The 72,089-nt window shown below is 36.8% G+C and overlaps 3 protein-coding genes and 1 long non-coding RNA gene across 8 annotated transcripts; 1 reads left to right on the top strand and 3 right to left on the bottom strand.

Annotated features, from left to right (window-relative positions):
- The first annotated feature begins 18,120 nt into the window (after positions 1 to 18,120).
- On the top strand, positions 18,121 to 20,335 carry LOC131650798 (U-box domain-containing protein 18-like). Its single transcript, XM_058920510.1, has one exon. It carries the CDS (start codon positions 18,151 to 18,153, stop codon positions 20,224 to 20,226), a length of 2,076 nt encoding a protein of 691 aa, XP_058776493.1. The 5' UTR covers positions 18,121 to 18,150; the 3' UTR covers positions 20,227 to 20,335.
- A 6,290-nt stretch (positions 20,336 to 26,625) lies between these two features.
- On the bottom strand, positions 26,626 to 28,572 carry LOC131646198 (uncharacterized). Its single transcript, XR_009297334.1, has 4 exons — positions 27,576 to 28,572; positions 27,332 to 27,490; positions 27,084 to 27,205; positions 26,626 to 27,014 (listed from the first exon to the last, which is right to left on the bottom strand). It is a non-coding gene; the product is annotated as an uncharacterized LOC131646198 (long non-coding RNA).
- Positions 28,573 to 28,681: 109 nt separating this feature from the next.
- Positions 28,682 to 31,609, bottom strand: LOC131650794 (uncharacterized). The gene is made up of 2 exons (XM_058920507.1): positions 30,429 to 31,609; positions 28,682 to 30,289 (listed from the first exon to the last, which is right to left on the bottom strand). Exon 2 carries the CDS (start codon positions 29,880 to 29,882, stop codon positions 29,199 to 29,201), a length of 684 nt encoding a protein of 227 aa, XP_058776490.1. The 5' UTR covers positions 29,883 to 30,289; positions 30,429 to 31,609; the 3' UTR covers positions 28,682 to 29,198.
- Positions 31,610 to 31,768: 159 nt separating this feature from the next.
- LOC131650793 (RNA-binding motif protein 25-like) lies at positions 31,769 to 39,387 on the bottom strand. Of its 5 annotated transcripts, XM_058920504.1 has the most exons (9): positions 38,384 to 38,446; positions 38,113 to 38,219; positions 37,774 to 37,835; positions 37,372 to 37,628; positions 37,063 to 37,215; positions 34,625 to 35,045; positions 33,817 to 34,491; positions 33,132 to 33,727; positions 31,769 to 32,390 (listed from the first exon to the last, which is right to left on the bottom strand). In XM_058920504.1, exons 2-9 carry the CDS (start codon positions 38,169 to 38,171, stop codon positions 32,139 to 32,141), a joined length of 2,475 nt encoding a protein of 824 aa, XP_058776487.1. In that variant the 5' UTR covers positions 38,172 to 38,219; positions 38,384 to 38,446; the 3' UTR covers positions 31,769 to 32,138. The 5 variants fall into 5 exon arrangements, with proteins under 5 accessions (XP_058776487.1, XP_058776486.1, XP_058776489.1 ...); XM_058920503.1 differs by having other exon boundaries at positions 38,113 to 38,461; XM_058920506.1 differs by lacking the exon at positions 37,774 to 37,835 and having other exon boundaries at positions 38,384 to 38,438.
- Positions 39,388 to 72,089: the final 32,702 nt, after the last annotated feature.

Below are 72,089 nucleotides of genomic sequence, written 5' to 3'. Positions count from 1 at the left end.
AACCTTTAGGTTGTTCTACATAGACTTCCTCATTCAAATATCCATTCAAGAAGGCACTCTTCACATCCATCTGGTATAGTTTGAATTTCAGAATACATGCAATCCCTAACAATAGTCTAATTGACTCAAGTCTGGCAACAGGAGCAAAGGTTTCATCAAAGTCAATTCCTTCAACTTGGGTGTATCCTTGAGCAACTAGCCTTGCTTTATTTCTGATAACAGTTCCCAGTTCATCTGACTTGTTCTTGTAAACCCATTTAGTTCCAATGACATTAGTACCCTTAGGTCTTGGTACCAGCTCCCATACTTCATTTCTTTCAAATTGACCTAGTTCTTCCTGCATGGCATTAATCCAGAACTCATCTGTTAATGCTTCCTTGACATTTTTAGGTTCAATTTTTGACACAAAACAAGAGTTTGAGACAACTTCTCTTGACCTTGTAATAACTCCACTGTTGAGATCTCCTATAATAAGATCTTTAGGATGATCTTTCTGAATTCTTATAGAGGGACTCTTGTTAGGGGGTTCAGTCTCAGCTTCTGTGATAGTGGGACTGTAATCATCTTCTCTTGTAGAACCTTCTGCTGTAAAATCCCAGAATGTTCCGACATCTTCTGTGACATCTGCTTGATTTTGAACATCATCAACCACAACATTTATGGATTCCATTATTATTTTGGTTCTTGAGTTGAATACTCTATAAGCTCTACTGTTTGTAGAGTAGCCCAGAAAGATTCCTTCATCACTCTTGGGATCCATCTTCCTCCTGTGATCTCTATCAGCAAGAATGTAACACTTACTACCAAACACATGGAAGTATTTGACAGTGGGTTTTCTTCCCTTCCAGATCTCATATAGGGTGGTAGAGGTTCCTTTTCTTAAGGTAACTCTATTATGGACATAACAAGCAGTATTCATGGCTTCGGCCCAGAAGTAGATAGGAAGATTCTTAGCATGGATCATGGCTCTTGCTGATTCTTGAATAGTTCTATTCTTTCTTTCAACAACCCCATTTTGCTGTGGAGTAATAGGGGAAGAGAATTCATGATGTATTCCTTCAGAGGAGCAGAATTCAGCAAACTTTTGATTCTCAAATTCCTTTCCATGATCACTTCTAATTCTCACAACACCATTTTCTTTTTCTCTTTGAATTCTTTGACATAGGTCCTTGAAAACATCAAACACATCTGACTTTTCTCTGATGAAGTTTACCCAAGTGTACCTGGAGTAGTCATCCACAACCACATAAGCATATTTCTTTCCTCCAAGACTTTCTATTTGCATTGGTCCCATCAAGTCCATATGTAGAAGTTCAAGAACTCTGGAAGTAGTCAGATGTTTAACCTTTGGATGTGACATCCTGGTTTGTTTTCCTACCTGACATTCACCACATATTTTTCCTTCATCAATTTGTAGCTTAGGAATTCCTCTTACAGCTTCCAGAGAAATAATTCTTTTCATACCTCTTAGATGAAGGTGACCAAGTTTTTGGTGCCACAGCTTTGCTTCTTCTTCTTTAGAGCAAACAGTAGAATAGCTTGATTCATGAGACACCCACAAGTAGCAGTTATCTTTGGATCTGACACCCCTCATTACGACTTCCTTTTCTTCATTAATAACCACACACTCAGCTTTGGTGAAGTTGACTTGGTATCCTTGGTCACAGAGTTGACTGATGCTTATGAGATTGGCAGTCAGGCCTTTGACCAGCAAAACACCTTCTAAGTTTGGCACTCCTGAACAATCTAATTTTCCAACTCCTTTGATTTCTCCTTTAGCTCCATCACCAAAGGTTACATAACTTGTAGAATGACTCTTGATATCAACAAGCAGATTTTTGATTCCAGTCATGTGTCTGGAACATCCACTATCAAAATACCAGTCTTCTTTGGCTGAAACTCTAAGAGATGTATGGGCTATTAAAGCCATACTTTTAGGTTTCCATTGTTGCTTCTGGATAGGCATGATCTGCTTAGGTTTGTAAGAAGGAGTTTGATCTGGATATCCATATAGTCTGAAGCAAAAAGGCTTAATGTGTCCAAATCTTCCACAGTAATGACATCTCCATCTTTGAAACTTTCTCTTCATTTTACCTTTCTCGTGATGTTGAGTCACATGTTTTGACATCGGCTTCAACATCTCAGCTTCAGGTTTAGTTCTGCTACTATCTTGGACATATTTCTTTGCACCAATAAATCCTATACCAGACATATCTCTTGAACTTTTTCCAACCTGCAAGATCTCCTCCAACATATCCGTGCTACTGTTCAGCATTTTTACAGATTTTGACATCTGATCAAGTTTGGATTGTAGCAGGATAATTTCACCATTCAGATCAGATATAGTTTCATTAAGCTCTTTGTTATTAGCTTCCAACTGGGCTATGTATTTCTTCTGCTTTTCACCTTGTTGACATACTTCAGCACTTCTGATACACAGCTTTCTGTAGGAAATTGCCAGTTCTTCAAAGGTTAGCTCATCTTCACTAGCATCTTCATCAGAATTGCAAACTCCAGTAAGGGCTGTGACATGTTTGGCTGATTCTTCTTCAAAATCACTCTCAGAATCTTCATCAGACCAGGAAACTGACAATCCTATCTTTTGTTTCTTGAGATAAGTAGGGCATTCAGCTCTAATATGTCCATACCCTTCACATCCATGACATTGGATCCCTTTGTTGTGGTTGTACTTTTCTTCTGGTTTAACTCCTCTGCCAGAGTCATAAGATCTATTGATGTCAGATGAGATGTTCTTGACATTAGGTCTTGACTTCTGATGCATCCTTCTCATAATTTTGTTGAATTGTTTACCAAGCATAGCTATAGATTCAGATACATTCTCTTCTCTACTTTCCTTAACTTCTTCTTGAGAGTTGGACATAAAAGCTATGCTTTTGTTCTTCTTTTCAGAATTTTCATTGATTCCCATCTCAAAGGTTTGAAGGGATCCAATTAACTCTTCTACCTTCATTTTGCTGATGTCCTGTGCCTCTTCTATAGCTGTAACTTTCATATCAAATCTCTTAGGTAGGGATCTAAGGATTTTCCTTACCAACTTTTCATCAGACATTTTTTCTCCCAAAGCTCCTGAGGTATTAGCAATATCGAGTAAATTCATATGAAAATCCTTAATACTTTCATCATCCCTCATCCTTAGATTTTCAAATTTTGTAGTTAGCAGTTGAAGTCTTGACATCTTCACTTTGGAGGTGCCCTCATGAGTAGTCTTTAGGATATCCCAGACATCTTTGGCTAGTTCACACTGGTGAACCAGTCTGAATATATTTTTGTCAATTCCATTGAATAAAGCATTTAGAGCTTTAGAGTTGCCAAGCGCCAATGCCTCTTCATCTTTGTCCCACTCTTCCTCTGGTTTAAGAGTTTTGTTGCCATCTTTATCAGTAATAACAGGATGTTCCCATCCTTTGTTCACAGCTCTCCATGCTTTGCTATTCACAGATTTCAGAAAAGCCACCATGAGAGGTTTCCAATAATCATAATTAGAGCCATCCAGAATGGGTGGTCTCATTATAAATCCACCACCTTCTTTGTCCATCGAACCAGAAAATACCTTCCCTAGATCTCACCCAGTAAAAACAGGCAGGGTGCCTGCTCTGATGCCAATTGAAATTCTGGACTCAGACACGCGATGTCTTACAGGATGTCACGACATCACTATCTGAATGTTTTTAAACAAATGAACAAAGTGTAAACAGAAAAACAACACAGGAAAATTGTTAACCCAGTTCGGTGCAAACACACCTACATCTGGGGGCTACCAAGCCAGGGAGGAAGTCCACTATAAGTAATATCAATTCAAGGTAATACAACTCAATATTACGCCTTTCACTTAATATCTACCCAATGCAACTTCAATCTAAACAACTTAGACCAGAGATCCTACTCACTCCCCCTCAATCACAGCAGTGATGAAAAACTAACCAATGAAAAACAAAAGAAGACACTCTTCAAAAACACAACTTGATCTTGCTTAAAAGCTTTGATCAAGTACAATGGTACTCTTGCTTAAAAGCTTTGAGTACTTCTTACAACTCAAATCAAAACACCTAGACCGAGACAATCATCATGATGATTGTTTGGCTTACAAGAAAGCTAACACAGAAAAACGACAAACTTCTGGACGGCAAACCCTAAAAACAAAAAAAACCACCTCCAGCAGCTTCTTCACTTGTTATAAATAACCTTGCAACAGCTGGGCCTTGGATCCAATATTAGTTTTAAACCTAATTAATACCGTTTCCATAAAGCAAAGATCCTATGAATAACCATCGCATAAAGCTGTTCTGAAACAAACCAATATCCAAAGTTTCCAAAAGAGGCGCGCAAAGTCTTAACAGATCAAACAACCATGCCGAGAACATAATAAAACACAGCAGCTTCGGATGTCATGACATCGGTCTTGACATCAGGTAAAAGCCTGCACAAGAAAAACTTCAAAACAATGCATGTCATGACACCAGGTTTGACATGATAAAGACACTATTTGTTTTACCAAAAAATACAGCCAATCAATAACATCTACAAAATCGCTTAGGCAGTGATCTGAGGATCTTCCTTATCAGTTTTTCTTCAGTCATTTTTTCTCCTAAGGCTGCTGAGTTGTTTGAAATCTCGCGGACATTCATGTAAAACGCATAAATGGTTTCATCCTCTTTCATCTTGAGATTTTAAAACTTGGTGGTAAGTATTTGAAGTCTCAACATCTTTACCTTGGACGCGCCTTCATGTGCTGTTTTGAGAATATCCCAAGCTTCTTTAGCCAGCTCACAGTGTTGTACAAGTCTGAAAATGTTCTTGTCAATACCATTGAATAGTGCACTTAGGGCCTTGGAATTTCCCAAAGCTATCTCTTCTTCATATTTGCTCCATTGAGTTCCAGGAATTAGAACAGTGGTTCCATCTTCCAGAATTTTCTCAGGATGTTTCCATCCACTTTCAACAGCTCTCCGAGCCTTGTTGTCCACTGACTTAATGACTGCTACCATACGAGGTTTCAAGTAGTCATAGTTAGAGCCATCCAGGATAGGTGGTATGTTTCCAAACACTAACAGTTCCTTCTCCATAGTACCAGAATTTTGTTATCCCTAGATCTCACCCAGATGTAAACAGGCAGGGTGCCTGCTCTGATGCCAATTGAAAATTCTAGTAACACACGCTCGATGTCAAACTGGATGTTATGACATCCACAATTATGCAGCACAGACAATAATAACAAAACAACATAATAACAATAAAGTACACACATAATTGTTTACCCAGTTCGGTTCAAACAACCTACTCTGGGGGCTACCAAGCCAGGGATGAAGTCCACTATCAGTAGTATCAATTCAAAGCTAAACTCCCCCGTTTACAATTTCTCACTTAACCACTACCCAATGACCCTTCTACCTAGGTTCTACCTAGATATGAAATATCTCCATTCCACTCCCCCTCAATCACAACAGTGATTACACATAAACACATAAACAATTACAGATAGAAGACAATCTTCAAAAACACACCTTGATCTGCTTAAAAGCTTCAATCAATAGACACACACTCGTGCTTAAAAGCTTAAAGTGACATTACACAAATACAAACTAATTCCAACGCAATCATCAAATTCAATTGCTTGGATCACACGAGAAGTAACAGAACAATAGTTCTTCACAATACAAAATCTTTTGTCTGCGTTCCAAACTAGGATTGCAGTCCTTTTTATATGCAGTCTTGGGCCTTAGGCTTTTTAAGAAACACATTAGGGTTAACAAAGTTAACCTAATTCACACGCCAACTGTCTATTACAAAATGTGCTGTCAGCAGGATCTTCTGGACGGAATATGCAGCACTCAATAAAATGTTTCCTAAACTGATAATTAGGATAAAACTGGAAACACATTTAATAAACAATAACAGCTCATGCTGTCACACACGGATGTCATGACATCGATCATGACATTCACTACAAAAACTGTATTAGCTTCACACAAATGCAACCTGCATAAAACAATATCAACCAGGTATGTTTTACCAATAATGTAGCCAACATGAAAACACCTTCACTTAGAGCTAAGGAAATTTCAGCTACCTTTGTGTCTACCAGTCATACATCGGAGCATCCCACCAACATCGAATATTTAAATGTTCTAGCACTTCAACATCGCTAGGCTCATGAACTTTAGTCCACAAACAAACATAGATGAAATCTCTAGCACGGTCCCTCCTTTGTAAGTTAACTTTCGCGCCCTCTTCCGACAAGATATGAAGGAGTTTATGGACCTCGACACATATTATTCTTATTCCAACACTCGATATTAGGGAATCTAATGACCTAAAAGAAGAAGTTTCTTCCTCTAGGGAAGTCTCAGACATCCTTTCTGACCCAAAATCGGCAAACATGGATAATATTTATGGTCATACGTTATCACTATTAAGAGAAGGGTGAGAAGAATAAAGGAATGACCTAGATGAAGTTTCAACTTCCGAATAGCTCACTAAATCAGCAATATCATTGCTAATCATTACCTGAAAAATAGAATTTGTTGAAGGTAAATCTTAATTAAGTTATAAGGGTACCAAGTTATGAAAGATTGATGAAGCAGGAGGAATGGAAAAAGACACAAGCTTTAAGGGAAGCATTGAATCACTTCTAGTGATGTTCTCAAGAAAGAATGGTTAAATACGTTTTATTGGAAAGTAATTGTAAGTTTGAAAGCTAAAAGGTTGCTAAAAACTTCAAGATACTAAACTCACTATATTTTTAAATAATGGCAGCTAGAAGATCAACACCAACTATGTGAACAAATCAAGAAATCTACGACTAAATTTCCACTAATGGATAAACACAAACTTAAATGCATTTAAGCACTCTATAAATTGCGTCATACCCAAACTGGTCACATCAATACGCGTGCCAAAAAAGGTTACAAAATGTTCCAATGATGGGACTACATTAAATACACATGTTCTCCATTACTTTTTCAAAACTAATCCTAAGAGATTCAGTTTTATTCCACATTGAAGCACGACATGAAGGTCGGTCAATGATACTTAAGGCTTCCCCCAGCTTCTTCAGTGCCTATCAAAGTCTTAGAGAAACTATTTTGGACTGTCTAAAGGCCCAATTAACAAAAGCCCAATTCATATCAAATCCACTATATTCGAACCAAAGTATAAAAATAGCTCACATGCTAAGAGCAAGGTACAATCTTTGATCACCACTTTCATTATACTCACCTTGAATCTTGAATTGACTTAGGGGTTGGGGTGCTAACCATAGAGGTTCACCCCGTGCCACCGTAGAGGATATCAAAGTCATCGTACAAGATCACTAGTTATCTAACTGTCTACATTTCTCATTCCTTCGTGGAGCTAGATCATCAATTTCTGGTTCCTGAACAAAATAGGTACATTTCCAACAATGAACAAGATCTTATCAATGATCCTTCAACATGAAAGACAATGAAATATCACCGCTCTTCATGATTCATGAGCCCTAATAAATCTCGTGGGATTCAAGAACTTTAATTATAAGTCAACCAATTCCAATTTTTAGCATAACATTTCCCAATCCAAGATTTGAACTCATTGTGGATGGATTGGTCACACAACTGAGACATGCAATATAAAACATAGTTTTCCACCTCAATTCGATAAAGGATCAATGGCTAATAATGATGTGACAAATGAGGATAATGATGATAATGGTGATGATGACAATTCATCTTTCCAACAGTCAACTGCAAATAGTGGTTCTTCTCCAATTATTCAAGTCCAATTTGAAAAGCTAGTGAATCTTCTTTAGAATTCTTCTCTTAGTCAAACCTCAACACTTGCAGTTTCAAATCAGGTTCCCCCTTATTCATTCGCAAATCCTTCACCTATGAATCATAAAGGTAATTTTCATTTTTTTTTTACAAATTCTGCAGGTTGAACTTTTGGATCATATATTCAAGAGCTAGTGATCATATATCTCCTTTAATTATTTGTTTCATTCTTATAATGAAATCAATCCTATAAATGTTAAGTTTTCAAATGGACAATTTGCTTGAGCCAAACACATTGGTAGAATAAAGTTTTCTCCTAATTTACTTATTACAAATGTTTTTTACATACCTGATTTCTCTGTTAATTTAATCTCTATATCAAAGTTATGCTAAAACTCAAAATACAATATAAGTTTTGATGCTATTAAGTGTTTCATTCAAGACCGACAATTTATGAAGATTATTAGTTTAGATGATAAGTATGAAGGCTTGTATCATCTAATTTTAAGGACGAATATGAAGATGTATTTAGCATAAATAATTATTTTCTTTGTACATTGCCAAATAATGTCTTGTGACATTTTAGATTTGGTCATTTATCCCCTACTAGAATGCAATCTTTTCAATATATATTTCCCTTTGTTGTTGTTGATCAAAATATTATATGTGATGTAAGTCAGGATGCTAAGCACGATAAACGACATTATATTTCTAGTTTTAATAAATTTAAGCATCCTTTTGACCTTGTTCATTTTGATGTTTGGGGACCCTTATCAATCAAGTCTTATCATGGTCATTCTTATTGTTTTAATAGTTGTAGATGATTTTAGTAGATATGCTTGGGTCATTTAATGAAAATCAAAGCTCAAACTAGGAAAAATGTTATTAACTTCATTAAAATGGTGGAAGTGAAACATAATTCAAATATTAAAATTGTAAAAAGTGACAATGACTTTGAACTTATCATTCCAAATTTTTACTCATCTAAAAGTTTTTTTGCTTCAAACTAGTTCTTAGAATCTCTCCAAAAAAATGGGAGGGTAGAAAGAAAAAATCACATATTAGACATATCAAAATCTCTGAAGCTAACACTAAAAAAATAGTCTTATGCTTTCAATCGTGAGTGTTTATCATGAATAAAGTTCCTAGTTCCATTTTGGATAATAAATCACCCAATTATCTTTTGATAATAAAGAAACCGATGTACATGTTTTAAAAGTTTTTGAAACTTTGGCATATGCATCAACACTTCATTCTCATAGGACCAAACTTAATTATAGGGGTATGAAGTATGTTTTCTTAGGCAACGAGCAAGGTGTCAAAGGAGCATTCCTTTTAGACATCAACAATCAAGAGATTTTCCTATCAAGGAATATTGTCCATTATGAATCAATGTTCAGTCTCATGAAGGATAATCAAATCACAATCCTGCTTGTCTATGTTGATGACATCATACTAGCATAAACATCTTTATGTGAATTCGACAATATTAAAAGCATTCTCGATAGCAGCTTCAAGATCAAGGGTATAGGAATCCTAAAATATTTCCTTGGCCTTGAGGTGGGACATTCAAATGAAGAAATTGTGACCTCACAAAGGAAGTATTGCTTAGATTGTTATATCATACATGTTTACTAGCATCAAAACCTATTGTTACACCTTTGAATCCTTCAACAAAATAGCATCAAGATGGAAATAAACCCCTTGAAGATGTCACCTCATAAGTCAAAACATGTTGTTGTTACACCCTTGAATCCTTCAACAAAACTGCATTAAGATGGAAGTAAACCTTTTGAAGATGTCACCATACATAATACTTATTGGTAGATTGATATAATTGAATAATACAATACCAAACATAACTCTTGCAACACAACAGTTGAGTCAATTCCTCCAAAATCCTACTCAATTGTATTATGAGATAGCTTGTAGAGTCATCAAGTATTTGAAGCTAAATCCTGACATAGGGTTATTCTTCTCTAGATATTCTAATCTACATATTCTAGGATACTTTAATGCAGAGGTGGACTGTATATGTTGACTCAAGAAAAATTCACATCGAGGTATTATTTTTCATTGCTTCATCTCTTGAATCTTGAAAAGCAAAGAAGCAATAAACAATAGATCTTCTGCTAAAGTAGAGTATAAAGTCTTTGGCTCAGCCACATGTGAAATGGTTTACCTCCTCTACATTCTCAGGGATATACACATCACATGCCTCAAGCCACTTGTTGTATTGCGGCAATCAAAGTGCTTTATACATAGCATTGAATCATGTTTTTCATGAAAGAACAAAATATCTTAACATTGATTGTCATCACTAAGAGAGAAAAATATCTTACCTTTGTTTGGAGACTGACAAGGTAAATTGACTTGATATGCTTTTGACTGATGCCCTCGTGGTAGGTCGTGGATGCTTAAGGCGCATAGAGGTTGAGTGTGTAACAAGATTTCTTGTCACACGATGGTAGGGTGTTATGCTGACATGATTTCTCGATACTCGTTTTGAACTCACAGATTCTTGACGTAGGAGAAGGATCCATTAGGGATTGTGAAAGTACGCAGAGAGCTTGCCCCTTTGTGGAATGTGTTGCCCTAATTTGCTAGTAGGGTTCTTGGAGAGATCCTTCTTGACATGATTTTAGAAGTAGTTTGATCATAGTATGGATGATCCCACTATCTTGAATTATGCCCATGATTAACGGACTCTTGAAGATATTTGTCTTTGATGAACCATTTTGAATCAAATCCTTTTGATCGAGCCTCGCGGCGATTTGCTCCAACATTTGAATTTTGCAAGGTATGCCCCAATATCTAGGACCTGGAGGAAGTACCCTTAGAAATACTTGAACCTCACCATGAACTTGATATAGATTGCTCCAAGATTTGTATCTTTAAAAATTTTGTACTTGAAATCGCTTGAAAGGAAACTTGGATTCTACCTGCAGTGGGATGAACTTGATATGGACTGCCCTAACATTTGAGTTTCAAAGGTTGCTCCATGATTACTAGGGTCTTGAGAAGTTGTCGTAAGAGGAAACCGAGTCCTACCATGTTGTGATATGAACTTGATTAAGTAATTCCCCTTCAAAAGGTATGCCCCAAATTGAACAGTGCTTTGAAATGTGACCCAAGTTGATTGAGTCTTAGAATGTTTGCCCTATAGTCAATAGAATATTCATGTGATGTGTCCCTATGATCATTAGTCTTGCTTATGATCATAGGGTTCTTCTTATATGCTTTGCCCCTAGTTAGGAGCTTCTTGAAAAGGATTGCTTTTGATTCAAACAATTTTGAGATCTCCTTGATGCTAAGTGTCGATTCGTAGATAAAATTGTACATTTTGAAAATTAATTCTTAATGATGCACATGTAAATTTTGAAATCGAAATTGATTAGTGAAAAGAAATGGATGATTAGAGATGAAGACATGACAGCGTGGTGATAATTTAACAAATATTAGGAGTCAGTTTAACATAAATTCCGCTTAGTATGCTATCATAGTGACCCTAGCTTCAATTAGGGATTTTGAGGGTTGTATCGTGGCCGTGGTTCACGGTTTAAGAAACAAAGATATAAGGCTCAAAATTCTATTTAGCCCACCCCATTCTCCTTGATATTCTCCAATCCTAAGTTCAACTAATCCAACGGACGTATCAGTCTGCTAAAGAATTTTTCGTTTTCGTAATGGCGATGATAAACATTGATAAGATTCAAGCACCGGTGAAAAGCGTTGATAAGATCCAAGTATTAATGAGGAGCGTTGATGAAAAGTCTTGATGATTCTTGTGGTGGCAGTCACAAGATTATTCTCCAATTTATTTTTTTAATCCCTTATTTTTTGCATGGACCCTTTTTTTTTTTGGTCCATCGGAACACCCTAACTTTGCCTAAGTCAATTTTTTTTCTTTGACTTAGCGGATTTTCTCCTTTTGAATTTCTTTTTTCTTTTTGATTTCGAACATTTTTTACCGCCATGTTGATTGTTGTAAGCTTCGTTCTTTATTGTTTCCTCGATTTTGAATTATGTACTGAGGAATAAGATGTCGTGGACTTTGTCTTTATTGATTCCTCAATCCTAGATGAAAATGCAAAAATTTTACATTATTCTCCCTCAAAGTTTGTTAAAAGCGAAAGATGAAAATGGAAAAAATAAATAGGTTGAATTTTTCGAAGTTTCAATTTTTTTTTATATGAAAATTGATGGCATAAGAAAGAGCGGATACGAGTAGAATCACTAGTCAAAACAGTAGTGTAAGTAATTCATTTACACTACAAGTAACTGTATATCTAGCATTCTTTATGCTAGTTCTCTTACAGTAGTGTAAGTAATTCATTTACACTACAAGTTACTGTATATCTAGCATTCCTTATGCTAGTTCTCTTTCAGTAGTATAAGTAATTCATTTACACTACAAGTTACTGTATATCTAGCATTCCTTATGCTAGTTCTCTTATTTTATAAATTTCATTTTGCTTTTGAAAAATAAGTAGTGTAAGTAATTCTACTAGCATTGAGAAAGATCCCCACATGGTAATATGTAAAAAATAGAATTATTGTCGAATATGAACCGCATGTGGTTGAAAAAGTTCCTGTTGAGTAATAAAAATATGCGGAGATTTCCATTGCACATATGAGTACAGTTGGAGCTTAGATCAAAGACATCAAGGCTCATATCTCTCCCAAATTTGCAATCACACAATTTATAGAAAAAACATCCATACCCATCGCAAGGGGACCTCAAAATGGGGTTGACATGACAAATACGATAAACATACTTATCCTGATAGGAGAGAATCCCAAGAAAGTCAAATAAATTGAGTTCTAGCAGCAAGCTCACCATAATTAGTCGTGAATTTGTATCCCAAATAGCAAGCCTTTAAGACTGTCAATGAGATAAACTACTGCAATGACATTGTTTGAAAATGTAAATGCAACACAAATGAAAATGTAAATGATGAAGTTTTTTTTGACAGCAACAAACTTAACGACTTTCATTCCTTAAACAAAGATCAATACAAAGAGGTACCATATTAAAGAAACTACGCCTAGACCAAGAATTGGCCGCCTTAGCTAAAGTATGGGCAACTGAATTCGCTTGGCGTTTAATGAACTTTACCTCAAAGTTAGGAAAAAGAAACAACAAGTTCTGAATAGTTCTAATAATAAGGCTAAATTCAGAGTTACCTACAGTTGTAGTATGAATAGCCTTAGTTACAATTTGACAATCACTTTCAAAAATAACATGGGATAAATGAAGGGAGATTGTAACACCCCGTTAATTCTTGTTATTAATTTAATTAAGTTTTTAATTAAATTATTGGAATTAATATTTTTTGGGAATTATTTGGAAAATGATGAAATATTGGCATTGGGCTTAGTGTGGTAGTTAGCAGAAGGGGGGGTGTTAGCTATGTAAGCCTATTAAGTTAATTCTACTTTTTCATAAAAATAAAGGAAATTGGGAAAAGAGAAGTTAGAGGCAAAAGGGCAGAAGTCTGAGAACTGAAGAGTACGTGAAAGAGAGAAGAGCCAAAGAAGAAGAAGACCTTCGAAGATTCGACTCTGAGTTAAGGGGGATTCTTCGGGTTAGTAAACCTTATGTGGTTGTAGGTAGTAGGATTGATTAGGATTGTCATTTAGTTCAATCGTACGTGTCGGGTTTGGGAATTTTTGTTAGGTTTTGATGAACTCGTATGAATTAACATGATTTTGATAATACTCATGATATATGCTGTTAATATATGTTTAAAACTTGTTTGAAGTGTGTGATGGTGTGAAAATTGATGATGATTGTGTGTTATGTTCGTATTATATGAATTGGGGAAAATGGGATAGGGTATTTGCTGTCAAAATAGTGAATTTGGCTGTGCAGGTACGTAAGAACCGGTTCCCATGTGGGACGAACCGGTTTCCCCTTATAAAAACAGAGGCGTGAGGATTCTGGGTTGCTGGGAACCGGTTCCCAGGTAGGGACAACTCGGTTCTCCATAGTAAAAATCAGAGACGAGTTATGGGAAGCAGTCAGGAACCGGTTCCCACCTAGGGACGAACCGGGTTCTGCTGTGTGTTTTTGAAAAATGTTTTATTTTAAAAATCCATAACTTTTGATCCGAGTGTCTGATTTAAGTGTCGTTTGGGGCGTTGTGAAGCTGAGTTAATGGCCTAAATGATGGGTAGGTGATATGGACGTAAAGTCCGAGTTCTATATCGTGTTTATATTATTTATTGGGTGATGTCTTACATGTATGCGCGTGATATATTTGTATGAATGCTAAAACATATGCATGCTTATTGGTGATGAATTGGTGATTGATAATGAGACGATGTATCACATCGGTTGGGTGATGTTGTAAGCATGTTATACGTTGCATTCATTCGCATACATTTTGGTGATGAATCCCGGTGATGAAAGTGGATCAAAATGGTGGGCATAATTCCCATTGTGAGGATTTTGTGCTGGTTGGACTGTATCTTGGTGATGAAAAAGATCAGTTGGATGGGTTTAGCCCATGTATGGTACCACATGCATAGTGTCAGTCCATTCATTGCATTATAGCCTGATATAGCTGAATGTGGGTGCGTTGTGATAAGTGATACTTATGCATTGATGCTTGCTTGTTGTAATGGTTTCGAATACATGTATGGTTGAGTGGATGATAATTGCTATGAGATTTTATTGCTTATGATTGCATAATGCTTATTAATTCGAATGAAACTCACCCTTACTTTGATGATTTCAGATTAAGGAGTGGCGGCATCTTGATTGGGTGAGGATAGCTCGTAGGCTAGTCCGTAGTTCGTGTCGAGTCATGCTCTGATTTGTAACACTGGGATCGATAGTCTTAGAGTTACTTGGGATACACTATTTTACTATTATTGGATTATGTATCGTGGATTTTATTGGAGATGTTTTATAACATTGTTGAAAAGTTTCCGCTGTGCTGAACATATGTTTAATATTTTTAGTTATTCCTAATAAAGCATGACAAATGACTTATGGAGTTTATTTATTTTATTAATTGTAGCACCCTTGCTGTATAATACTCTGATCTTTATTATATTTTCCGTGGGGGTTTAGAAGGGTGTTACAGAGATGGCATTCTGAACTGCTTCCTTCAAAGCGATGGCTTCAGCTTCAATGACGGAAAGAGAACCCACATCCCAAGCCACCCCTCCTGTGATAAATCTCCCCAAATGGTCCCTAAAGCACCAACCTCTATTGGTAGAACCACATACCTTATTGAAAGCTGCGTCAACATTTCACTTCACTTGATTAACCGTAGCCGGAATCCAACCCTCTGAACTATTAGTAGTAACGGTAGGCTCATGCTTCTCTCTGGCTAGAAACCAATCGTACCAATTGTGATAGGCTTGTAAACCAATCTGCATAGCATCTTCACGAGTATCTTGCCACACCACATTATTCCTACTTCTCCAAAGAGTCTCAAGCAAAACCGCAAATCTACCCGCATCCCTACGGTCCTCACGACTACAAACATCCAAAATAAGGGATTTAGCATCATGAAAAGTATGTAAACGGGGTTCGATTAAGGATGACAAACCTGCTGCCCGCCAACTTTGACTAGTAGAAAAGCACCCGAAAAACACATGCCATTCATCTTCATCTTCTAATTCACACCAAGGGCACAAGATCGGGCATTGGACATGATGTTGTTGGAGTTTTGAACGGGTCGGGAGGCAATCTCTACAAATCCTCCATAACAAATGCTTAGCTCTATGTGGTGCTAAAATACTCCAAAGATGGTTCCAATTACCTTCAATACCATAGTGACGAGTGTTGTTTTGCATCCTTCGCCATAATCTATATCTCGATTTCACACTATATTCACCATTTTTCTCCTCTTGCCAAATCATCCTATCTACTTCCACATCCTCCACCAAAGGAGTTCTAAGAATAGTTTCGGCATCCCTCCTATCAAAAACTTGATACACCTTCCCCACATCCCATTGTTTTTCTTTGGGTCGCATAAGATCTTTGACAAAAAGATCATACACATCTTGCTTCTGGGGACCATTAAACCACCAACTACCCTTCTCTCAGAGCCACGGTTCCTACATAACCTTAATGCTACTCCCATCTCCAATACTCCACCTACTACCCAACTTAAGCACATCCTTTGCCTTCCACAAACTCCTCCACACATAACTTGGATTATTTCCAATCTTGGAATCAAGAAAAGAGGATCGAGGGAAATACCTTGCTTTGAAGATTCTAGCCACAAGAGAGGTAGGTCTCGTCACGAAATTCCACCCTTGTTTTGCAATCATAGCCATATTAAACGCTTTGAAATCCCTAAATCCCATACCTCCTTCACTCTTTAAGCAGGTCATCCTCTCCCATGACATCCACCTGATACCTTTGTTATTACGACCACCCCCCACCAAAAAGAATTCAGCATTTTTTCAATATCTTTCACTACGCCATTTGGGATCAAATAAAGACTCATAATATAGGCCGGGATCGAGTGAAGTACTGATTTAATCATAATTTCCTTCCCTGCTTTAGACAACGATCTCCCACTCCAAGAATTAATTCTTTTCCAAACCCTGTCTTTGAGAAAAGAGAACGTCGCCTTCTTACTTCTACCAATCATGGACGGTAAGTCCAAGTAGGTTCCTGTGCCCAACACGTGCCTCACCCCCATTACTTTGGCCAAATCCTCCTGTGCTGGTACACTAATATTACGGCTAAAGTAAACTTCAGATTTTGAAAGATTAATCTCCTGACCAGTCGCTGCTGCATAAGTATTAAAGATCTCCATAAGATTAGTAACCTCCACAAGATTTTCGCTGCAAAATAAAAAACAGTCGTCAGTAAAAAGCAAGTGGGACACACTTGGTGCCCCCCTGCAGATATGTGCCCCATGAATATCACCACGTGAGACGGCGCCTCTAATAAGAGCGGAAAGCCTTTCAGAGACGAGAATGAAAAGATAAGGCGACAAAGGATCTCCTTGTCTCAGTCCTCTTCCTGGAATAATGGGTCCAACTCTATCAGAGTTAACAAGAACAGAATAATGTACCGAAGTCACACACATCATTAGCCAATGAATCCATTTCTCATGAAATCCCATACAGAGAAGGATGCCTCGAAGAAAGCCCCAATCAACTCTATCGTATGCTTTACTGATATCAATTTTTAGAGCCAAGTGAGCTATGTTACCACTGGTCTTCTTCTTAAGAGCATGGATGATTTCTGTAGCCACCATAGCATTGTCCAGGATAGAACGCCCTTCGACAAAAGCCGATTGTTCCTCCGACACACACTTGTCTAAAACGAGTTTCAAACGGTTTGCCAAAACTTTAGCAACTATCTTTGTAGACTACGTTGCAGAGAGAGATGGGACGGAGTTCCTTCATGTCTTTAGGCTGTGCACATTTGGGAATAAGACAAATCAATTTTACTTATAACATTGTTTGTCTTTTCATTTAAAGTAGGATTAACAATATCAATTTTTTTTATTAAAATAAATATAATAATTTTATTTACTAATTAGTTTATATTAAATTTCATTATTTTTAATTATTTTTATTATTTAAAAAAATAAGTTGGCTACCCGCTACTCGGTCGGACTAACCCGGATAAACATCGGGGTTTTAACGGGTTGGATTTAAAAGTCCAAATAATAAATCGACTTTAAATTTTATGTTTAAGTCTGAATTTTTTTTGAATTATGGGACTGACCCGGTTGATCCGACCTGTTTTATCGGTTTACATTTGATATTATCATCAATGTTAATTTTGGTGTGTAATAGATTTTCCTTTTGTAGAACTTACTATTTTTAAATTGAAGTAATTTTATGATGTATATATATGACACTTTTGATTCAAGCTTAATAAAAGATTTGTTATTTATTAGCTTCATTTTCAATTCCCTCTTTTGTCAATCTTGATCTATCCTTCCTAACAATTCCAATGCTCTATCTGTCTACAACTCTACATCGTTATCCGATTGACTTCAAGACTAATAATTCATGCAAACCCATATAAAAAAATAAATAATTTCCTAATTAAATAATCCAAAATCCATATTATTGGCCAACCCAAAACCACAATTTATTTATTTTCTCCGATCTCAACGCTGCATTATTATTGTCAACATCACTGCATGTCGGCTCCCTCTCTCCAAGCAACTTCAAAACCACCTTCCCTTTCCGTTTTCAACGCCCACGCGTCACTTCCTCACACACTCCTTTTCCCAGATCCAAAAACTACACGTGTCACAATCTCATAATCTCAAACACCAAATCTATCCCAACACGTGTCCCTCTATTCCCTCTCCTATAAATACCCAAAACCTACGTTACAAACCTTCAAACACAAAATCCAAATAATCAGATTTGTCTTCTTTCACTTTCAATGATCCAAACAACAAACGGGTCGGGTCGCCGGGTATTCAATTTCCCGGCGGTTCATCCATACGCAAACGTTCCTCTTTCCACTCTTCTCACTTCCCTCATCACTCTCTCCGACGATATTTCCGATTTCCAACACAAATTCTTCTCTTCCAATAAACGAAACTCCAGAAACGCTATTCGTTTGATTCATCTTCTCCAACCATTCCTTCATGACATCCGAGAAAATCATTCCAATCTTCCATCTCCGGCGACGCTCTGTTTCACCGAGCTTCATCTCATCTTCCAGAAGCTTCTTTTCCTGATGCAAGATTCAACCAAAGAAGGTGCAAGGTTGCTTATGCTAATGGAGTCGAGTCGGGTTGCGACAATGTTTCGGGTGTTGTTCCGATCCGTTGCAGCTGCGCTTGATGTTTTTCCTTTTGATGCTGTTGATGTGTCTGTGGAAGCTAAAGAGGATGTTTTGTTGTTGATGAAGCAAGCGAGGGAGGGGAGGTTTGAATTTGAGGTTGAGGATGAGGAGGTAGTGATGTGTGTTGTGAATGTCTCGAAGCTGTTTGAGAAAAGGGTTGCTCCAGAAAAGTTTGATTTGAAACGTGTTCTTGATTATATTGGGGTTTTGAAGTGGAGTGAGGTTGATAAAGAGGTCAAGTTTTTGGATGGTGAAATTGAGTTTGAGTGGTTGAATGAGAAAAAGAAAAGGAAAAAAGTGGATATTTTAAGTAGTTTGATGGGGTTTATGAGTTATTTTAGATGCGTGGTGATGGAGATTGTGGACTTTGAAGAGGGGAAAAGTAGTAAGAAAGTTGATGCAAGAATAGAAACTGAAATGATTTTGAGTTGTGTAAACTCGGATGATTTTCGATGTCCAATCTCTTTGGAATTGATGAGTGATCCTGTTAATATTGAAACCGGTCATACTTATGATCGTTCTTCGATTCTCAAATGGTTTAGAAGTGGAAATGCAATGTGTCCAAAGACAGGTAAAAGTCTTAGCAGCATTGAATTGGTACCTAATTTGGTACTCGGGAAGTTGATTCAACAGTACTGCAATGTCAATGGCATTCCTTTTTCTGATTCGGGTCGTCGGAATCGGGACATGACAAGGACAATGCAGCCTGGCAGTGCAGCTGCAGAGGGTGCAATGAAGCTCTTGGCTGGTTTTCTTTGTGGATGTCTTGACAATGGAAATGTGGAACAGAAGAGCCGTGCTGCATTTGAGGCAAGAGTTCTAACCAAAACAAGCATTTTTAGTAGGTCTTGTTTGGTAGAAGCTGGTTCAGTTCCTCTTTTGTTGTTGTTGTTGGCATCAAGTGATTCATCAGCACAAGAGAATGCTATTGCAGCTCTTTTAAACATCTCAAAATACACCAAAAGTAGAAGTGAAATGGTTGAAAATTGGGGATTAGAAATGATTGTTGGTGTCTTAAACAAAGGGATAACAATTGAAGCAAAACAACATGCTGCAGCAGTGTTGTTTTACCTTGCTTCAAATGCCGACCATGGTAACTTAATAGGCAAAGAGCCAGAGGCAATTCCCTCATTGATCAGTCTCATCAAAGACGGCACTGATCGAAGTGTAAAGAATGGTTTGGTTGCAATTTTTGGCCTCCTAAAAAACCATGAAAATCACAAGAGGATACTTGCTGCTCAAGCAATTCCTTTGTTAGTTAACATCTTAAAAGCACATGAAAAAGAAGAACTTGTCACAGACTCACTAGCAATTCTAGCAACTCTTGCAGAGAAAAGCGACGGAACAATGGAAATCCTCCGTTTCGGAGCTTTGCATGTAGCTGTTGAAGTTATGAGTTCTTCCTCAACTACTTCAAGATTAGGAAAAGAGCATTGTGTGTCTTTGTTGCTTTCTCTATCAATGAATGGAGGAGAAAATGTGGTTGCTCATTTAGTGAAGAGTTCTTCTCTTATGGAATCTTTATATTCACAACTAAGTGAAGGAACTTCTAAAGCAAGCAAAAAGGCCAGTTCTCTCATAAGGGTCCTTCAAGATTTTTATGAAAGGGGATCCTCTAACTACAAGACATCAGTTATTCCACGTGAACAATTCATTCATGTATGGTAAATTTATTAAACCCGGTATATTTTTTCAACCCGGGTATTCTTTGATTTGTTTTAAGTGATATTGTGAATTGTAGATATACAATTAATTATGCTTGATATGAATTAGCTCATGTTTTAAAGAGTTAATTGTTTAATCAGCTTCTGTTTTTGATTATGAAGCTTGTACAAATGATTGTAAATATTTTTCTTTGTCTTAATCAAAATAAGATTGCAATCTCTATCAAACATTCATCAATAAAAATATTCATTTTCTCTTATATTGTAATAGCCCTTCTCTCTCAAAAGACCTCCAAACTGATAGAAATGAGCTTTTCTCACATTATGCATGGCCAATCTCAGCGCAAACCAAGGCTGAACTTGCAAAGATTGAACATTCAAAAGGACAAGATATTTTCAGTCAGGAAAATTTTCAAAAATACTCTTAAAATCCGGGTTTTGAAATCCGGACGCACAAAATATATAACAATCTCTTTCTAAAACAAGTCAAATCAAAAGTAAAAAATAATTCAGATTTTAAAATCCTGACGCACCCTCAAAACACCACTCCAAACCATTTCAAAACCAAGTAAAAACAAAGTTTACAAAATTTTGGATTTACCTTACGGAGATTGAAATCCGAATGCGTTCATTTAAGTATTTGCGCTCTATCTTTCCCTCTTCTTTCCCTTTCATCTTAGCCAAGTTAACAAGTGAAAACAGAGCTCCATTATTTTTCAATTTTTCTCAAAACTTCTACTCCACTACATTCAAGCTTAACACATCTCTCAACTTCCACTCCACTGCATTCAAATTTATCTCTTGCATTTGGTAAGTTTCTCATTTCCTTACATTTTTTTTATTTGTAATGCATGAATTTTCTAGATAGGATATAGTTATGCTACTTTATGTTACATACAATAGAATTGTTATATTTGTTTTGTCTTAATTAGATTTGATACGAATTTTGTGAAACTGCAATCATCATCAGTATCACTTTAGTTTTGATAGTTTGTCAATTTGCGTGTATATGCATTACTTAATTTATCATGTGTTTGTACTTTCTTCATTATATGAATTTATTTGGATTGTTGTTGTAATTCATTTGGAATAATAATTTGTATTTCTTTTATCCACTCCGGCTATATCTAGTTTTTTTTACCTTTGAGAAACATCTTCATTCATTGTCTTAGCTGATGTATCCATGTAATTGTCTCCTTTTTTATCCCAGCGATTGGTTTTGTATCAATATATTGAGTATTGCTTGAATCATAAGTTATAATACTTGAATCAAGGTTACAAGGATGTAAGATTCGAATCATACATCGTGTGACTCGAATCATGAACTCTCGTGAAAGCTGGGAGTTGGCTCTGCCTCATTTGAATCTAATCAAAGTAGAGTGTGATTCGAATCACAACTCCACTTGACTCGAATCATAAGGTACACATGACTCGAATCATGGCTTCTTTCCCTTCTTTCCAACCTTTGATTCAAGTTGATTGTTTCTTTTATTCAAATCATTACTTTATGATGTGATAAAAATCCTTTGTCTTTGTTGTATTTAGAGAGTAGCAACATGCGAGTGTGTATCTATCCCTCTTGCACCAATTATTAAACTATCTCTTTTTGTTTTTGTCAATAAGTATTAGAATGTCACCCATGAGAGAAAATCTCAGAAAAAATGTGAGGAAACACATCTCTTGAAACATCAGTATGTCTTCTTGTTGTGGAACAAGAAATCTAGAGAAAGAGAGTTGATCAATCAAGTGATAGAATTGATAAATCTATGAACAATCACCAAGAATCTAAAAACTCATTATTTACCAAGAACCTTGAGAGAACTTGTGAGTGTGTTATTCATTCACCAATACTTAACTCCTTGTTGATACCTTGTGATTAACCTCCTAGAATGTGGATCTTGTGAGTTTTAGATGTGTGTGTGTGTGTGTGTGTGTGTGTGTGTGAGATTCTTTAGATACTATTCATCATTTTTAACTTTTGTCAAGAATCATTGTTATGGACCTTCAACTTAAAGATTGAGTATGAAGAGGTAGACGAAAGGTGCATTAGAGAATCTAATGTTTTTCTTTGAAGTTGTGTTTTTGTATATCAAGTGGATGAATCGTTTCTTGGAATTGGATTTTGGTTGTGTGTTGTTTACAAAGAAAGAAGAGTGTCTCTATGCTCTGTTGAAGACTTTGGTGAAACCATGTGAAGGTTGTCGAAGAATAAAGTTGGGAGTTATATAATTATTCGAGGCTAATGGAAATTGCTCAAAGAAGTCTTCGTCAGATTCAAGAAAAGAATGTTGCAAAAAAGAAGTCTGGAGTAAGTTATTATGGATAACAAGATTATTGGATCAAGATCGTCAAGGATCTTGTGTGTAGCGATTGAGTATCTGCATCAACAGAAGGAATTATCGTTGGACTTGTGTGTAGACTAATGCAGTGTGGCTATTAGTGTTCAGATTGATGATAGTTTATTGTATGCAAATACTTGTATATTAACTCTTGAAAATAGTGAAAGGCATCCCATTGGTTTCAAACTATTGAAGAGTGGAGTAGGCATAGCAAGGACGGTTGTCGAACCATTATATATGTCATTTCTTTACTCCCTGTCTCTCTTTAAATTTCTTCGTTCATCATGTTAAAGTTAAATCTTAGCATTATTTATACGTCGTCTAGGCTAGATCATGTTTGTACTTATTTATTGTATAAGCATAGGTATATGTTGCATCAAATCTATCGAATCGTGCTTAAATCAATTGTGATAAAAGACATGTCTATGTTGAGGTATTAAAATTTTTTGATTAAGAAACTTAAATTATCCTAGTTGACTTAAGTCCTTGTTTGATCATACTCTTAGTGATAACATTGAAATACATTGGTTAGAATTCATACTAATAAGATTGTATGCTTCCATTCTATTTTGTCTTAGATTCCTCCCATCAAACTCTGTTTTGTATTGAAAGGTTTGAAATCACTTTTAAAGGGGATTGATCTATTCAACTCCCCCCCCCCCCCCTCTAGACCTTTTTCACACTTATATTCCCAACCAACATTTTGAACATGAGACATAGAGTTCATAATGCTCTGTTTCTGTTTCTGTTCTAGATTTCTTCAGTCTGGATTTTGAAATCCAGACCTTTAGTCCGGATAACAAGTTTCGGATTTATATATTTTGCGTTCTGTTTTTTAGTTTGGTTTTCTAATATATTGTTTTTGCTTCTTTGATTATGATATGAATTTTCTTTAAAAAATGGTTGATGCCCAACAAAGATTGATAAAAGGTAGAGTGTCCCAACATGCTTCAATATGCAAGGAGAAAGCCAAAACCTCGAGATTCGTAGTTGGAGAATCATCATATGTTGTGGAAGCATAGTCTTCTCATATTCATGTCTCTGACTCATTACAAAGCCCTTGGTGCTCTAGTACATGCTGTTGTATCTGATGTTAAACCTAATGTAGGCATTCTTAATAGTTTTCCTAGAGGCCCCTTAGACCTTTCACGACTTCCTATATATGCAGACCATGTTGCTAGGCACGTGTGGGAGGGAGAATTAGCAACGTTATTTAATTTACTCTTTTTAAACATTTGTGTTATAATAATTGAACTATTAGAAGATAATATCTTTATTTTCTGTTATATCGTGACACATGGAAATGTATAAACCATAGTAACAAGGTAACAAAGTTGTCGTAGCCGGATGAACTGTGATTCTAGGATCTCTTGCAACTATCTGGGCTAAAGGACTTCTCTAGGATTGTATATGGTTAGTAATATTAATCATGGTTTATTGTTTGTGTTTGTGGAGAGATAACACGTAGATATATCATTATTTCATCTTTAAATCGATGAGGTGACCACCACATTTGATGATGTATCATGCCTCCTACATCTTCCGATCACGGAAAAATTATTAGATCGCTATAGAATCAATAGACCGGATACACTGGATCAGATGGTAAAATATTCACGAGTTGATCCGAGTAAAGCCCAATAGGAGATAGATGACACCAAAGGATGTCACTCCAGATTTTCTTTCCTCGAGACAATCTATATTGACCACCTGAGTGCAGTTATGAATGTTGTTGGTAATGATGCACGGGTTGCGTATCATAAAGTATGTCCATTGAAGACATACTTAATGACTTTTGTTGGCACATGCACTTTCATGGACAAAGGTGAGACCTATGTCGATGTTGTCTATATTAAATACTTTATTGACTTAGGGAGGATTCACAAATACAATCGGGGGCATCTTGTTTGGTTTACCTCTAATCCAAATTAGCTTAAGGTAGTTTATGAAAGACTAGAAAAATGACAACAAGCAATTGTCTATTTACAGTGATTTTTTTGCGACCTTACTAATAATTTCATAATACTTGTGATAAACCGCTGAATCATTTTCAAGCTTGGGTCCACCACCATTTTCCAACCTTCACTGGCTATAAATATGTTGAAGACTATTATGAAGATTTGCCACATGTGTGCTCTATTTTCTCACTTGAGATAAATCAGGCGACTGATCCTTTTCGAACTATTCATGATCGCATCGCTCTAGATGATATATGTTTAACGTCTTACAATGAACACCGTTATACGCGGCCTTTGGAAATGCTATCATGATATTCTAGATGGTTGACTTGCGAATCCCGACTTATCTACCCATATTTTTCTAAGTGAGTATTGTAATAGTTCGAGTTTTTGCAGGATATACTTGAAGACCTCACAGTTGTTGCTCTTGCCACTATTCTCCGCATAGATGATACGATTTTTGCAAACTACCATGAAAATTTGGTGTCAAAAGATATATGCAGCATGTCAACTTCTCGTCCATTGAATATGATATATGGTTACATTTAATGTTTTATTGTGTCACATTCTTACATGATCCCAAATGCATAAGGAGATTCCCCTAAATCTGCTTATCAGGAGATACTAAAAGAGAAATAGACAATAGCAAACCATGTAGTGGATGTATTGTCTATATGTCATTGTATTATAGCTATTGGGAGAGAAGTCATAGCTAAAGAAAAGTTTCATAAAAGCATTCTTCAGATGGTCCCTCTACGGATAATCTTATTATTGGCATGACATTCGTTGCAGTATAAAGGAAGACGAGGAACATGGACGTTTAAATGTATCCAATAGTTGTATTTTTATTTGTATTTTGATATTAACATTTTGAACATTTGTGTGATTCGTTGTATTTTATGTATGTTGATGTATAGTTAGTAACATTTTGTTTGACAATTTAATCTTATTAGTGAATGACTAATATATATGATTTATTGTGAAATTAATTTACAAATGACTTATAATGTATAATTTATTAAGGGTTAAATAAGTTTATGGTCCCTCTAAATATTTCAAATTTCGTTTTAAGTCCCTCCAAAATTTTCCTTCAACAATTCATCCCTCCAAAATTTTCCGTCTCAATAATTGATCCCTAACGTCAAATGCCACTAACGGTTGCTTATGTGGCAGCGTACGTGGAATAATTTCTGTTATTCTCTTACTTTCTGGAATGACACCGTGGCAAAAATAGGTTAATTTATAAAGAGGAATCCCAATTTCTTCATTTTCCCTAATCGCTACAGAAAATTTCCCAGTTTTTTCATGTTCTTCTTCTGCTTCATCTCCTCTCTACTGAAATCGTGAAACCCATCATCCCACTTGCTTGTCTTTGTCATCCTTTGGCTCTTATTCTTGTTATGCTCTCCAATATCATGTCAACTGCTTCGGTAAAATCTCGAGTTGGGAAGTTTTTTGGGTGTCATGTTCGTATGGTGTCGTATCACTGCAAGAATGGACCAAACAAAGGTAGGTTTTTTTGGAGATGCCCTAATTGGAGGAGTGCATATACGTGTAATGTCTTCATACGGGATGAAGATTTTGCAGAAAATTCTGGAACTGAAGTTGCACATACGACGAACACAGATTCGGAAGCCATGGCATCTTTGGGATATATGAAGTTCTTGTATGAAGAATCAAGGAAGAAGAGCAAGAACTTGAAGATGAAGTTGAAAACGGAGAAATTTCATGGAAGATTGAAGATGTTTTGTCTTGTTGTGTCCTTTATCCTCAATGTGTATTTTGTTATGAAATGTAGTTGCTGAAGTAAGTGTTATGTCATGAATTTTGTAATGTCGTTTTTTATGGTGGTAGTGTTGTAATGTTAACTTGACTTTTAATGAAACGAGGTTGTTATGTACTGCATAATTTACTTGCTTATATCATTAAGGTTCAAAATTAGCAATAGTTACTTGTATCATGAAATGTATCATGAATGTAATTGGAAAATTGTTAAAGCTAATTTAATTGATTGATGACCAAAAGTTACTTGTAACATGACTGTAATTGGCAATAGGATAAGGATAACATTACATAAGTTGCAAAGTACAAAATTAGGAGCTCCATAATATTAAGTGCAAAGTACAAAAAGTGGAGCTCCATTACATTTCTTGCAAAGTAAAAAATGAGGAGCAAAGTACAATAGGTTCATATTACATAACTAAAAACTTGGTTCATAACACATAAGTTTCAAGCAAAACACATAATGTTCATAAGTTCCAAAACAAAGTAGTTATAGGTCTTCATTGAGTAATGTTCCTTTGGATGTCATCCCACTTGTTATTCCCTCTAGCACTGCCAACACTTTCTTCTTCTTCAGGAATTACAAGTGGATCCTTTGAATCCCTTCCAAGTCCCACTATGTTTTTTGTCCTTAAAGTATTAAGCCTGTCACTTTTTCTTGTAGGAGATGTAAGAATCTTGAAATTTTTCCTTGGTGATATCATTGTTTTCACCTGTCATTAAATAATAGAATTAGCAATGCAAATACACTTGGCATATCTAAGCATTATATGCAAACTTACAGGATCAGACACAACTGGGTTGATGGCCTCATATGTCACAGTTTTGGCAGTAGGATTTGGTGACTTAGGTCTTGGAACTTTGAACTTTTTGACAGCAGGTTTTGGTGCCTTAGGACATCTACCTACAAAAGTTTTGGGAATATTTGAATATCCAGGATTTCATCATCATTTAATAATGCTTCAAGCTCATCAGGATCTATACCATAATACATTCTCATGGCCTCAGCAGAAGATTGTGTATTTGTTACCTCAGGTTGTGCATTTGGCTCAGTGTTTGCAGCAACACCAGGTTGGGGCTCAATGTTTGCAACAACATCAGGTTGGGGCTCAGTGTTTGCAGCAACTGGTGTAGTCTTTTTAGATTTCTTATTCTGGACTCTTTTGCTAGTTATTCCCTTTGGCATACCCTGCAACCATTAAAATTAAATCAAGTCATGATGAATTCTAAAATACATTCAGAAATAGTGTCTAATGACAGTTTGAGATATTAACCCTTTTTTATGTTGTCTCCATAGTTTGAGTTTGAGTTTGACTACCTTGGGTGGCTGCAACAATTCTTGGCACTTCACCTTCAACACATGCTAGTTGTTTATTTTTATTACAGGTCCTTTTGTTGTACCCATATTCAAATCAAGTCTTGCACCTTTTACTTGTATTTGTCCTTTGCCACTTGTTTTGAGAAGCTTCATCTGGCTCTCTTCTTCTGAGTTTCTTGGGTCTACCTGGACCTCTCTTAAAACTAGGTGGTAATATGTTTGGGTCAGTAGTCCTTGGCCATTTATTTTGGCCATTAAGAGGGGTGATAACTTCATTGTAGCATGCCAAATAAGTATTCCTATGATAACATTTGTGGACATACTTAATGGGATCATCAAGTTTCCTATGTATGGCTGCAACTCCATGTCTATAAGGGATACCAACCAAGTCCCAAAAGTTACAATAACGAGTCTTTTTTGCTAAGTCTACAACAAAACTATCTGTGAACATAACATGACTGGCCTGAAAGGTTAATCTACCAGCATAGTTTGGCAACCAATTTGCATTTTTTTCTATCTCCCTATCTAACCTCCTAAGGGGTTTTGACATGATCTCTCCCTTGTAATTTTCTACTTTCTCCCTAAGAGTGGCAAACCTGCCCATAAGATAGTTCTAATCCACTCAAACATGGTGATAATAGATTTATCCCTTTGCATTAAAATTGTTGCATTAAAGGATTCACTAAGGTTGTTCATCAGAACATCACACTTAGAGTACCATGGAAATGCATGCTTACACCACTTATATTTAGGTATAGCATTTAACCATTCATAAGCATCTAAACTAACCTCCTTAATTGATTCATCTTTTCCTCATGTTCTTCCAAATAGGTTGCTTTTGCTGTAGCCATAATGAGATCTATGTATAGTGTACCACCTCCATACTTCTTAAAGTTAGCATATAAATGTCTCAGGAAAAACCTGTGTTCAAACTCAGGATATTCTTCCTCAAATACATTCACTAGTCCCTACACAAATTACAATGGATCAGAAATAAATAAACATTAATGAGGTATTAATCAGGAACAAACAAACATTTATGAGGAATTAATTATACCTTCTGTTGGTCAGACATAAAGCACCACCTGTTTTCATGACCAATATCATCAAGAAGTAGCTTAACAAACCAACTCCAAGAGTCTCTAGTTTCAGTCTCCACAACCCCAAAAGCAAGAGGAATGTATTGGTCATTTGCATCCCTACTAATAACAATCAACAAGATTCCACCTTTTTTTTAGGTGACAGCCATCTAACCCTATGAATGGTCTGCATCCAACATTCATTGCCTTCTTAGTTCCATCAAAACACATGTAGCATCTTTAAATCTTGGAGGTGTTCCAGAAATGTTCATCTTAAATGTGTTTCCTCTTGATGCCCTCCTCAATTCAGCTCCATAACACCAAAGCATACTGTTTTGCTTGGCTGAGTCTCCTTTAACAACCTTTCTAGCTAGCTTCCTAGCCTTAAAAGCCCTACACCCAGTAATTTCTGTAGAATACCTAAGTCTTACATCAGTCACAACTTCATTCAATTTTATACCTGAGTTGTTCTTTAATTTTTCAACAATAACTCTAGAGACTCAATCAGCATTAGCATTCTTGTTGAAGAACTTCCTACCATATTTGTGCTTTGCATATAGACTTTTGATCCCAAATGTTGTTGTTCTCAGTACCCTACTGCATAGGACTGTGTAGTCACATTTCTTTTTGTCCTTACAAACAACCCTACACCTTGTTAAATCATTTTTGGCAAACTTCACCTCCCTACCATTCAACACATTGTGTTCAAGTACAGCCTTCTTAAATTGCTTTAGAGATGCGAACTCCATTCCCACCTTGAATGAGAACTTTTTTCTTAGTTTTTCACCTTCATTAAATCTGATCACTGGTGGCCTCTCATCAGCACTATCATCATATGCCCCACTATCAATATCATCAGTCATGTAACCATCATCAATTACATGTTCCTTGTCCATCTCAGCAGTAATCAAACCCTTCTTAATACCTTGACTTGTCCCAGCACCAACACCACCATTCACTTGACCTGTCCCAGCACCAACACCATCATTCACTTGACCTGTCCCAGCACCAACACCATCATTCACTTGACCAATGACCTCATTAAAATCATGCATTCTTTCCTCTTTACTGTCTTCAAAGTGTATACCATTCAAAGAGTCCTCAAATGATTCACTATCCTCAATGTCTTGATTTTCCTCAGCAACAACATGGCATTTTTCTTGCCTCTGCATATATCTCAACATCACACTTAGTCTCCTCAGCACACAAAGCCAACTTTATTGCATCAGCATCATTAACAAAGGGTTTAAGATTATTTTCAAGACATTCCTTATCAACCTTCCACCACATCTTAACATCATCGATTTTAAACGAAGAATCCATGTACTTAATTAAGTCACAGGCTTCAAAGTAGGACCAATAATTAGGGTCTTGATCACTTACAGCATAAACGTCCCCCTTCATATCTTATTAACATCATCGATTTTAAATGAAGAATCCATGTACTTAATTAAGTCACAGGCTTCAAAGTAGGACCAATAATTAGGGTCTTGATCACTTACAACATAAACGTCCCCCCTTCATATCTTAACCTTACATCCTTTACAAAAGAGTCGTTCGTATAGAAAACAACCTTAAATAATCTCATGTCCTACACATTTCAAGAAAAACACAAGTACTTTCAGATTTTGAGAAAAGTCAAAAACCCTAGTTTTTCAGGTATGAAATGAAAGTGCTTTCGTTTTCACTATGAGTACTGAAAGCAATAAACAAAACGAAATGGGCATTACCTTGTCGTTCTTGGGACCCCCAGCAAGCAACTCAACCTTCGTAACCTTCGCCAATGGAGGGACCACCAAGATTCTAAAGTGTCGCATTTTTTATTAGAGAGAGGGGACAAGGGACAACAACCTTCCTATTAGGGTTCAGAAATGTTTTTGAATTTCTTATCAAGACTGTATATGGACCACAATATGCCACCTAAGTTAATGTAATCCTACACAGAAAATAAAAAATACAAAGTTTATTCCATGTACACTGCCACATAAACAACCGTTAGTGGTATTTGACGTTAGGGATCAATTATTAAGACGGAAAATTTTTGAGGGATGAGTTGTTTGAAGGAAAATTTTTGAGGAATGAATTGTTGAAGGAAAATTTTGGAGAGACTTAAAATAAAATTTGAAATATTTATAGGGACCAAAAACTTATTTAATCCATTTATTAATAATTAAAATTTTCTTCTAAATGACAGCGGGTGGAGATAATATCATGGAATTTATCTAAATTTTGAAATGATTTATCCAGAGATTAGTATGATTCTTTTATGAAGTGATTTGTTGTATAATCAATAATGGGTGCATCCGATTTTCAATCTCCAAACACTACGAAGAGCAATTTTAGGTTTCCATAAAATGTGTGATCCCTACATTTGATGTATTGAATTCCACCCAATCACACCTTGTACTTCTTCCTCCCACAAAATATCTACCTTTTAAAATTAATGCCACTCAAAGACAGCAAACTTTAAAATAATCTTAGGTGAACGGTAGCAATTGACTTATCATGAGATCTAGAATTTTCTTCTCTCTACTTTTATTCTAATTCTCTTCAAATTGAGCCTATGTAGAAAGTTGACACACCGCTCAAATTATGGTCGCAAGCATAGGATAAAAATGTTAGATTTATAATAGATTTTTCACTCACTTGTAGCTAGCTACCTGTGATAGCAATATCAAAATCATAAAAAATGTTTTTCCAGAAAGATTTTCCACTCATGGTTAACTAGTTGATGTTAGTTTCATGATGGGTACTAACGTGCAAAATAAATTGGATATTGCAATGTTATAAGTGAGATAAAATTTGAGTGCCCAGCTGCCGAAACAAGTGAAACCAGACCAAAATGTCAAGGTAAAAAAAAAAATCTTATTTAAATTAATCAAACTAAAAATAAAAGGTTTAACAGCTTAGAACTGCATCTTGCTTGAAACTACACCGCATATTGGAAGCAATGACATCTCCGAAAACAGTTTCGCAAGATAGAGGACTGTTCTTTTTTTTTTTTTAAATGAACTCTCATATATATAAATAAAAAGGTGGAACAACATACAAAGGAAATCAGACAGAGTCCTCAAAAAAGATGGGAAAACAACCTTCCATCAACAGGATGTGAACCGATAGCAAGACAAACCTAACCTATTACTTACAAAATCCTTCCTTAAACCTAACGGAAAGAAAAAAATCAATAATCAACAACAGTCATCAACAGTTCTAAGTTCTGACTATTCTTCACAAGATAAAAATTGCCACAGGATTCTCACAAATAAAGAAAACGGGGGCTTATCAAGATAAACTACTTCAATCTTGAAGCAATACAGACTGAAAATGATAAATGAAAATGCAGTCATCTTATATTTTAAGGCAGACACATAAAAGAGATGGTTGTAAAAACATAAATCCAGCAGAAAAGGGAAAGTGTAGAACATACAACAACCAACCATTCATGATTTAGACCTCAAAGCAAGCCCTGTCTCCACCTTCTTTATTTCAAAGATAAGCATCCTCCACATTTTGAGAACAAACATTTCAGCTTCTTCATCTAAAATGACCTGAAGACTCTCTAGCATTTGAGATGCTTTCACATGTTCTTGTGTACTTGAAACAATATAGTCTGTCAGAGTATTTTCTTCTTCTCCCAAAAACTCTTTGATTTTCTTTGAAATCCAAGGTCTCATCCTGTCATGTAATTGATGCTGAAAAAATAACACGATATGATCATTAAGTTAAAACATGTTGTAAAACTGCATTATCTACTTTTAGACTACACAAGCCAACATAATCAAAAGCATGTACTAGAAAATACAATTCAAACATGGATAATGTTGCAAACATACAGGGTGTTCTAAAAGAATAAAATTTGAAACATAATTAGACTTAGTTCCTAAGAAAAACCAAATGCATAATACAAACCAAGAGATCAAATGACTTCTTCCTTTTCTAATCATTAGTTGTAAGTCCATTTTCTCTACATACTTCCAATGATTTTTTGGAGGATCCCATCCCATAACAGTTCCGTCTATATAAAGCTAATGTAATTCTTAAATCTTTATCTTGAAGAACCTTTCCCAATTACACTAATAGCCCCAAAATAGTGATAGGAAATTGGGTATTATGGGTGCCCTCATCCCTCATTGAGTAATATGAGATGCTCGGTGAAGTATTTTAATGGTTTAGTTCTTCCCCCTAGATAGCAAGCAAGCTTTATGGTAGTGTTACTCCTAGGTGAAAAGCCCAAAATTTTAAATATTTAAGGTTTTTTTTAACATCTCAACAAGACAGCTACTATAGCCATTACACAAAACTGCACCCCTACTGCGTGTGGCAGCCAAGGCCAGATTCGAAATGCTGTTGTAGTGCCACTGTAGCATGCTATTGATTACTATCAAGACCAAATGATTACTCAGTTAAAAATTCATAGATAAAAAACTAAGTACCTTGTCATACACCGCCCAGTCTATTTCATATGAGAACAACTCCTCCTTGGTCTTTGGTATCATATCAATTAACTGTTTTGCGTCCAAGAGCCTCCTGTTATCGTAAGTCTTGTTTTTCTCCATTCCATGATCTCGATCCCTGTCACGGTCAGAGTTCTTCTCCCTATGTTCATCTCTGTGGTGAGTGCCATCTTCATCACTCCTATCCCTGTCCCGGTGGTTAGACTTTTCATGTGAATGCCTACTTCTATTTCTTTCACCATCCAGCCTCTCTTCCTTGAAATTGGTACTAGATATACGCTTGGCGAATTCTGCAGCTGCAGCCAAATTGGGTGGTGTTGGCCCAGAAGCAGTAGGTTCAACAGCCTGCAACTCCTCTGTTGAGTAATCAATTGGAACCAAAGGCCTCAATTTTTTATCCTTGTGCGCCTCATCATCTTCGTGGAAAACAGAAGGGACGGTTGTTCTTTTTCCAGATCCAACCAGACCGAATCCCAACTTCTTCGTAGGAGCATTTCCACTAGACTGTGTATCGGTTGTGGCTACAGATGCCATGGCTGATTCATCATTGATAGTATTCAGTACATTACTATCACCTGTCACATAAAGCATGAACCACATTAATAATGAGAAAGAGAACCAAAGAAAGAGAAAAGCAAAGATTAGGAGTAATTACAAAAATTACCAATATGATCTTCATGACTATAATCAGCTACAGTATCTTCTACAGCAATAATATTCTTTATTTCACTAGTAATTTCTCTGTTATTCATAGTTTCATCACCACCATTTACAATTTGCTCTGTCAACAGCTTCAATGCATCTCTCTGTCGCTTCAGTTGTTGATCCTCGTCATTCCTCTTCTTGGCCTCAGCAATTTCCTCCTCTTCTTTTTGTCTGTCAGCCAGGTCATCTTCCTTTTCTCGCAGCCTCTTCTTTCTCTTCTCCTCTATCGCATTTCTGCGCCACCTCTTTCTAGAATCCCCATCATCATCCTCTTCATCATGAAGTATTTCCTTTCTTCGTTTACGTTCCCTGTCCTTCTCCTTCTCCTTATCATATTGACGTTCTTTCTCTTTCTCTCTTTCCCTATACTCCCAATCCTTCAAATATACTTCAAACTGACGCTCAACCTCCTCAATCCTCCGTTTTTGTTCCCTCTCTTTCCGAATACGTTCCCGCTCAGCTTCTCTTTCATATCTCTCAAGTTCTCTTTCCTTTTCCCGTTTCAGCTCCCTGTCTCGGTCTCTCTCCCTGCTTTTTCTGTCGTGCCTTCTGTCGGGGGTTTCGGGTCTATCATGTTCACTTGTGGGCTTATTATCACTGTTTGCATCTCTCTCATTTTTATCTTCTGCTGCTTCTACAGAATTTGAAAAGCAAAACAGAAAATAATAAATTAAAAAATTAAAAAAAAATCCTGCTGATTAGATATTGGCCCAGCTGTGAACCATTCAATAGACGATAGATATAGCAACCAAAGTGTTTTCCCTTACCACTCTTCTTTGTATCCACATCAGAGTCACCTTCTCTTGTTTTAGTAGGTTGTTCGGAAAATGAATCCACAGAACCATCACGAACTGGCGGCGGAGGTGGTGGAGGCAAAGGTCTTGTCTTCAACCTCTCCTCTATCATGGTTTTGATCTTTTCTAAAGTGTCCCGATCAGCTTCCCTGTCTTCATCCGTAACAATCCCAAAAGTTGCCACATCATGGGATTTCTTGTTCACTGAATCATTAACCTCTTCCTTATTTGAGAGCTCCGGATCAGGCTTTGCATCCTCATTTACATCAGAAGGTTTTGCAACTTCAGCATCTTTTTCAGCTTCTGTTGCCTGAGTTTCCTTTTCCTTTGAATTCTCTGTTTTTTTTTGTACATACCGCTCCAGATAGTTTCTCATAGCTTCATCTACATTGATCTGTCAGCAAAAGATTGAAGATAAATGGCTAAAAGCCTCAAATGCAAAACCAATGAAAGGAAAATATTTGTGCCAAAAGTTATTAGTATGAGAAAGCTGTGCCTCATTCACAGAAATCTAATACACTTTTTCCTCGCAAAATTGTGGATGCATTTACAAAAATTGCGCCATGTTCACATAAACTTAATACACTTTTCACTAGCACAATTGTTGATGCATTTACAAATGCCCAAAATGATTTGAAAGTCTAAAATCATGTACAACTCCCACCACATGAAGAAAAGTATTAAGTCAAGAACATAAGCTAAGTACCAACTCTGCATAAAATTAATTGAACAAATATTAATTTTTAAAACGTTCAAATAGACCCCTTATCTATTAAAAAGGTGGCACGTTAGTCCTTTCCGTCTATTTGATGGAAACGGACGTTTAACAGTGTATGCGTGGCATCTGACGTCTATATGTTTTGCACGCGTGACAAGTTACGTGACATATATGTTATTACCAAAGTCCAGAAAACTCTAAAGTTTGAACTGAGAACACTTGTGATAATGGACTCTAAACTGTACCACTAGGCGATATTCAATTTTGTCAATTTACTTTCCTTCTGAATCTATTTATTTAACTACTGCAGCCATTTAATACTAATAATAGTAATAATAATGCAGCCATTTATTATTAATCCAAAATTTTATCAATTTCTTATAATTTACAATAATAATAATAATAATAATAATACCCTTATTTTTTACAATTTCTTTTTTAATTAATAAAACCCATCAAATTTTATCAATATTAATAACTAATTTTAACTACTACTAATAATTGATAAATAATAACACCCATAACCCCACTATTATTATTATTATTATTATTAGTATTGTCAGTAGTATTATTGCTACTATTCTTATCATCATCATCATTATTATTATTAGTATTAGTATTACTACTATTATTACTATTATTATTATTATTCTATTACTATTATTATTATTATTACTAGTACTATTATTATTATTACTAGTACTATTATTATTACTATTATTATTATTATTAATATTATTATTGTTATTATTATTATTATTAGTATTATTAGAATTTTGGAATAATAATAAATGGTTTTAATATTATTACTATTATTATTATTAGTATTAAATGGCTGCAGTATTATTACTATTATTATTGTTATTAGTATTATTACTATTATTAGTATTAAATAAATAGTTTTACAAGGAAAGAAAATCAACAAAAATGAACATGGCCTAGTGGTATAGCTTAGTGTCCTTTAACCAAGGTGTCCTCAGTTTGAACCTTGTCAACAAAACTTTTCTAGACTTTGATTATAACATGCCACGTAACTTGCCACGCATGCAAAACATATACACGTCAGCCACGCATGCAAAACATATACACGTCAGACGCCATGGTTAAACCCCGAGGTAAAATTAAAGGACGAAAAAGGGTATTTTGCCTAAGAAAAGCTTGCATGTGTCTTTAATGTATCTTACCATCTTAGATTATCGTATAGAATTAATTTTACTATTTTAGAATATTCTATACTATCTCTCATAGATTAGTTTCAATATTCCTTTGCTACTATCATCATTCGTTCCCCAACTTAATTAGTTGTATTAGTATAAATATGGGTCAGTGCTTAGTCTTTTTGTATAAAACCATAACCGTCAGTCATATTAAAACATGTTCATAATTCACAGTTTTTGTTCTTTCTTTTCACTCTTGATGTAATGTCAAGTGGATGCAAAGAAACAATGAAATGAACACGGATGAATACCAATCTTTTTGTTTCCACATTAGTTGCAAACTTAATTTTCAAGAAATGCAATCAAATTAGTTTCAAATTCATTCAAATAACTCAGATCCTTGACTATAGATATAGTTGTTTCCAAAAGCAAAATGTCATGTTCAAACTATTAACCTCACAATATAATAAAAAAGTAGAGTGATATGCCATGTAACATCTAGTACATATAAAAAGTAGTCGGAGATGAAGACATACCATTAGTTCTTGCCCATCAATGTTCAATTTGGTAAGGAGACGTAAAGCACGGAGAACCCCTTCAGCAGTATCAAACTCATAAAACCCAAAACTTTTAGGAGTCCCACTTGATAAATCCTGAGGTCTTTTCCAGCTCTTGATATTCCCACATAACTTTAAAAAAAACAGAATAAGAACACTATAAATATACCAAAACATTCAAAGATACCAATTGTCCAGTAGTTAAGGTAAGAGGCTAAAAAGACAATAAACAAATATACCCTGCTCCCTCCCCACTCCCCTGAGAAAATATCAAACTTATAAATTTACTTTAAGCAGAGAAAGCATGAACTCATTTTCCACGGTTGGTGCAATCTTGCCAATGTAAACAGTGGTATGTTGCTTCTCAGCCGGAGTAACACTGGGAAGAACCACAGGTCTGACAATAGGAGGAATAATAGGGCGAATAGAAGGGATCCCTGCAACAGGTGGGCGTGAAACTGGAAGCATGTTGATTGCTCCAGGAAGGCGAGGAGGATACACAGGACGAACCATAGTTCCATAAGGAGGTGGATAACGAGGAATTCCTGTACATGGCAAAAAAACATCTATGCAAATATATTAGAGCAGAACATGAGTGAGTAATAGTATACACATAAACAATTAAAATATATACAACACTAAAGATATATACAGAAAAAAATAATATGACGAACAATGGAATGCGATTACCACACATCAAAAGCATAATAGAGATGGCAGCACAGCTAATAATCACCAGCTGAAATGACAACCTGAAGAAACAATAAAAAATACTATCGAGTTGGAAATTCATGGATGTCCAGAAAAGTGCTTACCTTTGTCTGACAACTTGAAACATAGCAGGCTTCTCAAACCATCTCATCCACCAATGGTAAATAGTAACTTTCATAATCTCATACACACTTAGTTTACTAAGAAGGAAATTCTAGTTGAATTACAAGTTCTTTTTTAAATCAAGGAACCCATGTTGCAGCATAAAAAATGGAATGAAACTGCAATTGAGAGAAAGAATTGAAAAGATTGCAATACCTCGTGACAAAAGGCCAACGTGCATTCAGTTGTAAACATGGTCGGCTTCTGGAATTCATAAAGTCATTCAAGGGAAAGTAGTACCCTTATAACTAGCAGAAAGTGGCCTACTAAAACGAGCACGACACAACCATACATTATGTAGATCGACAAAAGAACAACCTTTATTTGAATTAATTTTCCACTATCAAGATCACTCTGTATAAGCTTCCTTTCCAAATCATGATTTTAGTAAAAAGACAATCAATAAACTAGGCAAATATATGCATACCAAAAAATGAGTTGTAGAAGGGAGGGGTGTGTCTTTAACCAATATGAAGCCTTCCAACTTTTTGTCATCGTATTCAATAAGACACTGTAGGAGAAAATTGAGAAACAATCCCGTCATCGATACCCCTTATCTAACCATCAATAACTTTTTCTAAATCTATCCTTAGACATCCAAATTGAAATCCAAATTGAAACCCCTCACCGTTACATAAACAAAACACAATAACTATCAATCTACGAATGCTAAAGAGGTGTTTTTTAAAAGATACTAAGCTAAACACACTCGACTACAAATCTTCGCAAATATCACAGCACCGACGCAAATATATAATCAAGAATCAGAGAAGCATTAATTAAATCAAATGCATAACTGCATACACAGGCAAACAATGCAAACACAAAAAACAATGAAATGAAACATGATTGAACGAATGACCCACCTGCAGGGTTTAGAGGTCCTTGTGGATGCATGGCGTAACCATTTGGGATAGGAGCATAGTGTCTCATTGCAGGGTTAGTCCCTGGAACCTGATATGACATCATCGGTTGCATCTGCGGCATCGGAACCGAGCCGGACACGCCGGGAGGTGGATTAGGGTTTTGATAGACACCGGCTGGATTGGGCAACGGAGTGAACTGCGGCACTTGAGCACCAAGCGGACGGAAGGACGGCGCCGACGGAGGGAGAACTCCGGGAATTTGAGGAGCGGCTCCGGTGTATGATAAAGCGGGAGGCGGAGGAAGTAACGGTGGAATTGGTAAGGGTGTAATGGAATTAGGGTTTGTGGGGAGGGGCGTGGAAGAGGGTGGTGTAGATTGCGATTGTGATGATTGGGGAGCTAGATCGGGTTGGGTGGGAACAGGGTTGGGAGATGGAGGTTGGGAATTATGGTGAGGATTGGGTTCTAGGGTTGCGGGAGAAGAGGTTGAATCCGCCATTGAAGAGAAAAGGATGAATGAATGAGTCTCTGAAAAGTGAATGAGTTTTTTTTTTTTTTTTCAATGTTAAGATGAGTATACCTTTTAATATTTCTTTTTTTAATAAAGCCTCATATATTAGAAATAAAAATAAAACAGCCTAAAATTCAGAAGATAATAGGAAATCATCCTTAAAAAAAAAAAAAAGACAATACCTACTCCATCAAGAGAATCTAAAACAAGGCAAACCTAATATATTACTTACAAAATCCTTCATTAAACTTAAAGGAATAGACTAAAAAATTGTTAGAGATGTTAAGTGTAAGCCTACACTAGCTAAGAAATCTGCACAAGTGTTGTCTTCTCGGTAGATGTGGGAGAAAAAAAGATGCATGTTGTAATAGTAAGAAATACAAACGTTCCACCTCCTTTTGATTTGCCAAAGAACCAAAGAAGGATTAGAGAAAGCTTGCACCACAAGCTTGGAGTCATACTCAATCCAAAGGTTATTCCAACCTTTCTCCATAGCCAGCTCCATAGCACACAAAGTAGCCTGGAACTCCGTTATAGTAGACGAAGGCCAAGGGACAGAATTAGCGAACGCTAATAGGAAATTACCTAAGTGATCCCGAAAGAGACCACCACAGCCCGGAGTCGTGGAATTAGGAAGGAAAGCTCCATCTGTGTTACATTTCACCCAATGAAGAGGAGGAGGATGCCAAAAAAATTCAATAATTCGAGGAGCATCTGGAGGCCGAATTTTGATATTAAACTCTTTAAGGATACGGAAATCTTCCATAGAAGAAGAGGAAGCCGCAGTAGTAGACAAACCTGTTAAATGGATCAGACTACGGATCTTCCGAATTCCTAGCCTCCCAGACAAAATAGATAATATATATAATGGCTGCCTTAAGAACCACCGCACACTGTTTGGACCTAAAAGAGCACCGAGACCACCAATCTTCCAAAGTCGACGGCGGATTAGAAATCTTTATGGACTTTTAAAACCATGTCCAAATATGACGAGCAAAGGAGAAATCGAAGAAAAGATTATCGGAAGTTTCCTCGTGGTTATTACAAAGCGAACACATAGACGCAAATCGTAAGCCTCTGAGCTATAGCTTGTCATCCAAAGGAATATTATCAAGCATGAGTTTCCAAACCACTGTGGATTTCATCGGCGGAACGTCTCTGGACCAAACCGATGTAGTCCAAGAAATAGCTAGAGAAGGAGCTTTGTAGCAGTATGCCTCTTTTAAAGAAATCTCACCTGAAGCAGTATGTGGCCAGTGTAAAATATCCAGGTCTGTAGGTGACGGAATAGGGAAATTCCGCAGAATAAGCAGAGGGAAAATCAAATCCCAGCCAGCCGGAAACCTCCATTGACCATCAATGAAAAAATCAGCAACTTTAGACGGAGTGTCAATGTCGTTGGAATGGAGAAAATCACGAGAAAATTCATCAATAAGCGGCTACTCGCACCAGCTATCCAGCCAAAAGTTAATGTCTGCATCATTTCCAACAGACCAACAGCTATGCTTTTAATATGAAGAACCTCCGCTTTGATCGAAGTTCAAAGAGACGAGAAAATGTGGAACTTAATCGGGCCATAATTCTTAAGGACCCTGCTTTTAAAATACAGGCCCACCGCTCCTTACCGGCAATCATATCCCAGACCAATTTAAGATTACAAGCTTCATTAAGCTAGACTAAATATCTGAGTCCTAAGCCACCATTTGAATAAGGTTTGCAGATCTTTTTCCAAGCCACTTGAACAAGTTTCCTGTTTTTGACCGAACCAGTCCAGATAAAGTTGCGAATACATTTTTCTAGATATTTGAGAAGGGCAATAGGCCAGGAGTAGATGGACATAGTGTGCGAGAGCATACCATAAACAACTGATCTAACCAAAGTAGTTCTACCAGTCATAGAGAGCACCGAACCTTTCCAAGCAGCAAGCTTTGACACAATTTTATCCGCTTGAAGAGGGTTACAAATTGCTACCTTTTTTCCAAATTATAATTAAAAAAACTAAATTATATCATTTTACAATATTATCAATTGTATTTAATAAGATTTATTTTTTTAAAAAAAATATTAAAAATATTTTTTAAAATGATTAATTAATGGTGGGTTTTGGTTATGAGGGTTCGCTAAGTCTTTAGATATGTGTAATGTTTTTGTTGTCAAGTTGTGGGGGATTCACGAAGGCTTGTGTTATGCTAGGCAACTTGGGGTTACTTCGGTGGAGTTAAATATCAACTCTTTGGTGGTAGTGCAAGTGTTCAATAATGGTGTCTTTGGGGGAAATTTTGAGTTTGCTTTAGTTAGGAACATTTAGTGTTTGTTGGAGTTGCATTGGGAAGTTAGGGACGTTCATACCATAGGGAGGCAATATGTGTGTTTGGCCAATATAGATTGCTCTCTAAATTTTGATAGCATATTCTTTGAAGAACTTCTTAATCAGATTAAGCATTTAGTTGATGCGTTTGCGATGAGGATGGTTATCCTCAGAGTAGTCCTGTCATAGTTTTTTCTTTTGGGTTTTTGCCTTCTTATGTATAAAAAATGGTTTAATTTTACTAGGTGCAATTCAGTTTTAGAATATGGTTTAGTAAACTATAGTTTTGCACACCTCTTATATATGGCTCAATTACCTCTATTGTGGCTAATACAAGATTACAAGGGCTGAACAATTACAAAGAAGAAATTTAAAAAATTTAAAAAATAAAGAGAGTTTGTATGAGAAAGAAAAACTATGAATGAATGGTTTGTGAAATTATGTTTCCGAAGAGACAAATATCGTACACGATGTTCTGGCAACTGGTTCGACAACTTAAACCAAAACCACATATTGTACAAGATAATGGAGCATAAAAGCAATGCAATAAAAAACACAATCAGTTGGTAACCCAGTTTGGTAAAACCACACATAAGTATGGAGGGTTGAGTTCACAACCCAAGAAAGAAATACCACTCTTATTAGTTTAGTGCATTTAGTCATACAAGTAACAACAAACCTTATGTTGTTCAATGCCTTTTTGTAACGCTACCAAATGACTTTCTATTTATGACCCCCCCCCCCTAAATATGATAACATACTTAATTTCTCTCAAACACCAACACATTAGTGTTTGGATTATAATTACTAAACCCTAGTGATCATCCTCAATCAAAACTATGAGTGATGTTGAATCTTACAACTCAACTAGACAAGCCGATTATGCCAAGTTAGTGAAACATAGTGGTGAACATAAAACAACAAGAACTCATAGTAAACCTAACACTTTAAGATATTTAATGTGAATGCTTGATTTATAATACAGGTTGTGAGCTTTTTATATAACATGATAATTTTGGGCTTTTCTTCATAGATATTTTATTTGATTTTTCTTCTAGAAATAATACAAAATTTGTTGGATATTATTTGTTCCTTAAATATCTCCAACAAAATATGATTTGTTTCAATTTAAATTAAAATTTAAATCTCTATTTAAATTTGAATTAATCTTCTTCCAGTTGTCAAATAAATCGCTTAATCATATTGCTAAGCAAAAAATCTGATCCAATCTTTGGCCAACGAATCTTCCAAAATATAGCAGCAATGACCTATTGCGCAATGTCCAATCTTTTGAACCATTGAAGGTTGTTCAAAATTTGGAAGACCTCTAGCTTTACCATCAGTGTTCCCTTTAATGACACAATCCTTATGAGTTAATTCAGACTCCTGAGTGAGATGTTGGAACATCTTGGTTGGCCTTTCCTCATCATACATATTAGCTTTATCAACCATGTGGTCTTGTAAACCCCTGATGTATTCCTCATATACGACCTTCTTCATAAGAACTTTTTTATGTTTTATGGTGACATAATGCTTAGACTTGTTGAAGTTCATATTACAACTTTGATCACATAACCTTAATATTGCTCGTGTCTTGGGCTTCCTCAATTACAATCAGTTTCATATCAAACCTCTTAGGCAATGATCCGAGATTTTTCTATCAAGCTTTTCTTTTGACATTTTTTCACCTAAGGCAAAAGAGGTGTTGGAAATGTCTCGCAACCTGATGTGAAACTCACTAATAAACTCATCTTTATTCATTCTTAGATTCTCAAATTTGGTGGTAAACACTTGCAGGCTTGACATACGAACTCCGGATGTGCCTTCATGTGCAATTTTGAGAATCTCTCATGTTTCTTTAGCCTCTGAACATGTGTTGATCAACTTGAACAGGAACTTGTCCACACCAATGAAAATAGCATTCAAAGCCTTGGAGTTTCCAAGAGCTTCATCATCCTCAGCATCAGTTGAATCAACATCTAGTTTCAAATTGGTTGTACCATTTTCAGAAGTAACCAATGGATGTTTCTACACTTTTATCATAACTTTCCATGCTTTGTTGCCCATGGATTTTAGAAAAACAATCATTATAGTATTCTAATAATCATAATCAGTGCCATCCAAATAGGTGGTTTGTTTATTAATCCTCCATATTTAATTGTCTCAATGTAAGCAGAATTTGTCTTCCTTGAGCTTAACCAACGAGCTAGGATGTCTACTCTGATGTCAATTTGAAATTATGTTCCTAAGAAGATAAATATCGCATGTGATGTCCGGACAAATGGTATGACGAGTTAAACCAGAAGCACAACTTGTACAAAATGATGGAGTAGAAAAGAAATAAACAACACAATGAGTTGGTAACCCAGTTCGGTGAAACCAAACCTACGTCTGAAGGGTTGAGTTCACAACCCAAGAAAGGAAATTCATTATTATTAGTTTAGTACATTTATTCTTACAAGCAAAAACAAACCATGTGTTGTTCAATGCCTCTTCATAACACTATCCAATGACTTTCTATTTAGGACTCCCCCTAAATATGATAACCTAATCACTTTCTCTCAAACACCAACACGTTAGTGTTTATATTATAATCACTAAACCCTAGTGATCAACCTCAATCAAAATTATGACTAATATTGAATCTTATAACTCAACTAGATAGCTCTACTATGCCAAGTTATTGAAACATTGTAACACCCATATATAAATACATACATCAAAGCATATATGTATACATGAATCCAAGTATTTGGTACTGAAAATACTTATAAGTTCCTAGTCAACACATTATGCATATTAATGCCCTAATACAAAAGTTCTACTAAATGGCATAATACATACAAGATGTTCAAAACAAAATTTCTAAGAACTAGATCAAACAATGATCCCAAAGAAAATCACAACGGAAGCTTCGCCATAACAAAAAGAAACATAAGGTATAAGGAAATCAAACTGCTTTCTCCTTACCCTTCGAGGAACCTGTAGTACCTGAAATCAATATATAATGGGGTGAGATAAAATAATCTCAGTGAGTTCCCTATCCTATGGGTCCTCTCGGCTTTACAAGGTTCTAGCCTATAAATCTCATGTCATAACAAGGGATCTAGACCTTGAGTTCACATACTAACATTATATGGAAACATAATTAGAGTTCAACAACTCAACACAGTATCGCCAATCGGAACCGATACCAAGGTATCCCTTTATTCCTGTCCCATTCTACGTCTAGGAGGTGGCACGAGTCATGGATCCTTTGGAAAATCTTGACATACGAAATGGATTCGGACTCATGAGCCTTTCCTCATGAATCGTCACTTCACATGGCCTGTTAACCATCGCAAGTCTCTACCCTGTTAGGTTCCATTCGTACACAAAGCGGGAATCAAACCTGCCAAGATTACTTATGCCTCTACTGCACGCGAATGCCTGTTAGCATTAAAAGAAAATACAATACACAATGTTTCCATAAATACATTAAATAATGGTGATTGCACATACCAATCACTAGGCCCGTTAGCCCTTATCACTAGGCCTGTTAGCCTTTCGCAAGGTTCAACACACTTATGCTCCATATAATGTCCCATCCTAGGTTTTCTTTGTTAATCTATATATACTTAACAAATACTAGTTTTCCTCACTTCTCTTTTATTCATTTTAACCCATGTAGTTATTCAAACCTCTTTGATATATACATGTATACAACAAAGGCATACCAAATCCATCTGCAATAGGACTCACTCAAACAATTACAAATATACTAGGTATTACACCAAAGTCAAACAACAAATATCATCATTGTCATGTAAACAAATGGCAAATTATCACAAATATATGGTAATCACTCATTATACCAAAAGTATACCGTTCACATGTTTCCGAACGATAAAACGATCCAATGAATCAAACAATTTCCCCGATTCCCGATTAAATAATTTCTTCTTTTGTTCCCCAAACCTACACTACTAGAAAGTACATGTTTCTAGCTTCATACCACTTCGAACGGCGACCAAAACGGAGTTACGGTTCAAAAGTTATGGTCGTTACAAAATCTGCCAAAATTTTCAACCAGTAGGTCGACGCATGGAAACCATAGGTCGACGCATTGAATCCTGTCACCCTCGGGTATGCGCACGCCGACCCTATAGGTCGATGCATGCTGTCAAAACCCACATTTTTGCCCTTTTAAGCTGCATAGGTCGACGCAACCTCTGAGTAGGTCGACCTACTCTGCGTCAAAACCCTAAAAACTCCATTTTTCTTGTATTTCCTCAACCCAATTCATCACCAAACCATCCCAACCTATTCCAAGCCATAATAACACAAGAAAACAACCTATACATAGTATCCTCATGGTTTAACAACAATTATCCATGGAAATTCATAATTTGGATCAAAACCTAGAATTTCTACAAAACCCCAACATCCAAAACTATAATTTCTCATCCATAAACATAATTTATAAGTTTCTAACTAGAACCCACCTCGATTACGAGTCGTTGATGACGAAGATGAGTTGATTCGGCGGATAAAAGATCGAAATCCAAGCTTTGCTTCTCTTTTCCTCTTGCTTTCCCTTCTCTCTACTTCCTATCTCTAGAATTTGTGTTTGTTGCCAAATGAGAAGAAATAGAAAGGAAAAGAATATAAGTAACATAACTTTAAGTTAGCACTTATAACTTAATTATCCAAAAGTATCTCTAATGCACCAAATAATAAAACCTCAGTGTCAGCTAATAACATTAGAGCATTTTATTAAATACGGGGCATTACATCCTCCCCCCCTTAAATGGAAATTCGTCCTCGAATTTAAGAATTACCTGAAAAGGTGAGGGTAAGCATCCCACATTTTCGATTCAAGCTCCCACGTAGCATCACCCAGATGCGTCACATCCCACTGAACCTTAACAAGAGGAATTTCCTTGTTTCTCAACAACTTAGTCTCCCTTCCCACGATGCGTCTCGGTAAGGGTTCAAAGGTCAAATCTGATTCTATCTCAATCGCGTCTGGTAACACTGGTTGAAGAGGATCAGGAACAAACTTCCTAAGTTGAGACACGTGAAAAACATCATGCATTTCTGATAGAGAATGTGGTAAGGCTAAACGGTAAGCTACTTCACCAATACTTTCTAAAATCTCATATGGTCCCACGTATCTCGGACTTAACTTACGCGGCTTAAACGGTCCTTTCAACCTCAAACTCGGAGTAACCTTCAAGAATACATGGTCACCTTCCACAAACTCCAAAGGCATCCTACGGTTATCCGCATAACTCTTCTGACAATCCTGTGCTTGCTTAACCTGATCACGAATCATTCAGATTTTGTCAGTGGTCTCTTGAATAATTTCGGGTCCCAAAATTCTATCATCACCAACTTCTGACCAACACAACGGTATCCTACATTTCCTCCCATACAATGCTTCATAAGGTGCCATACCGATACTCGCGTGATAACTGTTATTATACACAAATTCAATCAATGGTAAAAGCTCCTTCCAATTCCCTCTACTTTCAAGCACACAAGCTCTTAGCATATCCTCCAAGGTTTGCATCGTTCGCTCCGTTTGACCGTCCGTTTGAGGGTGATTCGACGTGCTCAGACACAATCTAGATCCCATAGCTTGTTGAAAGGCTCTCCAAAACCTTGAAGTGAACTTTGGATCTCTATCCGACACAATACTAGAGGGTACACCATGCAACTTCACAATTTCTGCAATAAATAACCGTGCAAGATGACTTGCCTTGTAAGTAGTCTTCACGGCTAAGAAATGTGCAAATTTCGTCAACCGATCCACAATCACCCAAATAGAATCATATCCACCGTGGTTAAGAGGTAATCCAACTGCAAAATCCATTGAAATACCATCCCACTTCCATACTGGAATCTCTAATGGTTGTAACAACCCACCTGGTCTTTGATGTTCGATATTTACCTGCTGGCACACCGCACACTCTGATACGTACACCGCAATATCTCTTTCCATTCCGGACCACCAATAATCTCTTTTCAAATCTTGATACATTTTTGAAGAACCGGGATGTATAGTGAAAGCACCTTTATGAGCTTCATCCAAAATCCTTTGCCTCAACAACGCATCGTCCAGAACACAAATCCTCTGATTAAACATAATCATTCTATCCACCACCTCTGATGCGTGTTCAACTCCTACTGATCGAACAGGTACTTAAACTCTTGTGGTCACTGAACATTTCAAAATGAACTCCATACAAGTAATGATGCCACACCTTCATTGTAAATACAACCGCAACCAATTCTAAATCATGAGTTGGATAATTCTCTTTGTGAACCTTTAACTGTCGAGATGTGTATGCTACCACCTGACCATCCTGCATCAATACTCCTCCCAACCTTTTCTTAGAAGCATCGCAAAATACCTCATAGGAATTATTTGGATCAGGAACGATTAAAACAGGAGCAGTCGTCAATCTTTCCTTCAAGCCCATGAAACTCTGTTCACACCCCGAATCCCAATCATAAGGACACTCCTTTCGGGTAAGTCTAGTCATTGGTAAAGCCAATTGAGAAAACCCTTTAATAAATCTTCTGTAGTAGCCGGCTAAGCCCAAGAAACTTCAGACTTCTGAGACATTATTCGGTCTCTCCCAATTAATTACCGCTTCAATTTTTGACGTGTCCACTGCCACACCTCCTTGAGATATGACATGACCAAGAAATTTTACCTCCATCATCCAAAACTCACACTTGCTCAACTTAGCAAACAATTGATTTTCTAGCAATACCGACAGAACAATCCTCAGATGTCCATCGTGCTCTTGTGGAGTACGAGAATAGATAAGAATGTCATCAATAAAGACTACCACAATTGATCCAAGTAAGGTTGGAATATCCGATTCATATAATCCATGAAAACAGCTGGAGCATTTGTCACACCGAAAGGCATTACCAAGAATTCATAATGACCATAACGGGTTCTAAAGGCAGTCTTTGGCACATCTGAGCTCTTCACACGAATTTGGTAATAACCCGACCGCAAATCAATTTTCAAGAACACGCAGGCTCCTTTCAATTGATCTAACAAGTCGTTTATCCTTGGTAAAGGGTATTTGTTCTTAATGGTGGCTTTATTCAACTGACGGTAATCAATACATAGTCTCATCCCACCATCCTTCTTCTTTACTAACAACACTGGAGCTCCCCACGGCGAGACACTAGGTCGCACAAAATGTTTAGCCATCAGCTCCTCCAATTGCCCCTTCAATTCTCTTAATTCAAGCGGTACCATCTGATACGGAGAAACGGATATAGGAGCCGTTCCTGGTATCAGGTCAATAGAGAATTCCACTTCCCTTTCCAGAGGAAGAGAAGTGACATCCTCGGGAAAAACATCAGGAAATTCTCTAACAACAGCAATTTGTGAAACCTCTAACTTGTCACCCGTCTCCTCAGTAAGAACCAACAGAACAGACTTCTCTTTCTCAAACAAGAAATTAATCATGCCTACCGTACCTTCCAGTATAGTAGACAAAACATCTTTCGGAGTAGCTTCTTCAGATGGAATAATGATTAACTTCTCTTCACACCCAATGAATACCGAATTAGCAGAAATCCAATCCATCCCCAAAACAACATCTACCTTCTTAAGTGGTAAACAAATAAGATCAATCTGGAAATTCCTACCACCCACAGATAATACACAATTTTCACACACCAACGGTGTCTCGACCATCTCATCCATAGCAGTAGTAACCGCCATAGGAGGAAACAAGGAAATTGCTTGCAACCCAAGTCGCTTCATACATTGCAAGGACACAAAAGAGTGTGTTGCTCCACAATCAAATAGCACAAAACAAGAATGCCCATTAATGAAACACGTACTCGCAATCAAAGAGTTATCACTCTTAGTCTTCTTAGCATCCAAGGTATACACTCTACCAGTACCCCTTCCTTGCACTTGGTTCCTATTCTGAGGACAATTCCTAGCCATATGCCCTTCTTGCTGACAATGAAAACACTTCACCCCTTCAAAGTTACACCTTCCAATGTGATTCTTACCACAAACACGACACACCGGAGGTGCACTAGACCGAGAACCTTGCACTTGCTTCCCTTTGAAAGCTTGTGGCCTAGGCCGAAATTGTTGGCTTGGCCTTCCTCTCTCATTTTGATTCTTCTTCTTCAAATCTTCCTCAGTTTGAAATTTCTTCAAACTGGTCTCAGCCACATAACATTGTCGCAACAATTCCGTATAAGTAGTGAACTCTCTCTGTGACACACTATGAGTAATATCAGCCCTTAAACCAAACAGAAACTGGTCCACCTTCCAACTCTCATCAGGAGCATACGCGGTCTGCCTAGAGTAAGCAGCCAAAATTTCAAACTTCTCAGCATAAGTAGCCACTGACATATTCTCCTGCCTCAACTGTTGAAACTCTAATTCCTTTTTAGTCCTTAGTGAACTAGGGAAATATTTCTCCATAAAAGTGGCCTTGAAATTTTCCCATTCCTTAGGTACCTCCTGAGTAGTCATCAAAGCAGAAGCACCCTTCCACCATCGCGTTGCTGGACCCTTCAACAAATGAGAAGCAAACACCACCCTGTTCTCTTCACTACAATGCACGATCTCAAAGATTCCCTCCACATTGGCCACCCACTCGTGTGGTTTTATAGGATCTAATCCGCCATGAAATTCCGGAGGATTCATGCGAATGAAATCCCTATAAGTCCCACCTACAGCTTCGGGCATAACCACTGGAACATTATGACCGCCATTCATCTGTTGCAACATCTGCAGCATGAACTGATTCTGCTGCTGTTGCATCTGTTGCATAAACTGGGGCCATGGAACATTCGCACTGCCATCTGGTGGATTCACTTGTGGAGGCCGTGTGTGGGGGGTCGACCACGAGTCATGCGTCCGTCCACCATGTTCCTGGAGGTCATGAAAATGGGATTAAGTTGATCAGGCTCAATACCATAGTCATAACACAACAAAAATCATGGGAACACAACACATATTGGACAGAAAGAAGCACTTATAATATCTCATGGCTAGGTCAAAGATACGACCTGCTCTGATACCAACTGTAACACCCATATATAAATACATACATCAAAGCATATATGTATACATGAATCCAAGTATTTGGTACTGAAAATACTTATAATTCCTAGTCAACACATTATACATATTAATGCCCTAATACAAAAGTTCTACTAAATGGCATAATACATACAAGATGTTCAAAACAAAATTTCTAAGAACTAGATCAAACAATGATCCCAAAGAAAATCACAACGGAAGCTTCGCCATAACCAAAAGAAACATAAGGTATAAGGAAATCAAACTGCTTTCTCCTTACCCTTCGTGGAACCTGTAGTACCTGAAATCAATATATAATGGGGTGAGATAAAATAATCTCAGTAAGTTCCTTATCCTATGGGTCCTCTCGGCTTTACAAGGTTCTAGCCTATAAATCTCATGTCATAACAAGGGATCTAGACCTTGAGTTCACATACTAACATTATATGGAAACATAATTAGAGTTCAACAACTCAACACAGTATCACCAATCAGAACCGATACCAAGGTATCCCTCTATTCCCGTCCCCTTCTACGTCTAGGAGGTGGCACGAGTCATGGATCCTTTGGAAAATCTTGACATACGAAATGGATTCGGACTCATGAGCCTTTCCTCATGAATCGTCACTTCACATGGCCTGTTAACCATCACAAGTCTTTACTCTGTTAGGTTCCATTCGTACACAAAGCGGGAATCAAACCTGCCAAGATTACTTGTGCCTCTACTGCACGCGAATGCCTGTTAGCATTAAAAGAAAATACAATACACAATGGTTCCATAAATACATTAAATAATGGTGATTGCACATACCAATCACTAGGCCCGTTAGCCCTTATCACTAGGCCTGTTAGCCTTTCGCAAGGTTCAACACACTTATGCTCCATATAATGTCTCATCCTAGGTTTTCTTTGTTAATCTATATATACCTAACAAATACTAGTTTTCCTCACTTCTCTTTTATTCATTTTAACCCATGTAGTTATTCAAACCTTTTTGATATATACCTATATACAACAAAGGCATACCAAATCCACCTGCAATAGGACTCACTCAAACAATTACAAATATACTAGGTATTACACCAAAGGCAAACAACAAATATCATCATCGTCATGTAAACAAATGGCAAATTATCACAAATATATGGTAATCACTCATTATACCAAAAGTATACCGTTCACATATTTCCGAACGATAAAACTATCCAATGAATCAAACAATTTCCCCGATTCCCGATTAAGTAATTTCTTCTTTTGTTCCCCAAACCTACACTACTAGAAAGTACATGTTTCTAGCTTCATACCGCTTCGAACGGCGACCAAAACGGAGTTACGGTTCAAAAGTTATGGTCGTTACAAAATCTGCCAAAATTTTCAACCAGTAGGTCTACGCATGGAAACCATAGGTGGACGCATTGAATCTTGTCACCCTCGGGTATGCACACGCCGACCCTATAGGTCGACGCATGCTGTCAAAACCCACATTTTTGCCCTTTTAAGCTGCATAGGTCGACGCAACCTCTGAGTAGGTCGACCTACTCTGCGTCAAAACCCTAAAAACTCCATTTTTCTTGTATTTCCTCAACCCAATTCATCACCAAACCATCCCAACCTGTTCCAAGCCATAATAACACAAGAAAACAACCTATACATAGTATCCTCATGGTTTAACAACAATTATCCATGGAAATTCATGATTTGGATCAAAACCTAGAATTTCTACAAAACCCCAACATCCAAAACTATAATTTCTCATCCATAAACATAATCTATAAGTTTCTAACTAGAACCCACCTCGATTACGAGTCGTTGATGACAAAGATGAGTTGATTCGGCGGATAAAAGATCGAAATCCAAGATTTTCTTCTCTTTTCCTCTTGCTCTCCTTTCTCTCTACTTCCTCTCTCTAGAATTTGTGTTTGTTGCCAAATGAGAAGAAATAGAAAGGAAAAGAATATAAGTAACATAACTTTAAGTTAACACTTATAACTTAAGTGTCCAAAAGTATCTCTAATGCACCAAATAATAAAACCTCGGTGTCAGCTAATAACATTAGAGCATTTTATTAAATACGGGGCATTACAAACATAATTTTGTACATAAAACAACAACGACTCCTTGTAAACCTAGTGTCGCACGCTCGCGAAAAAGGAACAGAGCCGCCACTAATATATTTATCCCTTTAAGGGAAAGGAATATCAAAAAACCTAACAAAGAATAAGGACAAGGTCTTATGACCAGAGAATCTAGGTACGGGAGTCGGTTACGCAAGGGGAAGGTACTAGCATCCCTCACGCCCACCGTACTTGATGGTATCCACCTATGTTTATTTCTATCTAAAGGGTGTGTCTAATGTCTATGTCTATATGCGAATGCATGCAAAATGAAATACGGGGAAAAGAAGGAATTATTTACAATTGTGCTCGTTCAAGCCCCGCGACTTGATGCCTACGTATCCTTTTCAGGAATCAGAGCGCCGTAGTGCGGCTCAAGATTTTCTGTTTGTTTTTTTGTTTTTTAGTTGGGCGGAGTTAACGTGCGCGCTCTTGCATAAGGGGACAACCTACGATGCGATCGAGCGGAAATAACAATGCCCTTAAGAAAGAAGAGAGAGAGAGAGAGAGGATTTGGTTTGTGTATTTTAGGGTAATTCCATGATGACGAAAACCCACTATAAGGCTTCACATCACTTCCTTACTTTGTTTTAAGTTTAACCGTTTATTAGGTTTTTTTTAGTGTTTTGGATTGGTGTTTTTTAAGGGAATTTGTTTGTGACTTAGATCATACAAAAAGAGTTAGTATAAGTAATTTAAACAATTTATCGTCAAGATAATAACAACAACCATATATGATATATACCTGAAGCTCGTCCCAAATCGCTTTTTTTTCCGCATCCAACTCTTCGCTTTTCAGATTCCATTTAGCTATGGAGACTGGAATATGCATACGAACAAGTGTACCAATGTAGCTTGTCAACTTTGCAAAATTAGGACCAATTGGTTGGTTTTCAGAATTCCATTCCAAATGGTATACTAATCCTTGGTCTCTATATCGAATGATTCCCTTCATAATGGTGATGCCTCGTGCAACTTCTTTTGCTTCAGTATCAGGTGGAGCATTTGTATCCGGAGCATCTCTTTCTTGAGCATCTCTTTCTTGTGAGTTTTCAGGTGGAGCATCTCTATCCGGAGCCATTGAACCTGTATCAAACAAACTAAAGCACATTAGTACACTATTAATAAGCTAACAATCTATACAAGTCAAATGGAAGTCAAACCATGCATGTACAAGTAAATCGGAAACGAAATCGGTACAAATCAAAATAAGCGTCAAAAAAGAAAGTTGTCGGAATTGAACGAAATTTACATGGCTATGGTAAAACGTCCCCACGGACTCAAAAATAAAGTCGGTTTTCCGAAATTCAGACCGTAAGCCCGACTTTTGATTACGGGCAGAAGCAAAACCGATAAAAAACAGTCCCGAAATGTAAAGATAAGTGCATGAGCAGCTTCAGAATCGTCAAAATAGTATAGTTACATGTAAAGAAGTCGACAAACGGATACATGGTTCAAAAGTTATGTACAAAACGAGAATATGCACCAAAATTGAATAAGTACTATACTATTGAATAAAACAATCGGTACAAATTGAATAAAGCAAATTAGTCGGAATATGTATACTATTACCTTTATCACTAACGTCTCTTTCTTTTCTTGGTAGGATTGTGTTCTACGCGTCTCTTAACAACGCGGACGGTTGGATTGATCCAAATACCCTCATTATGATCATTTCTAGTACAAGATTCATTCTCATTTTGATCGTTTCTTGTACAAGATTCAATGCCAACACCAATATCACCTTGATCTTCAATGTTTTCATCGACTATTTTGTTAGATAAAAGCACTATAGACCATTTCGTACTTGTCGGATCATTGACATAGAACACTTGTTTAGCTTGAGAGGCTAGAATGAAAGGCTCATCTTTGTACCCTACCTTATTGAGATCCACTTGCAAAAATCATGACTTATCCATTCGTATGCCACTATTATTTTCAACCCACTTGCAACCAAATACAGGAATCTGAAACTTCGCGTAATCAAACACCAAAATGCGCTCGATAACCCCAAAATATGACAAATTTGCAAATTTCGGATTTAAGTCATTCGCACTTGATATGTGCATTGCTTCAGCTACCAAGGTAACACCACTATTTTGCATAGTACTTTTATCATCCTGTTCTTTGGTATAAAATGTGTATCCATTAATTGCGTATGCGCTATAAGAAAGCACAATTACACTTGGACCATAGGCTAAACATCTCAACCTTTCTGTTACTGAAGCAGGATCTGAACGATACTTTGAATAAATATGATCCCTAAACCACGGTATGAAACTTCGATTGTGCTCTCGTACTATCCAGTTCTCATTTCTATTTGGATTTAAATCTCGGAGAACAACCTTGTGCATTTCAACATACGGCTCAACCTCAATCTCATTGTGCAGAACATACAAGTGCGCTTGATCCCGTTCGACCATTGATACTGTCACAACTTTATTTCCAATTAGCCTTTTTCCTTCTTTTTTTCCGACAATATGAGATTTGGGGAGTCCAATTGATTGAACATTTGACAGATATTTAGTACAAAACTCAACCGCTTCTTCAACAACGTATCATTCAGCAATACAACCCTCCGGTCGACTTCTGTTTTTCACGTACCCTTTTAATATTTTCATATAACGTTCAGCAGGGTACATCCATCTCATATAAGCTGGTCCGCACAATTGTGTCTCTTTCACAAGATGAACGACTAGATGAACCATTATGTCAAAAAACGAGGGAGGAAAATACATTTCAAGATCACATAAAGTAACAACTATCTCTTTTTGCAATGTTGGTAAGATCGCGGGATCGACCACCTTACTGCAAATTGACCTGAAGAAGAAACACAGCTTAGTTATTGCGCTTCTTACTTTTTCTGGCAGAATAGAACGTATACCTATTGGTAAAAAATGTTCCATTATAACATGGCAATCATGCGTCTTCAAACTCTTTAACTTGAGGTCTTTCATGGACACAAGTCTTCTAATATCTGAAGAGTAGCCTTCTGGAACTTTAACTTCACTGAGGAACTTACACAATGTTTTCTTCTCCTTTCTAGATAGAGTGTAAACAGCAGGTGACAGATATGTTCGTCTTACTTTCGTCACGGGTCCCAATTCAGTTCTCATTCCCATGTTTACCATGTCCTTCCTTATGTTAAGGCCATCCTTAGACTTTCCTTGTATATTGAGTAACGTACCTATGACGCTGTCAAATACATTTTTTTCAATATGCATAACATCTAGGAAATGTCTTACGTACAACGACTTCCAATATGGAAGTTCAAAAAAATTGACTTCTTCTTCCACCCACCCTTCACAAGTGAATGTGCAAAAGGCTTGCCAAACTGAGTGCTCATATCTTTCACCTTTTCCGAAATTTGATCACCTGACAAAAAAGGCGGGGCTGTATGATGTTCGGCCTTTCCATTGAATGCTTTTCTCCACCCACGGTAGTGATGATTAGAATTTAAGAATCTACGATGGCCGAGAAAGACATTCTTCTGACAAAGCTCCAATCGTGTCGTATCAGTTTCATCTTCACAAACAGGACACGCCTTTTGACCTTTATTGATGTACCCGGATAGATTTCCGTATGCTGGAAAATCATTAATTGTTCCAAACAACATCGCCCTGAAGTTGAAACTTTCCTTCCTATACCCATCGTAAACCTCCACACCGTTCTCCCACAAAAACTTTAAATCTTCGATTAAGGGTGCCAAGTATACGTCTATGTCATTCCCTGGTTGTTTAGGCCCAGAAATTAGCATAGATAACATCATGTACTTACGCTTCATACATAGCCACGGAGGTAGGTTATAAATCATAAGAATCACAGGCCATGTGCTATGCGAGATACTTTGAATACCATGCGGGTTCATTCCATCAGTAGACAATGACAACCGAAGGTTTCTTGCTTCTTTTCCAAATTCAGGATAATCAGTATCAACTTTCATCCATTGTGGTGAGTCTGCCGGATGTCGCAACTTTCCATCAATAATTCTTTCATCTGCATGCCAAGTCAAGTGTCTTGAATCGGTCTCACTACGATACATGCGTCTAAATCTCGGAATTATAGGAAAATACCATAAGACTTTAGCAGGAGACAACTTTTTCTTATATCGAGGGGCACCACATTTAGGACACTCATTCAACGCTGCATACTCGTTTTGAAACAAAACGCAATCGTTTGGACATGCATGTATCTTATCATAGCTCATGCCAATAGAGGACAACATCTTTTTGGCTTCATACGTTCGATTGGGAAGAACATTATCCTTTGGTAGCATATCTTTCATAAGGGCTAATAACTCTGTGAAACTTTTATCCGACCATCCATTGTCCGCCTTTAAGTTGTACAACTTTAACACCGCAGACAATCTTGTGAATTTTGAACAACCATCATACAACGGTTTCTCTGCATCGCTTACCAACCTCTCAAACATTTTGGGACAATCCTCAAGATCTTCTTCAAGCGCTTCTGCAATCTCTTCGACTCGATCGCAATCGTATGTGTCTGTGCAATCGTCGTTTGAAGCATACTTCCTATTACACCTCGACTCAGCATTCCCGTTACTTTTCTCACCATGCATTGTCCAACATGTATAACTTCTATCAATTCCAAACCGTAGTAAATGGGATGCCAACTTATTCCCGTCAACCTTACCCCCATAACAACAACCCAAGCAAGGACACGGCATTCGAAGCGGGTCTTCGGAGTGCGCAACCGCAAACTCAACGAATTCCCATACCCCTTTCTCGTACTCTTTCGACAATCGGTTTGAATTCATCCATGTCTTATCCATGTCTTAATTAAGCTAAACAAAAACGGTCAAACTTTCACTCTTCACAAGTAACCCCTATGGCGAATTCAATTCACAAAGTTAGTAAGTTCATCACTTAACGATTAACGAAATTGACATCAAGAATATTCCACATGTCGGAATAATGAGTATTACTTAATATAATCTAAAAGTTACAAAGTTAGTAAGTTCATCACTTAAAAATCAGAGAATATTCCACATGTCGGAATAATGAGTATTACACTCATGTCTTAATTAATTAAGCTAAACAAAAACAACTAATTATTAAGGAACAGAACGGTATAATGCGTTTCTGTCAAAACGCAAAGGATACACGGAATGAATCAGAAGCAATAAAACGCAACATATTTCTTTGGCGAGAGAGAACAATTAATTACCTGTATAGTAGTAAGCAACTTCTAGACCCACACAATGTAAGATTCTTGAATGAGATCAAACTTTCACTCTTCACAAGTAACCCCTATCTAGCAAAGATATTCCTAAAAAATATAAAATAAAAAACTTAATTGAAGAGTATAAAAATTAGGTCATAATCCATAGCTTATAAAAATCAGCATTGTATCATTATGTCAAATGCATTCAAATTCAAGTAAACTCACAAACTAACACAATTTTCAAACCAAAAATGAAACAAGATGCAAGAAGTCACATTGTACCATGAGAAATTGGGTTCAAAACAAGTTCTAAATCCCTAAACCAACATCCCGGACAGCCATGATATACGTATAAATTGGCTCTCAAAATTCACTTCAAACAAGTTCAAGATGAAAGAAAGTAAACTCAACCATAGCCAAAAGATCTATCGATCAACCAAAATCATGCATATTCAAATATCAAAGCTCAACAATGTCTTTAGAATCAAAATCAAATAATATCAATACAAAATATGACTTAATTCCACTTCAAAACATGAGATTAATTCCAACCACCTTTGAATCAATTAACTTAGAAACCGGGAAGCCACTACACCAACCTATTAACGCATACTTAAGTTCACTTCAAACATGTCTTACACAACGAACTCGGGCAGCCATGAACATGAACCAAAACCAAAATTCAAAGAGAAGCACAATATCATTCAAACCCAATCTAATACAATATATGGATTATCAAACACTTAGCAAAAAGAACCACCAATAGTTATACTCAAACCCGACACATAACTATGCTAATGTGAGTATTAGCATAGAAAACGATTGCATTCATCTTTCAAATGTCAAAAACAGTGCCATTATCCAATGCCCAGTTACAACATAGAAGCAGAAGAGAACACCTAATATAATATACTCAGGAAAAAGCACTTTGTTTATTCGCGATGTGGAATCATAAGGATTTATATAATCAAATTCAAGAGAAAACTACAATATTAACTGTAAAAAAATCACAAACACAAACAATATTAAGGAGAACACAAACACAGCCAAATTCTTTACAGTTACACATTCCTAGAGAAAACTACAAAATCATAAGAAAACATATTGGCGATATCGCGAATAACCAATAAATCGTGTACCTTCGTCTTCGTTTTCTGGGCAAGGGTTGTTCTTCGTTCTAGCTCCGTCTTCTTTTCGTATTTGTTTTTCTGGGTGGTTTTGAGGATGAGATACGGTCTTCTCGAATTCGTATTCGTTCTAGCTTCGTCTTCGTCTTCTCTTAATAGATGGCAGCGTTTCTATGGAGTTTCTATGGAGTACTTCGTAGATGGCAGTGTTTCTTCGTTCTGGGCAGCGATGGCAGTGAAAGAAAATTAGGGATTATGAAACAGCTATTATTTGGATTTTAAAAATTTTAATTGACGAAACAGCTATGAAAGCGCTTTTAGAAAGCGCTCTGGTAGCCCTGCCTTTACCAGCGCTTTTTAGGGTAAAAGCGCTTTCGTACCCCCCCCTTTAAGAGAGCTTCTGAAAGCACTTTCATAAGCCACCTATAAGAGCGCTTTTTGAAAGCGCTTTCGTACCCCCCCTATAAGAGCGCTTTTTGAAAGCGCTTTCGTACCCCCCTATAAGAGCGCTTTTAGAAAGCGCTTTCGTACCCCCCCTTTAAGAGCGCTTTTTTTGCGTGTTTTTTTATTTTGTTTTTAGCGAAACCTATGCCAGCGCTTTCTCCAAAAAGTGCTTTAGTAGGGGTGCTGCTAAAAGACAAATTTGGCATAGTGTGAACACACATCAAGGCCTACACCTCAATCGTTTCTCTAAATAGCGGTCAAGAAATACACCGAGGCCTACACCTCAATCATTTCTTTTCCGCTAAGTAGAAAAGAACATACATCGGGGCCTACGCCCCAATCATTTCTTTCCCACTATGAAAAAAAGAGTAGCGGTATGATCTTCGTCGATATTTATTAGATTTTTTAAGGTTGAAAAAGAAAAAGGAAATGAGAAAGAGAACTAAACCTACTTTCTAATGTAATGTTGTTTATACAAGGGAAATTCTAAGCCTAATGATCAACATAAATTGCATAAATGCATCAAAATAATAGGCAAAACTATACAATTCATCAAGGAATATATAAAGCAAACATGAAAGATTCAATTAAAACTCTATCCAAAATTATTTACAAAAAGGAAATCAAAGCAAAAAATACAAGTACACTATGAAAGAAATGATTTATTAAAGGTATAGAAACAATTAAAAAACAACAAAAATCAAGACAATTATTTACACATTCTAAAACACCCAAGAATATTTTTATGTATTTTTTATATGTGAGTCAAAAGGAATTATGAGCTAAAAGCAAAAGAAAACAAAATTAAAATAAAAGTCTAACATCTAAACTTCAGGGGTGTATTAGTGATTTCTAAATGAACTAAAACTAGTTAGAGGCAATCTGGGCCCAAAACAGAGGGGGTGGGAAGAGCATTAGCGCCCAGGCCCATGGTTATCGGATAGGTGTGTTAGTAACAAAGGGAGTGCCGCTTCATAAAACTCCCAGGCCCAGATGCACGTGAGGCCCAACGCTCACCTTTATTACATTCAACTTTTCTTTCATTTTATTTATCTTCTACTAGCATGTGGAATAAAATGTAACGTGACAAGGTTCCTTTCACTATAGAAATCAATTGGTGCATTAATCACTTAAGTGAGATAAGACAAAAAAATAACCTCTGGACCAATCACATCATGCCAAGTCATATTCTCAATCATTTGAATGAGACGAAATGTAATAAAAGCTGGAGATGGCACCACTACATGCTTGCCACATAAGCTGGCCGTAGAAGAAAAAAAAACAAAACAAACTCAGACGCTGGAGTTCACCTCCGGCCGTCTTCTCCGGCTGCGAGGGTCACCGGAGTTCAAGAAAATTTCCAGAAAACACAAACTTTCACATCATCTCGATCGGTTTTTCGCGTAGAACACGGATCTAAGCTCGCTTTCCTCCAAAACTATCTCTATCATATGAACCGAAACAAAATGCAAAACCCTAACTTGAGCGTTCTTCACTAAAACGAAACCTAAGCATGTCAAAACGTTCACAGGCACACACAACTCTTAATTATACGACCTAATCATCCAAATCACCAGCACTCAGCAAGAAAAATGAATCAAGATGCAAAATCACTATGAGCCTCATACAAATGCATACAAGCTGTTAACAACTGGAGCTACATGCGAGAGAATAGTAGCAGCTTACTTGGAGCGTTCTTGAGTCGAGGAAATAGAAAGATCTACAAAGCTAGCACCCACTCTTGATTCTTGGACGATGATGATGATTATGCTTGCAGTGGTGAAGATTGATAGAGGTGCTTGATGATGATGATGGATTCGAAAAGAGCTTGCTGATGATGATTGATTCAGATAAGAGTGGAGGTTGAAGAGGTTTGAAACCGAGGATGAAGATTGAAAGATGTTGAGATTGTTGGAACGGTTATGGAACCGGTTATGGTAGGTTGAAGGATGAAATGAGGGTGATGATTCAGATCTGAGAAGGTTAGTGATGGTGGTTGTGGTGATGATTGTATGAAGATTGGAAGAAGGGTAGTGGTGGTTGATGAGAGCGGAGAAACGGTTATGGAGGTTTTAGAGTTTGTTATGGTGGTTAAAGGTGGAGGGAGAGAGAGAGAGATGATAGAGTGGAGGGAACAAGAGAAGGGAGGGTTTGTGTGGAAACTGAGAAAAAAAGTGAAGCCTGAGAGTAATGAGAGTGAGGTTAAGTGTTTTATAGTGAATGTGGGATGCATTGTGTTATGGTGTGGTGTAAGTCTAGTGGATTAATCCTCATAACTTAGGGAGCAAGGGTTTATGGACATGGTAAGGCTTTTCACGTGCCCTTTTTTATTCAGCAAGTTGCATGATTATTTGAGGAAAATGCTGGTGAACTGGAGGTATCAGGTCTGCTGCAGAATCTTGAACCAGTGCCGTGCATTTTGAGCGTAATGCTCGTGCCAATTACCATGTCCGAGATGCACAATTTGCACACACATATCTCTAGCTCTATTGAATCATTTACCTCATTTTTTGGATCACTATGAAGAGGACATGGAGAGGAATGATGTTGGTGTTTGGAAGTTCTCATAATAGTGCTTAGAAGGATGAGAAAAATGGCCTTAAACTCGTGGTGTCACCACTGAAACTACATGCACTCTGAAACTTGGCCCTTGCTAGCTCATACGCAACTTACCAACAACTCACTTAACATACCCATATCTTCCACCATAAGTCATCAATCATTTCAAATATACACTCAAAATATAGAAGGCCTGGTAGAGAATAGATGGGCATCAAATATAGGTCATGGAGAGGCTTTGAATTCCTTAAAAATTGACTTGGAAATTGCCCACCATCTGCTTGTGGAAATGCTATGCGCGTGGCTTATTTCTTGGCCTGGCCAGATGCACAACATGGGCTTTGTGAGGGCGTCACTTTGGGGACTCATAATTGATTCCATATCCATCCAAGTGGCTTGATGTTTGCTTTATTGTGTAGAGGGCATGGAGTAGAGTAGATGCATACCAAGTTTGCATTCGTAGCACATACGTAGAGCTCAAGAAACTGCTTCCAATATGGCACGCCATGTGTTTGACACAATGCTTACGCGTGGCCTGGATTTTGGCCTGGGTCATGACTTGAATCAAATGAGTTTCTTGGAACTTCAAACCATTTTATCTCCTCAACCAAGCTTCAAATGAAAAAACTCTCAACTAGAGAATTGTAGCATGCCATGATCTGAATATTTTTTATGTTAGGAATTTTCTGAAATAAGGCCCTTTGACACGTGTAATCGGATGGTGAAGTGGACTGTTCATCAAACTTTTAAGAGCCAAAATTTTCTAAGTATGAAAACTTTCCATTTTTTTGATTATTTTCTATTTTTGGTAACTTTTGTCAAACTCCTGATTTTATTCGTTCTTCGACTTTTCTTGACTGATTTTCTACCAAAAGTCAATATTTGGATGGTTGGCCTGATTTTGACCAAAAAGTCAACTGTTATGATTTTTCTCCGATCTTAATGAAGTTCCCGATTGACCAGTTTCCGACCAATGGAAATCAACTGAACGCCTCCACACGATCATCATACCATCTCTCTTCATAAGATCAGCTCCTGACCAATATGTTGACCAAAAAGTCAACTGTGTTGACTTTGGTCAAGAAACCCTAATTTGGGATAATCGGATGAACAGTAAGCTTGTATTTTCCAACCAATGCTCTGACTTGAAGGTGAGGAAACTCTAATTCAAGAGTGCCCTCATAAGAATAATGCCACAGGACCAGACCTCAGATCCTTATATTTAATCAGAAGTTCTTTGTACCAGGAGCTCCTTCTTGGAACAGTACCCATGATATGAATGCATGAATTAGGCCATGACCTAAATGATGTATGTATATGAATTATAAGCCAGATAAATAAGGGTAGGACAAATTTGGGGTATGACAACTGCCCCTATTTAATCGTCTTAAACCTGAAGGTGAGATTGGCGCTAGCCTTTCGAACATTTGAGGTAGAAGAAGATTAAATATCCAAGACCTGAAATTTGTCCTGAAATGATGGTGTAAGTGTTATCTTTATTTTTTCTGATATCTGCTGGGGAAAGAGAATTTTGTTTTTTGCCTTTTTTCTGGTGGAAAAGTTTATGGGGAGTAATGGTTGAATGGTGATAGCTTGTAACATTGTAACTGTGCCGATACAAGGTTTTCCAAGAGAGCAGTTGTATGAAACAATGACTGAAAAAGATGAGATCTCGTAGCGATCTATGACTCAACACTGACTCGAAACCAGAAGAAGACCTATGGGCGATCTTCAGGACCGAAAGGAAAGGATCTCGTGCAATCTATGACTTAACACCGACTCGACACCAGGAGAAGACCTATGGGCGATCTTCAGGACTGAAAGAATAAGATCTCGTGCGATCTATGACTCAACATCGACTCGACACGAAGAAGAAGACCTATGGGCGATCTTCAGGACTGAAAGGAAAAGATCTCGTGCGATCTATGACTCAACACCGACTCGACACGAAGAAGACCTATGGGCGATCTTCAGGACTGAAAGGATAAAATCTCGTACGATCTATGACTCATATCCGACTCGAAACCAAGAGAAGACCTATGGGCGGTCTTCAGGACTGAAAGGATAAGATCTCGTACGATCTATGACTCGACTCCGACTCGAAACCAGGGTGAATGACTCGAAACCAGGGTAAGATCACCGGACCTACGACCCACAAGAATTGAAAGAAGAATAAGCATCAACACTGAGGCTGGAGAAGGAGAAGATTATCAACAACACTGAGGCTAGGGATTGGGAATTGGTTTTGAAATGGTTTGCCAGGACGGGAACTGGGCTTTGAAAGGGTTTGCCAGGATGGGAACTGGGCTTTGAAAGGATTACCAGGACAGGGACTGGGTTTTGAAAGGATTTGAAGGTCGAAAGGCAAAGGACTCACAACGCAGGGGTTGGATCCGAAAAGGTCGTCCACATAAGGGAAAATAACCACAAAGACTAGTGACGACTAGACTCGATCAAAATACATCGGTAAACACTGAAGAATCACGAAGATATTGATGCTTGTGAAGCATAAGAATTACATTAATCTCTCAGGCCAAAGGCGGGGTGTAACTCTTCAAGAGCGGCAATTATTCGAATTGCCACACACCAAGTATGGTTATTCAAACGATTGAAAAATGAGATGGGGTTAGTGCCCACCCTCATTCACACTCTAATCTGCACGCAGCATACAGGAAATAACCACGACAAGACTAGTAACGACTAGACTCGACAAGAAGATGGAAGTAACCACTGGGAATTACGGAGATATCGATGCTTACGGAGCATAAGAATTACATTAATCCCTCAGGCCAAAGGGAGGGGTGTAACTCTTCAAGAGCGGCAATCGTTCGAATTGCCACACACCAAGTATGGTTATTCAAACGATTGAAAAATGAGATGGGTTGAATGCCCACCCTCATTCACACTCTAATCTACACGCAGCATACGGGAAATAACCTCGGAGACAACGATTCTGACGAAGAAAGACATTGTGTCCGATCCATACTGGAGAGAGAAAACGAGACTTCTTCTGGGGATTGAGGATACCAGGTATCGACACCGTGGCTTGAGGAGATTTGTAATGCAGTTGCAGATATCAATCGGAGTTTGTAAGGACAAGCTTTTATGTGGGGAAGTATCGTCGTCTTGATTGAGTGCTGATTTGTATTATCTGGCTTATGCTTTGTATGCATGTTTGAATTTTTCTATGGCGTAATGATCCACTTTGACGGATATGCTACGCTTTTGAGGATGCAATGTTATATGCAATGAACACTATATGCAGAATGCCAAATAAAGGCATTAGTGAGGTAAACACCAGGGAGAATCCCCTTAGTGTTAAGAATTATGTAGAGACGCCAATAGATATTGGACTTTGACTTGCAAGATGCCCCTTCTGGTTGTTGGCTTGTAGAGTGTAGAATAACTTCTGACTTCTCACCATGTGCCATTGCTTGGAGGATTTTCAACTTGAGGAGATTCCCTCGATTCACCATGTTAGAATGAGAAAAACAGATTAGGAGACCGGGTTGAGGAAGTGGAGCAACTCCCAGGAAAAATAAATTCCTGTGCTTGGGGAGAGACAAAACTTCCAGGAGAAATAAACTCCTATGATTGGGGAGAGAACAATAAAACTCAAAAGATTGTGCCCCAAGCTTCATGACCTTCAAAGGAATTTTCCCCAAAAGATCCTTGGAGAGATTTTTCGAATCTCGACGCAACTACCCCAAACTGGTTGAACCCAAAAGAGATTTCTCGACTTGATTTCCCCAGATTGATCAAAGCTTGAAGAGATTTATCGACATGATTGCCCCAGATATGTTGAATTTGGGAGGTTGAACCTCGATTCAATTTCCCCTGATTAGGTACATCTTACTAGAATCCTCAAGCTTTCATTGTTTTGAAGTCAAACAAACATGGAAACAACTTTACCACGCTTAACGGAGTCTTCAAACTATTCCCCTCAGGGTAATCAAAGAAAGCATTAATTGTTCATGCCCAATGGAGTTTTTAGAGAACCTGCCCCTTGATGGTCAACATTTGAAACGATTAGCTTTTACTCCTCGGAGTTCTCAAGTCTCTTGTACTTTGACATGATCAAGTTACTCACTGATTCTCATCATGGTAATTTCCTTGATGCTAAGCACATATTTTGTATGCAAAAGAATGTTAATTCTAAGAATGATAATTCTAATGCAAAGTGTATGTTAGCCTTGAAGTTTAAAGAAACTTTTTATTGAAATGAGGTTGCGACCTCTCGTGAATGGATCACTAGTTGACACAACCTCGATTTTTGCATATGGAAGATAAAGCAAGCATATGATACCAACATGGATATGTGTCACGCTTCATTGGGAATCAGTTAAACGCTATCTCATCGGAGTGCGCTTTCAAAATAAACCCTACTTCAATTAGGACTTTTAGGGGTTGTAACTTGGCCGAGTTCACGGTTTTCAGAAAACAAAGGATTTTTAGGCTCAAAATTATTTGTACCCGCCCCCTTCGTGATGTTCTCTAGTCCTATGTTCAGTTAACTCGACATGAGTTTTCATCCCTCACAAGGAATTTTGAAATGGTTGAAGAATCAATGAGGTTTTTTCGGACATGGCAGTCACTCACTTTCCTTTTTTGGTGTCTGATCATTCAACTTTGTTCTTCTGAGAAGGATTTTCATTTTGTAATCCTTTTTTTTCGCTTGGCACTTTTCATTATCCTTTTTTTTGCACTATTTTTCTTTCATCGTTTTTCTTTTTATTTTTTTTTCGCCATTTTTTTTAACAAGTCGTATGATCTTGCGTTGTTTTCAATTTGTTTGAAAGATCGTGACTACCTCATTCTTTGATTGATGGGGGATAACCATTGTGGCATCGTCATCGTTTGACCTCTTGACAGAATAAGGATAACCATTGTGGTTTTGACTTTCCTCAACCTCTTGAAGGATAACCATTGTTGTACCCTACCATTGATGAGTTTTGAACGCTCGATCAAGTTAAATGAACACTACCCTGCCCCAAGGTTAAAATTAAGGGTTTTTTCTGAACAGAAAAGAAACTCCTACTCCAAGGCTCAAAGGGGTTAACGAGGGTCTATCTCCCTTATATCTCCGGTGTTTAGGGATTTGAAACAATGGTACCACATGCATTTGCATAAGTCGAGTCACATTTGAACTGCATTTGAATTGTGATTGAGTTGTTGAAATGATGAGATGTTTGTTGTGACGTAGTGATGAGATGTTTGTTGTGACGTGATGACATTATAAATGTGAATTTGAATATGTTGTCGTGATTGTGGACCTCCGATTTTTTTAATTCCGGGCCATACCTCTGATCTGTAGAGATACGTGAACTGACTCTTTTTTGTCGCTTAATGCTTTCGCATTTTTAAAATTCACAGAGTCGCCACCGACCTTTTATTTTATCCAATTAAGGAAAGGTTTATAAAAGAAACAGAAAAAAGACCTTTAAGAAATTCTGGGTAAGGGGGTAGGTTATACAAAGGGAAGGTGTTAGCACCCTTTGTATCCATGGTTATCCATGGGCTCTTAAGTTTGCTTAGCTCACTTGTTTTTCGATCACTTTTCAATTGCTCTGAAATTGCTCATATGTGGTTTCAAATACCTTTGTAATTTGAATTTTGTAATGATCCGTGTGTGGATGTATACAAAATGCTTGTTTATCTTTCGAAAGATGTTTTGAAAAGAACGTTAACTTTGTAATAACCCGTGTTTGGATGTATACAAAGTATTGTCTTTTTTGAAAGTTTTGAAAAATCAACAGTGTATGAGAATTTTGTTTGTTTTGATTTGAGCAAGCAAACTAGGAGGTCTACCCTGAGTTGTAAGGTCTTTATCCTATTTCCTTTAAAAATCTATCCTTTCACCGGATATAAAAGCAAGGTTCGATTTTGTACTCAAAACAGTGGAATTTTGACTTTGATTTTGAAAGGAATGAGAAGGGATTACCTGAAGAGGTGCAAGTGTGATTGTGATTGGATTCAGATATTTATCTTTGAAGTTAGTGATCTAAAGATTCAATTTTATCTTTGACATACACGCAGTTTATATGTGCTGGAAATTAAAATGCGGAAATGTAAAGTGCGGAAAGTAAATCTACGCTATTACATCGATTGTGCAGGAAACATAAACTAGCCTATTTACATGAATTTGACATCCTATACATTTATCTAGGAATTTAAATTGCAAAAAATAAAAGGCATGTTTTTTTTTTGGATTTTCTATGGTTTGATTTTAATTAATTAATGCATGATTAATTAAATTAAAATGAAGAAAAAAGATGAAAATAGATTTAAACCTAGAAATTAAAATATGTACAAAAATATGTGTCAATTAATTTTAAAACAAAACTAAATTTTTTTTGGAATTTTTGAAATTGATTTGAAATTGATTTAAGTTAATTAAAACATAATTATGCAAATAATTATACAAATAATTAAAACTTAAAGATAAAATGATTCAAAATATGTACAAAATTAGTTTATAATATATAAACAATATTTTATATAAAGAACAATTTTTTTTATGATTTTTTGATTGGTTAGAATAATTAAAAAGCTAATATATAAATATATACTAATTAATTATGCAAAATATTAAAATTTTGAAGAAAAATAAAATATTTTTATTTCAGAAAATAATATATTATTTTAGAAGTCTAAAAATATTTTTTGTGTATTTTTTGGATTTTTAAAAAACTATTTTTGATTAATTTAACAAAGAAATTAAAATAAAATAGAAAATAAAAATAGAAATAAAAGGGATACTTATCAGGTGTGATGGGCTGGAAAGTGCATGGTATGGACTGCTTATCTGATGCGTTGGATTGGCTTTGAGATTGATCATGTGGCTCAGATTGAAGAGAACATGGTATGATGGGATTGAGTGAAGCATTGAATTAGTGGGGAGACCAAAGTCAGATTGGGCCCACCACTGACTACGTGAACCAATGGAAGCTGAGGGAGAGAGGTTTGAAAAGTTGACCGGCCAATCAGGGATGCACGCGTGGAAGTCAATAGGTCTCGGTTACTATTCATCATCTTCTTCACAGCTATGGCAACGGTTTTTTAGGGCTTTTGACAACAGTTTTGATGTCCGATTTCCTCCTTCTTTAAACCTGCAAAAAACATAAAATAAATACCAAAGGAGGACCCTACCCCCCTAAATTGAGGTCTGGGAATCCATTGGTGAGGTTAGTTTGGACTAAAAGTTCATGGATTTTGAGTTTCGAAGAAACTAAGCTCCACGGCCCAAGAATGGTGAATGATGAATTAGGGACTTAGAGCTTCATGTGATACGTCCAGTTTCCTCTAAATGGTGTCAGAGATGAATTAGAGTGATTATATTATATTAACACAAGCATTAATATAGAAAACGAAAGCTTGTACATGTATGTTCTTGGAAAACATTAGGCACGTGCTACGACTCTCATGGGACCACACAAAGAATTTATTCTTACTCTATATGATCTCAGAAGATGATTGAAAGAGTTGGTTTGTATTAATATTGATTGGAATATGGAAATTGAAAATTACAAAGTTTGGAAATTTTTGTGAGGATTATGATGTTTCTATGCTATGCTTGAGCTATAATTTCGTGGTCTGTTGGCTCCCTTTGTTTGTGAAATATGCAGCTTCATTTATAGGCCTTGAGGTGCTTAAAATTGAAGCTAAAAGCAATGATTGCTTTTGTTGAATTTTGACTTTCAAGCTTGGAACTCAAGCAACCTTGGCTTGCTCTTTCCTTAGCCTTTCCTTGCAGCTTTCTTGCTGCATAATTAAGCCACATGTGTGAGCTTTTAGCTTAGAAAATAAGCTATGATTTATCCTTCCTTTTTTCCTTTTTAATTTAATCTTAAATGATAAAATTAAATCAAAAAATGGAGAAAAATGATGTGGGCTTTGTCTTGGTCGTGGGAGGCCCATTATAACATGGCAAAGATGTTTGAACCATGAAAACTTGGCCCCATTTGGAAAAAATGCATTTTTGAGCAATGTTGATTTCATGCATTTTCCCAAAAGTTAGCCAACTTCAACAAGGTGTAAATCCTTCAATTTTTGTCATATGAAGGAGATCTTGCACTTTTTAGAAACCTCAAAGAGTCCTCTAACCAATGTCTTTGGTCTCATGTCAAAATGATTTTTGAAGCTCCTTGTGTATCCTTTTGAAAAAAGTGTCTTTTTGTTGACTTTGAAAATGACCTGTAATGTCTTTGATCATATTTTTCAAATGGTGAATCCAATGACCATGGGATCAATGGAATTTGAAAGATAATTGAATTTCCTTCAAAACAAGCTTTGGTTTGAATTTTTTGGATGAAGGATGAGAGAGTTATGATCAGTCAAAGTTGAGTTGACTTTTCAGGCAAAAACCCTAATTTTGAATCTTAGGGTTTTGTTGATTTTTGATCTTTCCTTGATGAATTATGATCATCCAATGATCAAATGATGAATCCTTTGACAAAATATGGACTTTGACAAAAAATTTCATTTTTGACTGTCTGTTGACTTTTTTGGTCAAACGGGTCGTCTGTTGACTGTTTGAGCTGCTGACGGTGCGTCTGAGTGAATTGAAGTTTGAAAATTTGTATGATGGTACTTTGAGATATATGGATGTGTATGAAATCCATTTGAGCTCTCAAAAACTTGTTGCTCCTGTAAAAACAAGAAAAACCCTGATTAGGGACTGTTTGTGTAGGAGACAGTTAAGCGTACCTGATTTTTGTGCAGTGTTGAGTCTCTGCTAATCGCGTGATATTCAGAGGACTTCTAGAACAAAAATCTTGGAATTTTGAATTGTGAAAAATTGATTTGATTGATGGTACAAAACACTGAGAATTGTACTGCCAGCAGTTTGGCTGTCAACTGACTGTTCAGGTATTGATGTAGCAGTTAGAGTGAAAAATCAACAGTCAAAGTTAATTTTCTTTTTTGTTGTTTTTTGTTTTTGTTTTATGTGAAAAATGAAAGTTTATTTACATGACTTGTTAGAAAAACACAGACATAATAAATAACTAATATTTACGGTATGCGGGCAAAATTACCGATAATAACCCTGAAAATCATTTAATGCACAGAAATAGGAATATTTGACTGGCAGAAAACACACAAAATATTATCTTAGTAATTAAGCAATATTATGACAAATAGTACAACATTTAATACTGACAGTACAAATATCACATACTATATTGAACAGTACGACGAATAAACGGTACATTTAAGAAATAAGAAATACGGCAAATTTTAAGAATGACGATTAATGACCCATGCTATGAACAATAACATGTAGATGATTGGGAATGCAACCATTGCAGGTCCACACTCTTCAGGACTATACAGGCAGAAGAAAGTCATGATCACCGTAGCAATGGTGATGACTGTAAGAAACAGTATCTCTATCCACTTTGCCATTCTTGTCAGGGAAGAAGAGAAAATAGATATGAGATAGGAATTTGAAAGATGAGTTGGAATTTGATGTGAGATTTTATGGAAGAAAATGAGAGGTATTTATAGAATGGAAAGAAGGATAGAGACGTTGGGGAATGATGTGATTCCGTACAAAAGGAAAATTTGAGTGGAAGTAAGATTTGAAAGAAAGTGTATGATAGTGTTGGAAAAAAGAGAGATTTGATTTTTGAAAAAGAGATTTGAAAAGATTTTTGCAAATAATGGAATATAGTACAAAAATTAGTGGGAAACAAAAGATAATAATAATCTACTTGTTACCAGTACAGTCTGAGTTTCCTGATTCTGCGCCTGCAAAAAGATTTAACTCTGTACCAATTGTGTCAGTACTATTTATCTGTAAATAAATAAATAGCATGTGTGAAGTAATAAACAGTATTTGGCGTTTGCGTAAGAATAAATTCAACTGCAAGCCAAATTACTGTATAAGAAAAATTCTAAAAACTAAGTATTTCATATGTCAGGATATTTGTCGAAATAAAAATCCATGATTATAT

The sequence above is a fragment of the Vicia villosa genome, linkage group LG2, assembly GCF_029867415.1.
Source record: "Vicia villosa cultivar HV-30 ecotype Madison, WI linkage group LG2, Vvil1.0, whole genome shotgun sequence".
Classification (NCBI taxonomy): domain Eukaryota; kingdom Viridiplantae; phylum Streptophyta; class Magnoliopsida; order Fabales; family Fabaceae; genus Vicia; species Vicia villosa.
This window is presented reverse-complemented; position numbering and strand designations above follow the sequence as displayed.

What these genes read in the sequence shown, in the direction of transcription:
- LOC131650798 (XM_058920510.1), top strand. Translation starts at nt 18,151, where the DNA reads ATGATCCAAACAACAAACGGGTCGGGTCGCCGGGTATTCAATTTCCCG.
- LOC131650794 (XM_058920507.1), bottom strand. Translation starts at nt 29,882, where the DNA reads ATGTTGAGATATATGCAGAGGCAAGAAAAATGCCATGTTGTTGCTGAG.
- LOC131650793 (XM_058920502.1), bottom strand. Translation starts at nt 39,321, where the DNA reads ATGGCGGATTCAACCTCTTCTCCCGCAACCCTAGAACCCAATCCTCAC. An exon ending in AGGACCTCTAAACCCTGCAG is followed by an intron (nt 37,629 to 38,822) that starts GTGGGTCATTCG and finishes TGCCATGTACAG; the next exon opens with GAATTCCTCGTTATCCACCT. An exon ending in TCATGCTTTCTCTGCTTAAA is followed by an intron (nt 37,216 to 37,371) that starts GTAAATTTATAA and finishes TTTTTTTTAAAG; the next exon opens with TTATGTGGGAATATCAAGAG.